The following is a 70561-nucleotide window of genomic DNA, read 5'->3' as shown; positions in this document are numbered from 1 at the left end:
CGCAGAGCATGTACTTATCTAACTAGTCAAATCTCATTTAATGTTGCCCACTCGAGTATTTTTCTTCCCTAGGCGCTTGCTTTCGATGAGGCATGGTCGTGGGGTGGCGTGATGTTGCAGTGACCTGTCTTGTAGCATTTAATGCCACTAGATGGTCTGACGGATGAGCGTGATAATGTTCAGAGATCGTACAGGGCGTGCAGGACGACCAAAGCGTGGTGGACATGTTTACCCGTCATCATGATGAGTTAGGAATAGATAGGCTTCGTTAGGTGTAGGTCTCTCACCTATTTTGGCATAGTCCGTTTGTATGAATATCTTTTCCTCTAGTATATAAAAGAGTGAAGACCTGGCTTGTACAGGAGGAGGACATTTATTAACATCTTCACCTCATTCATAAGATAATACACAAGATGTAGGGCTAGCTGGTGCGTAGTTTTTACGACCAACGACTGTGAGGTAGTGACGACGACAATGGAGAATTAGGTAACGGGCAGACTCGATCATATCAGGAGCCGAAGGGAACAAGAGGTAAATAAGTAATGACCTACAGGAAAAAATGATCCATAAGAGGTAACGAGTAATGTGTCGAGATTTTGAAACTCATGGAACACCAGACAATTTTCACACCCAAACCTATCTCACTAGCTTTCAAACCCGTGAGACACAGATCCAACCTACCCTAATGCCGTTCCTAGGTTTTTTTTTTTGGCTTCGAGCCCCTTCCAAAACAACTCGAGTTCTACCCAAATGCATGCCTTGCCGTACGCCTCCCTTCCTTTTCCGATCTCCCTCCTCCATCCTATTCATTCATCCCTCTTCCCGCCGCGCCTCGTTTTCGTTTCCCTCCACCGCTCCACCCGCCCGCCACCATATATTCATTCCCCTCCCTCCCCGCTCCCCAGTCCCCACCACCAAATCTGCGCTCAGTTCCAAATCTCCCTCCAACTCCTCGCCCCGCTCTCACTCCCGATCCGCCCGCCCGTCCATGGACCGCCCCCTCCGCTCCCCGGCGCGCCGCTCCGCCGCCCCGCGCGCCGAAGAGCGCCTGCGCAGCAGCCCGCACCGCTTCCTCCGCCCGGGCGCGCTCGCCCGGCTCCGCGACTCCAAGGTCCTCGCCCGCTCCCTCCGCTCCGCCGCCGCGTCGCGTATGCTCCCGCCGTCCTCCTCGCCTGCTCGGCCCCCGCCCCCCGCCTTCGTGGCCGGAGACGGTGGCAGCGGCGTGCCGTGCTTCCTTGGGGCGGCAAGGGGGATGCGGTACCCGCTCCGGAAGAAGCTGGCCGCGGCCAGGAGTGTGGTGTTCCTGCCGCCGCAGACGGACACCGCAGAGTTGTTCGTCGATTCGTTCGCGTCGGCGCCGTCGGACCTGGTCGCCGCGCACTGAGTCACTGACTAATTGCTCGGTGCTCGTCTGTTATTTAGGCTCTAGATATAATGTGCAGATGGATTCGGTCCCGTTTCTAGCTTTTGGAGATGTAATCTTATATTGTTGATGTCAGCGTAGAATTGTAGATCGTTGCATCTATGGTTTGCATGTTGAGTTCATTTTAGAATTGTAGATCGTTGCATCTATGGTTTGCATGTTGAGTTCATTTTTAGCCGTAATTCACAGGATTCGCGATCTCGCGTCATTAAGATCCAATGAAGACACTTTTAACAACAGACACTTTTATAAACAGGATCTGGTTAATGGCATTTCACTTAAAGAAGGCAGTGGGCAAGAAATCGGTAAGTTGTTACTCCATGGGGCTGTGTATGACATACCCATGAGTCTCCCAACGGGTGAAATCCTCACTCCCATCGAGTCGAGTGACAAAAATAGTACCTTTGTTGGCAAATCAATTGCCGATAGTAGTGAGACACAAGTAGGGAGTCTGTCAAGCATAAATCACTTATTAAGTAATTTTTATGCTAATTTTTAGATATTAATTAGGTGTTTACTGAAGAAAAAGATGATGTGATAAATAATTTAAAGATTAAAGATAAAGAGTTTGTTTTTTATGAAAGAAACTAACTCTATGAATAATTTTAAATGATCACCAGATAATAAATTATTTTAAAAGATTTTAAAAACTAGCAAGACATGAATCTCTTCTCCTAGACATCACATAATAAAAAAAACATTAGAAGTGGCCTTCCGTTAGAGTACTAGTTTTGCAATTTTCAATAAATATATAATATTTTATAATTTTCCATTAGATTAATATTATTTTAGAAAAACAACAGCCTAACGTCCTAGCCCAAAAACTTGAATGGCAGAAGACCCAACAAATAATAGAACTCTAGATCCTGTCCACCCCTCTCTTATCCCCTCGACACCAAGTTTTACAAAACCGTTTGGAGCACGAAATCGAAACCTGGCGGTAACCGAAAAATCACGGTTATCGTGATAACCGCTTGAAATTCGACGATAATTTGCTCAAAATTTACTCGATCAAATTTAAAATTCAGCGAGAATTCAGATTGAATCGACCGAACGGTAACCGCTCGTTTTGCACTTGTCGGTGAAACAGGAACCGGGGGTCCTCGAGTCCCGAGGCCAAAACAGCAGAGTGCCATGTGGCGCCCTCCCTCGGGGGTTATCTCCCCGAGGTCTGAGAAGACCAAGTTCCGGGAGAGGGTGCTCGCGGCCACGAATGGTGGTCCCCGAGTGCCCGGGTTCCCCGATGACCCGAGAGGATCAAGTGCCGGGAAGAGGGCGCTTGGGGCCATACACAGTGGCCCCCGAGCATCCAAGTTCTCTGATGATAAGAAAAGCCAAGTTCCGGGAGAGAGTGCCCGGGGCCGTGAACAGTGCCCCCCCGAGCACTCGGTTCCTTGAGTACCCGAGCAGCCAGTTCCGGGAGAGAGTGCTCGGGGCCGTGAACAGTGGCCCTCGAGCACTCGGTTCCCTGAGGATCCAAACAGTCAGTTCCGGAAGAGAGTGCTCGGGGCTATGAACAGTGGCCCCTGAGCACTCGGTTCCTTAAGGACCCGATTAGCCAGTTCCGGGAGAGAGTGTTCGGGGCCGTGAATAGTGGCCTCCGAGCACTCGGTTCCCCGAGGACCAAGAAAGGGCATATTCGGGAGGGAGTGCTCGGGGCTGTGAATAGCGGCCCCCGAGCACTCGGTTCCCCGAGGGCCTGAGAAGTCCTTCGCCGGTGGTCCCCACAGAGGCCCAGCGGTGAGGTGTCAACTGGTGAGAGGTCCGATGCTGCATTTAAGAGGACGCGTGACCTGTCACTTCCAACTGCTCCCCTCATGCTTGCTGTCAGTTCCTGTCACGGCCTGGCAGGGAGGCGTGGCGATATTTGATGCACGGGTCCCATCGCGCGTCATCCGGCGTGCCTCGGGATAACGTCGCAGAGCTCGAGGTGCCTCGCCTGCTGCCCTGCTGTGTCAGGCTTGCTCTGACTGGGCGGGGCACGCCGGGCTGCTCGGTGGCTGCCCGGTGGGCCCTCCATGCGGCGCCCGTTGAAAAGCGGCATGATGACGAGCAAGACTGGAAGGGGACGCATTTTCAACCCTCCCCGTCACCTCGCGCAGCAGCCCATGATGTTTGCTTTACATTTATGACGCCTTGGAACTAGTGCCATCCTTTCTGGGCATGTTACCACCCCGGCGAGTATATAAGCGGGGTGGGCTCCCCGGAGACAAGAGGGTCCAGACCGAGCTGAGGACAAGTCTCGAAGAACAAGAAGCACGAAGCTCTAGACTAGATAAATATTCTTGTAACCTATTAGATACTCAGAGAGACATTCTCAGAGTATTTATAACACACACACACACAGGAGTAGGGTGTTACGCTTAGTGTGGCCCGAACCTATCTAAAAATCCTCTGAGCATTTACTATTTCCTGCATCCGATCATTCCATTCCACCTGCATCCTATTTACTCCCATTTATTTCACCTACAAAGCGGATTCAGAATCATCCCCCTGGCCGAATCTCAAAAGGGGTCCCTCCAGATCCTAGCTTGAGGAGTTAACCCTTCGACAGCACTGGTTACCGAACGGTTTCGCCAATTTATCGAGCGCATTTTCTGTATTGTCGGTAACAGCTCGGTTTTGTCGGTAACCGTTCGGTTTTAGCGATTTATCGAGCGGTTTTCTCGAGTTCTAGTGATGTTCAATAAAAAAATCAAAAAAATAGCTCAACCTTGTAAAATCAATAACTAATTCATCTGAGCTTCAAATCAAGTGAAACAAATTTTGTTGGTTTCCTTGTAACATGATCTACATGATAAAAGTATTTATACTAATAAAAAAGTTGAATATTTTCTGTGAGAAAATGTATTTGCTAAACCAAATTAAATGCATAGTTTACTCTTTGCTAATCCATAAATCATGAAACCAATTTTGTTAGTCTTCTTACACTATCTTATGTCTTTTAAAAATACATGAACTTATGAAATAGTTATGGTAACATGCAGTATTGTATAAATATGTTGCAATTAGATTAATTCGTAACTAACCCATCACACCTCAAAAATTAGTGAAGCCATTTTTAATTTGGGTGTGACACTAGGAATACTTGGGAACTTGCACAAGAGGTGGGCGGGTGACAATTAAGTTCAAAAACCGTTCGATATTTACCAAAAACTATCAATTCGGTTCACACCAAATTTTGATCAGTTTTCAAATTTAAATTAAAAAATTAATAAAAATCACAAAAAATTCTAAATACTAGAGACAATTCTAAGACCTTTTTTGATTTTTTAAATAATGTACTTTGCATCATATTTTATGGAGAGAAAGTTTGAAAAAAAGAAAAAGTGTGCAACTCATTTAGTAGGGTTCGAGTTAAGGAAAATATTAACATGCAAATATATATTTTTGTGTGTAGGGTATACTTTAAGAGGATATATAAAATTAGTTTTACTTTATTTAGAGTTTTATTAATTTTTTAATGATTTTTACAAAGTTCACATGCATAAAGTGAACATGTTAAGAAACAACATTGTAATAACATTTTCATGTCTACCTTTATTTTTTTCCTATATAATATACGTACACTAATAATAGTGGTTTCACTAATTTTAGAGGTGTGATAGGTTAGTTATGAATTAATTTATTTACAACACATTTACACAATCCTACATATTACAGTAACTATTTAATGAGTTCATGTATTTTAAAAAGACATAGGATCATGTAACAAGACTAAAGAAATGGTTTCATAATTTTTGGATTAGCAAAGAATTAACTATGCATTTAACTATGTTTAGGAAATACTGTTTAGAAAATACATTTTCTCACAGAAAATGTTCAACTTTTTTATGACTATAAATACTTTTATCATGTATATCCTGTGACAAGGAAATAGATATTCTTTTTTCATTTGATTTAAAGCTTAGATGAATTAGTTATCAATTTTACAAGGTTGAGATATCTTTATGGTTTTTCTTGAACTTTACTGAAATTCGATAAAATTGAACAATTTTTGATGAAATTTGAGCGGTTTTCGACCACAAATGAAATGCGTAAAATGCGGTCGAATACCGATCAAATCGAGCGATTAATCGGTGAAATCGTCTGGATACTAGATGCCCAATTCGGTCGGTTTTTGCCATGGTCAAACTAATTTGACCAAGTGAATTTGACCGAATTTCGACCAAAATTTCCGAATATCGTGAATATCTGGAATTCGGTGATCTCCCCATTTCGGGATTCAAATGAATTTTGAACCTTGGTGACAATTGACAAAGTCCTAGCATGTACTAGACCTTTTGATATGTATTTGTGCCGTTGGTCAAAATCTGTGAAGGTCAAGCCTAACACTGGTACTGAGGTCACTATTGAAGATGTCTGAGGAATAGAAAAGAAGGAAGAAAAAAAGAGGAAGATCTTGAGAAGGCTGGAGTAAGGTACTTATTGCAACTTTCTTACATAAGAATGAAATCCTTTCTTGAGACCAATAGGCTTTCTTAATGACCCCGCACCACCTCCAATATCTACTGTATCAAGTTCCTCCCATGAGTCCTCTTCAAGACTCAAGAGTATTCAATTTGGGTTTCAAGAGATTCAAGCACCTTCGTGCAGTGAATTCACTTCTTGGACAGCCTCTGCAATCATGGGATTTAAGCTATTTTTCATATCACTGCTGATATAACATATAGATAAATCAAAATGCCGATATCTGACAATTTGAATTCTTAGAGAAGATTAACCTAGCACATGCAGGTTTTGTCGGACTTAAGTGAATTCAACTTCAACCCACGGTTCACAAATGCGACGGTAACCACCCAAAAATTGCGGTTACCGACCTTCTCGCTGCAGCTCGGTTTCAAAAGTCGAGCGGTTACCGAATTTGAATTCAAAAAATTCAAACCGATTTTTTTTAAAAATAAAAAAATCCAAAAAAAATCTGATAAAAAACTAGAGATAATTTCAAGAGTATCTGTGAAAACCAAACTTGAAACAAATATCGTTTGGACATCCAAATTGACGGGCAAACTTCGGATATATTTGTAATGGACTCGTTTGTGTTCTGGGCTGAATGAATAGTCGACTACAGCCCATTTGTAGCCCACGGCCAGTGGATAAGGTGGCGTCGGATTGGAGCTTGCTGGCAGCGCTACACTTTCCCCACCGCAACTCCAGCAGGTCCACGAGCGGCGCCGGCGACTTCCTGAGCTAATCCGCTGAAGTCCGGCGCAAATCCGGGAGTGATTCGTCGGTTATCGCCGTCTTCAGCTCGGTTACCGACCGCATTTCTTCGGTAACCGACCGGCGGCCCCAGCTCATCGGCAGACAACGGCGCATGCTCGGTAACCGTTTCTAGCTCCTCGGTAACCGCTGCAATTAGCTCAATTTTGTGATTTTAACGGTCGGTAATCGTTGTAACACGGTCGGTAGTGATAGATTTCGTGTTATTTCGACGATGCATTGCGTTATGAGTTCTGTTGTGAACTGTGTAATAGTTTTTTTTTTTTGTGTAAAATGCATTGTTCGGTGATGAGTTCAGTTGATTCGTTGAGTTATAGACCTTATTACATTGAATTGTCCGTGTACATGCGAATGATGGTAATATTTGTGCTAGATAATCGGCTATTTAGGTGTATATGGTGCTAATATTCGGTCAAATAAGTTTATTAGTTGGGTAAGCATTGATAATTTTTGTTCAATTGAGTTGAGTAACGATTTGAACACATGTGGGCATATGTATTAGTAGGCTAACCATCGAGATTTCTTCTTCCTACAGAGAAATTGCAAACTAATCGATGACAGATAAAGATGTGGTGTGGCAGCATGGGGACAATTTGGCCCCGGATTTTAGGTGTAATTATTGCAATAAGGAGAAGTGAGGCGGTGGTGCCACAAGGTTAAAAGAACATTTGGCAGGGCGCGGATCAAATGTTGTACACTCCTACCACTTTTCAGATGCTTGTGTTTCTAATGCTTTTAGTACTAATGTTTCGATCATCAACTTGCAGCGGCCGCTTTGAACCCCCGCACGCATTACGCGTATGGCACAGGTCCAACCTTGTTCGAAGATCTCCGTGAGGCATTTGAGAGGATGACTGATGTTACTACTGCCACGGAAGCACTTATTGAGGCTGAAACGTATCGGACAAAGTCTCTCTCATTCTCAGGTCCTCTAGCTGCACGGATGGCTTGTGACGGCAGAACTCATCCTAGTATGAAATTTTTTACATATCTATCTGATCCATCATTTTACCTACTTTTCTGAGCCTTATATCACTATACCTACTTGCAGCGCAATGGTGGTCTATGTTTAGTTTGTCTACACCAACACTATCAATGCTTGCTAGACGCCTAGTGTCACAGTGCGCATCATCTAGTGGGTGTGAGAGGAACTGGAGTACATTTGCTTTCATCCACACTAAAGTTCGCAACCGATTAAACTACAAGAAGCTCCATAAGTTGGTATATGTCAACTACAACCTGAGAATACAGAACAACTTGGATGCAGGTGTCAGGTCAATTGTTGATGATGATCCATTTCAACGGCTTATGGAGCTCACATTGAATGAGGATATCCGCTCCGGGACTAGATGGAGACCGAAAGATCAAATGCAGCCCCTGAGCTTGACGAGAAGGACACAGATAGCGACGTACCCCTGCCTACTCACCTGGTGACAGACATAGTGAACACACTTGACTTGCAACAATGGGCTGCTACAGTGGTTGGTGACACACACACGGGAAAGAGGAAGAAGCAAATGACGCATACAAAGAAGAGCAAGAGGACTAAGGGCAAGGTCAAAAGACAAGTGCAAAGCGATGAGAGCACAAATAGTGACCCAAAGAGCTCAACTTACCAAGAATTGAATGATAATAACTCAAAGACTGACAGCGGTGATGATGATGGTCAGAGTGGTGATGCTCATCCATGCCAATCATCTGTCGTTCCTCCTGTGCAATTCACTGATGAGAGTCAGTTTTCGCATGCCACACAAGATTAGAACCACGGTGCTCCATCCTCACCAAGGCATATAATACATGGTGGCCACGATGGACCACAAGATAGTGCGAGCTATTCCAGCAGCTATGGCATAGAGAGTAGTTCTGGATAGTATCCGTACCACTATCCTGTCCCCGATGCTCATTCAGAGCCTCTTATTCAGTGGGTCTATGAGTGGCAAGATCTTGAGTTTTATGCCACTTTGCAAGGACAATGGTCAACCACTTCTGCATGGACGGGACAAACATGGGCTGAGTTTAAGGCAGAGTTGCTATCGACACGATGGCTAATGCTAATGTCCACCGATGAGTACAATATGACTGAATGTAATCGACCCCCAAGCTGGTGGTTCTAAAGGTGATGCAAATTTACTTTCGAAGGTCATGACAATTCCATATATATTTATTAATTTCAGACGCTGCATATGTAATATACGCATATATTCGAAACAATCATTATATATTTGTGCTTGAATTGCTATTACTATTTGTTTGTTGCCTACGAAACTTCAAAAATATAGTAAAGGTCATGCCAAAATTTTATATGATATTAAAAAACATACCATGGTTCTATACTATATTTCCCCATGATTTAGTGGTCAATTTTTTGTTTATTATGATTTTTCAACTTAATTATTGATAATGCGTCCACACATCTCGGTAATCGCTAAAAATCGTTCGGTTATCGCATCAATTCGGTCGGTTTTCGATCTGTCGGTTACTGCCCAAACCGCTCGATTTATCAAGCAAACCGTTCGGTAACCGGTCCAAACCGACTGGTTACCGAGCGAGCAAAAACTCGATTTTTTCGCTAAAATTTAAATTTTGCCGAATAAATTTTCTCTGATTTTTTTTGAATTTTCTCGCGGTAACCGCGAGATTTCAGTTACCGCCGGAGCTCGGTAACCGAGCTCCGGTCGGTAACCTCAACCTTGCTTCAACCATGTTAACAGCAGGTACGGACAACACCAAGACAGTCATACTTGACTTATTCACAAAGAATGGGAGGCAAGATCATGAAAGCACAAATTGCAGGTAAAAGATGATACAGGTTTCCTCAACCAGAAGTACAATATGTCAATATCATTGTAGAGTGACCCTAAGTTTGTATATGTAATTTGTTGGAAGTCATTTCCACATCTCAGTATCTCCAAGGATGGACAGCGGCATACAATCTCGGAAACACCAACGGTAGTTATTTTTTTCACAGCGACTGCATGAGAAAAGGCCACGAATAAGAGTGATTCACAGTCAAAATGTTTGTTGAACTTCTACAAAGTAACAGCTAACATAACACTAAACCTTACCTAATATCAGCAGCCCGTAAATTACTACACGCATTTGCCAAACCAACATCAGTTACATCAGACCCAGATATATCTAGGATCTCCCAGGAGCTTTCAGCAAGAGAAGTCAAAACTTCATCATTCAGTAGCCTTCTTCTCCTTGCAATAGACAGAATAGCCAACTGTATCATACAATCAACTCAATTATCACTGTCCCATGCATAAGTACCAGTAGATATTACAGTGTAACGAAAGGAAAATGTCACCACATGAAGTAAATCAGCTTCAGCAAACCTTAAAAGTACATTGATTCATACCTTGAGATTGACTTTCTATTAGCACTGCTACAAGCAGGACATACAACTAAAGAGCCTTAGTACAGGTCAAACCAGCCTTATACATAACAATTTCTTCCTTAATGCTTACTTTATTCAAAATGACAATTCCTGTCTGAACTTTTGAAGGCCCGTTTGTAACGGGGGAGTTTTTCCTGATTCCCATGGGAGTTAAACTAGTTCCTGTGGAACTCCTGAGTTCAAAACAGGGCCTAGGTGTTTCTAAGGTCAATGTTCAGATGTGTGCCCTCTATTCTATGCTATCTACATAGCTAAGATTCAGCAAGCAAAGAAAGCAAAATGTAGATGCTCACTTCTCATTATAGCTTAATGCCCTCTATATTTGAAGCAAGTGTTACAAGTCATCTGGAAGAAAGACGGAGAGCATCCGGTATACTAATTAATCAGTATTTCAAACCATGAAGACATCAACTAGAAGTAACTGCAAAAAAGTTTTCTTGACAATCAGGTAATGCAGCGCAAATTATTTGGGCTACTATCATAAAGAATCAAAGAAAAGGTGAACCCTACTGTCAGTGAATCAGGAATCAGGGGTCCCCGAATCCCGAGGCCAGGTCAGCAATCCGCCACGTGGCACCCTCCCGAGGGGATCATCTCCGCGAGGTACAAAAAGACTAAGTCCCGAAAAGGGGTGCTCGGAGCCATGAACAGTAGTCCCTGAGTGCCCAAGTCCCCCGATGATCTGCGAAGATCAAGTGCCGGGAAGAGAGTGCTCGGGATCATGAACAGTGGCCCCCGAGCACCCGAGTACCCCGAGGACCCAAGGAAGGTAGTTCCGGGAGAGAGTGCTCGGGGCTGCGAACAGCGGCCCTCGAGCACTCGGTTACCCGAGGATCCGGACAGTCGATTCCGGGAGAGAGTGCTCGGGGCCGTGAACAGTGGCCCCCCGAGCACTCGGTTCCCCGAGGACCAAGAGAGGGCGTTTTCCGGGAGAGAGTGCTCGGGGATGTGAATAGTGACCCCCGAGCACTCGGTTCCCTGACGGCCCAATAAGTCATTCGTCGGTGGCGCCCACAAGGGTCCAACGGTGAGGTGTCAGCCTGTGAAAGGTCGATGCCGCATTTAAGAGGGCGCGTGGCCTGTCACTTTCAACTGCTCTTGCCACGCTCGGTGTCAGTCCCTACCACATCCTGGCAGAAGGGCGTGGAGACATTTAATGCACGGGTCCCATCCCGCGTCATCCGACGAGCCTCGGGATAGCATCGCAAGGCCCAAGGCGCCCCGCCTGCCACACTGCTGTATCAGACGAACAAGACCGGGCAGGCACGCCAGGCTGCTCTGTGGCTGCCCGGTGGACCCTCTCCACAGCGCCCGTTGCCAACGCCATCATGACGACCAAGACAGGGCGGGGGGGGGGGGGGGGCGTTTTCAACCCTCCGCCACTTCGCACAGCAGCCCATGATGACTACCTTTCCATTTATAGCGTCTTGGAACTCGTGTCCTCTCTTTCGGGGCACGCTACCGCCGGCGAGCATTTAAGAGAGCCGGTGAGCACGAACAAAGACAACTCTCAGACACACTCTCAGAGATTGAGGGACTCTGAACACAGACGCCAAGACTCGAAGAACCATCAGTACAAGCACAGAAGCTGAGACCACCGAAGAACAAGGAGCCCGAAGTTCTAGGATAGACAAATATTCTTGTAACCAGCAAACATCCCTGAGAAACATTCTCAGGGTATTTATAGCATCCACACAGGAGTAGGGTATTACGCTCAGTGCGGTCCGAATCTGTCTAAAAATCTCTCCAATGTATTTACTGCATTCTGCATTAGATCATTTCATCCCACCTGCCATCGCATTTACTTCTCCCGCAAACATATTCAGAATCATCCTCCGACCAAATCTCAAAAAAAGATCCCTCCGGATCCGGAGGATCCCTGCGACAGGAGTTCACCCTCTGACACCTACCTAACAATTCAAAACATTATAAGCACATTTTATTCTGGCAGCGAGGCAAGGATGCATCAATAGAAAACCAAACAAAAGCCAATGATGCATATTGATACCTTTATGTGGGGTGGAAAGAAGGCAGCAAGTTCAGAAATATCAGTGATGATATCTTCAAGATGCTGACCGAGGGTGCCAAGGCACAGACTCACCAATTTCCGAGGTTTAGCCTTCTTTGAGAGAGAATCTGAAGTAGTTGCAATTTGAAAGTTAATATTTGGATATCTTACTGCAAATATGCAACTACAAGGACGACTCTAGAAACTGATAAGAAGTAAGACTAAATTACTCCGATCTGCACAGCACTGGATAACGTATGTTCGTTAACATTCAATAGAAACTAACTGAGTTGTGTAATCTTCTTGGCAGTTGACCGAAACAAATATCCATTAAAAACTGGAAGTACATGCCATTTTGTGGAAGTTAAACTTAAGCATCTTTCCGAGATATTATTAATGGAATGATCAAAGTGAAGCAGAAAACCCCAATTCTACCAACTACAGCCCATCATACCCTCCACGTTTTATCATCTCAGAAGTTCGCAATTCTTTCTTGATTTCTTTTATTTTGCAGGAGATACTAGCTCACTAAATCGATCACCGGCAACTCTAAGCAGCCATAACCAACACACGGTCGGCCGACTACACTTCGATTTTTTATCAATCAATTAGCAGACACGAGTAGTTAGTCGCCCCGCATAAGAGACGCATTTGCTTGAACCAGTAACAAGAACCGGAAGCGCTTACAGGAGGAGGCCGCCGGTAGCAAACTCGCGGGCTTCCGGCACGGCGTGACGCGGACATCGCTCAGCGACCACCAATTTCCCCTTGTCCATCGAGTCCCGTGGGGCCAGATCGAGGGCGGGCGGCGGCAGCGGTACGGGACCACGGCAGCTTGGCGGGTGGGGTGGGGGCGTAGTAGGGAGGGGGGACTAGGGAGGTCGGCGAGGGGGTGGGTGGACGGCTGGTCGCGACGGAAGGTCGGGACTCGCGAGGGGGCTACGGGGGAAACGGAAACGGAGAGGCAGTGCACCGTCGGCCGCCGGAACGGGAAAGGTCGTCAATTTCCCTCCCGTTGCCTATTTTTTTATTTTACTTTTGCTAGGGCTCCTGTTCCCTAATTTTTCATGTGTAGAAAATTCGAGTTTTCGCCTACAAAATTTGAACTTTCAATTTCAAGTCTGAAACTCCAACTTTGAAATAAGAAAACTTTCAAGAAAATTTTTACTACTCCACTATTCATGATCTAGACACTATTAATTTTTTTGGTTACGGTGGAAGTTCAATTTCTCCGATACAAGCCAACACTGCCCCTGCTCTACAAACCCTATAGGCTATGATTTACTCGATGACCAAGCATTTTATATTGCTAGTGTGCATAAACTAAAGTCTTCATTGCAATTCTTATAATTTTTCGGAAAATACAATAACAAGGATTCTGACTGTGAAATTGATGAAAACCAATATCTAATCGGACTCCAACATGGATGACGTGGACGCAACTACGCACTCTGGCCACTTCCCAATTCTCATAATTTTATCGTGTAAGCTCGCAAATACACTACTACATCACCTAATGATTTTTCCAGAGACAACTGGATTACGGTGGGTAATATTTCTGATTCGAAGATTAGCTAATGATACTGGTGGTTACAGTAATAGAGCTCAAAATCAGGAGGCCAGGCCAAGAAAGGGTCCGGACGCTGACAGTGCCACGTCCCCAGCAAGCAGCAGGCAAAGGCAGTAGCCCCACCTGTCGGCGACCGGTCACTAACAACGCCCTGCCCTCCTCCTCCTCGCCCACCCCGGCGTGCGCGGAACGTACCCTCCGGCGCACCGCTGCTCCATCCATCGCACCCCAAATCCCACCACCCACCCCATTCCCACCGATCGAATCCCGAATAGGCGATTCCCGAGGTGGCGGCGATGAGCGTGGTGGGCTTCGACGTCGGCAACGACACCCTGGTGGCGGCGGCGGCGCGGCAGCGCGGCATCGACGTGCTCCTGAACGCCGAGTCCAAGCGCGAGTCCCCTGCCGCCGTCGCCTTTTCCCACAACGCGCGCCTCCTCGGCGTACACGCCGCGGGCGCCTCCTCCTCCCACGCCCCCTTCTCCAGCGTCAAGCGCCTCCTCCTCGGGGCCGGCCGCCCCAGCGCGCTCCTCCGTGACCTCCCGCGCCTCCCCTTCCCCGTCTCCACCGACGATGGCGCCGCGCTCGTCCACGCCGACCACATCGGCCGCCGCATCGCGCTCTCCCCCACCCACCTCCTCGCCATGCTGCTCGCGTACCTCAAGCAGCTCGCCGAGGCCGACCTCGACGCCCCCGTCGCTGACTGTGTGATCTCCGTCCCATGCTACTTCACGCAGGCGCAGCGCCGCGTCTACCTCGACGCCGCCGCCGTCGCGGGGCTCAGGCCGCTCCGCCTCATGCACGACCTCGCAGCCACCGCGCTCGGGTACGGCCTCTACCGCTCCGACCTCGGCGTTGCCGGGGGTCCCTCCTGCGTCGCGTTCGTGGATATCGGACACTGCGACACGCAGGTCGCGGTAGTCGCCTTCGACGCGTCGGAGATGAAGGTGCTGTCGCACGGGTTCGATGCGGACCTGGGGGGCAGGGACTTTGACGAGGTGCTGTACGAGCATTTCGCCGAGGAGTTCAGGGATAGATATAAGATCGATGTAAATGGGAATGTGAAGGCGAGCATGAGGTTGAGGGCAGCGTGCGAGAAGGCAAAGAAGGTTCTGAGTGCCAATGCGGAAGCTGTGGTCAACATCGAGTGCTTGATGGAGGAGAAGGATGTGAGGGGGGTGATCCGGAGGGAGGAATTTGAGAAGCTATGTGCTGGGTTGCTGGAGAGGGTTATTGAGCCATGCAAGAGGGCGGTAGCAGATTCAGGAATTGGATTGGAGAGGCTGCATTCTGTGGAACTTGTTGGGTCAGGTTCACGGGTACCCGCCATTGCCAGAGTGCTTGCGGGATTCTTCAGAAGGGAGCCTAGTCGCACACTCAATGCTAGTGAGTGTGTGGCTCGGGGGTGTGCACTGCAGTGCGCAATGCTTAGTCCTACATTCCGTGTTCGGGAATACGAGGTATGAGTGCTCTTTATCTTGTTGACTTCAACATGGAAGCTACGTGTGATATTTGAAGCATGCTGGACTGCTGTCTGTGTAGTGAGAATTGGCACATTTATTGTTTTTCAGGTGCAAGATGCAATTCCTGCTTCAATAGGATTTTACACGAATGAAGGCCCAGTCTCAACACTGTCAAGTGATGCGTTGTTTCGGAGAGGCCAGCCCTTTCCCAGTGTTAAGATCGTTACTCTGCATAAGAACAGCAGCTTTAATTTGGATGCGTGGTATGTGGATGAGAAAGAATTGCCTCCGGGTACCTCAGCAAAAATTGGTAGTTTTCAGGTATGCTATTAACTCCTTTGATTGATGTAGTCATTTGCTCTAGATTTCTGTTCTCTAGTTCAGCCAAGATCGATGTTGTTTTATGTCTGTGTAAACACTATACCCTCAACTCACAAGACATCAATGCTTCATTTCATCACCAATGTTTCAGTAGATTTTTTTTGTGGATGCCTCAATGGTTACCTCCTTTCATGTGATGTAAAAAAAACTTGGGCACTTGTGTTCAAGTTTTTCATATGTACTGCGGGCCTGTCATCTAATGAATATTATCGTATAGCATATAGGGACTCTGTTGAGGGCCTTATGGCCACTTAATACTGTTAGAGTATGGTAAGGATCTGGAAAGGTCCGACTTTATGGTAGGGTTAGATTAGAGTATCACGACTAACCGGGATTTGATAGGATTTGTTAGGATCATGATCCCATGTTTCTATCTTATCTCTAGGAGGCTTCTTGCCCTCCAAGTCTTGTAACTCTATATAATCCGTCCTCAAGCCACAAGCAATACATCGATCACATTAAGCCACATTCTCCCACTTTTAGTCTTTCAAGGTATCAATTTAGGTTTCAGTCCTAGCTCCAAAACCATCACTTTCGCAGCGCCGCCCCAGGGAGATCGATCTCCATGATCTCCAACAGGGGGTTACGCAACCCATAGCTAGGGTTTGCACCGCCGATCGTGTCGATTGGCCGTCCTAGAGTCTTTTACCAATCCGTTGATCGGGTTTGTCTCTCTTGCCGGTCATTGGCAATGTTCGCGTAGACGATCGTCTAGCGCATCTAGACGATGACTACTCGCTAGTTGAAGCCTCGGTGTCTAGTCTAGGGCCTAGACGCAACTAGCCAGTGAATCTAGACGGTGGTTGGACACGACTAGTTGGCTACGCGCGAGACTAGGTGGCTGTCTTGGCGATACAGAGTTTGGCGCCTGGCGGGTCCGCGCGGGAGGATTATTTTGGTCGCGCGTGGGACAAAATTTCGGCCACGAAACTATTCCCCTCACCGTACAAAATCTAAACCAATCCATCCATTCCCCATTCGTCTCTCGACTCTCCTCTCATCTGTGACAACGCCGCTGGTTGCAGCCCTTTGCGCCTGCGCCATCGCCATCGCCATAGCACGCGCCTGCGTCATCACCCGAGCCCGTGGCGTTGCTCGGGCTGTTGTTGTCGCCAGCACCGTCGCTCGCGCTCGTAGCCTTGTTTGAGTCGTCGCCCACGACCGTAGCCCGCTCCCGTGCCGTCGCCGATCGCCTGCGTCCGCGGCCTCATCCAAGCCGTCGCCCACGGCTGTGCCTGAGCTATCGCCTGTTGACGCGCCCACACCGTCGCTTGCGCCCGCACTGTTTTCTTCCCTCCGCTCCGCAAATCCCCCACCGTGGACAGGTACTAGCTTTAATCATCGGATATATGCTCTAGCTCTACTCCCCTCAAACGATGCACTTTGGCAGTCAACGCTGCGGCCACCACGGCTGGCTCAGGCACTGATCCATCACCCGCAGCCTAGGTGTCGTCTCCTTGTGCGTGCTGCTGGCTCAAGCTTTGATCCATCACCCGCAGCCTGTGCGTCGTCTCCTTGTGTGTGTGTGGTATGTGCTGTGCTATGCTTCTTCAGTGTTATGATGATTATTGATTGATGAACTAGAGGACAATGGATGATTGAAGTTGCATTTCTGTCTTTGGAAGGTATGCCTCAAATCTCACTTGAAAATATATTTGTTTGCATTTTTGCTGCTACAGTACAAACTCGTCTAGACCGTCCAGTCGCCGTCTAGACAGCCTAGTTGTTAGTCATGGGGTGACTGACTGTCTACGCCTATGGCCATCGCTAGACAGCCTACATCTACCATCTACATGAGCACCTCATTGATTTCTGCTCTAGTCACAACATCTGCATCGCATTGGTGCTCTCGTTACGACTGCAGGGGATATCACTTTGTCTTCCTCTCTAGTCTCACCGTCTGCGACACTCCCGCTGCGACTAGGATGTTAGAGTATGGTAAGGATTTGGAAAGATCCGGCTATTATGGTAGGGTTAGATTAGAGTATCACAACTAATAGGGATTTGATATGATTTGTTAGGATCACGATTCCATGTTTCCATCTTATCTCTAGGAGGCTTCTTGCCCTCCAAGTCTTATAACTCTATATAATTTGCCCTCGAGGCTCAAGCAATATATCGACCACATTAAGCCAAATTCCCCCACTTTTAGTCTTTCAAGTACTACTTGCGGTCAATGAATGAAACTTCTAGAATGATCAAATAATCTCGTGAACCACAATTTACGAATGCCTATGTTGGGTTGATATTCAATTCGTAGCATTTCTCATTCACAAATGCATGTCTTCAAGTTAGTGCTCCTGTTCCCTGTAAAACTAAAATGTGAGCGTTGGTCTTTTTGCAAAACAACAAGACAATTGGAACTGTAGGGTTTCTAAAATGTGTTGTTTGAAAAGGTAATCTTCCTGTTCTATTTTGTAAGAGTGAATGTGTATTAACAAAAAGGGAGTATTGTGATGTACTGACGTCTGACAACAAAGAAGTGTCACGACGTGTGGTTTGATGTGCCACAACTAATTGGATATTGTTTTTTAATTGAACTTAATGAACTCAAATATATGTGCTGTAATCAAATTTGTTTCTTTCTGCAAAACCTGGTACTACAGTTTTAGGCCATAACTTCCCATTGTTCTAGCTCCATATGATCGATTTCTTGATGTTTTCTTAAACTTCTTATCTTCTGAAGGTTAGTGCTAATCATGTATGTTACATGAACTGTGGCACACAATCCTCTTGTGATGAGTTCAATGATGCTGCACTTACTGTCTCACTGTTTGAACCACGATCAATAACTTAGGAGATTTTTTGTCCTTTGCATCGTCTCCTCGGATGCGACTCAAGGGCGACCCACTTGCTTCCCTAACTCCCTCCTCCACGGGCCTTGGCTCGGCTGCTACCGCCACCGTCGGTCGGAAACGTCTGTGGTGGCAGCGACGGCGGCGATGGTCGAGGGTGGCTCCAAGTGGTGGCCGTCTTGCTCTCCCCACCTCCTCCTCCCCCCTGTAGCCGTTGAGTGCTGGTGGATCCGCACTACTCCTCGCCAAATCTGCCTTTCTGAGTGGTGGATCTGGCTGGTGGAGGCTAGGTTCCGCTCAGATCCGTTGCCGGCACAGCCTTCTTCGCTAAGGTTGGGTCCTGCGACGACGGCCCTTGGTTGGCTTTATGTGGGCACTGATGGGGGGCTGTGGGCGGCTATGATGGCGCAGTCATGCGACGCTCCTTCGTGTGGTTGTGTTCGGCTTGTTTTGCCGGGCGCAAGCCGGAGGAGGTGCCATGGCTGCCGCATTGGATTTGGAGGGCATGGCCAAGGGGGCCTTCGTCGACGGCGGTTTTGAGCTCGCCGTCGAGCTCTGCACGCTGGCCTTCGACGCTGAGCCCGCTGCCGTCGTCCTCTACGCCGAGACCGGGCCTAGGCCTGCATCAACTCCTCTAGGTGTCTGTGGTGGCCCTTCTGTGCTTGCTGATCCGCCGCCATGTTGCCGGCCGTGTTGCTATTCCCAATGCCGTTCTCTTCAGTTGCGGTTTTTGGGGCGGAGGAGTCGCGGGCGAAAGTCTTACTTGGCTGCGTGCCGGAGCCGATGACGTTGGCGCCCTTGGGCGTCATCTCCTTCCTTAAGGCCTCATTGCGGCGACCCCTCCTCCCTTGTGGTGCATCCGGGTGAAAACCCTGACCAGTTCTTCGGTCGAGCGATGGCGGCGTCATCGTCGCCCCCTCCCTTAAGGTGTTGCCTCGAATGCCCATCGCACTCTTCGGTGTTTGTCTTTTTCCTTTGTAGGTTGGCCCCTGCGTCTTTCTCTCACAGCGATTCTTCATGCCTTTGTGGCACTTCTCGATAGCAGTTGGTTCCAATGTGCACTCATCCGAAGCGACGCGCTGCTGACTTGCGTGTCAGTGAGGTGCAGCGTGGGAGCTGGGCTCCGCCGACCGTGTGAGGGAGTAGAGAGGTGCGACGTGAGAGCAGGGCTCCGTCGACCGAGGTGGTGTTATGGCGGCGCGGGAGCAGGGCTCCGCCGGCCTAGTTGCGGCGGTGTGGGATCAGGGCTCCGCCGGTCGAGTTGTGTGAGCGTCGGTAGTTTGGTCGTTTAACGTGGGAGTTGAGTTAGGTTGGACTTACCTGCTGTCTGGTTGTACCTCTGGTGTGGGTGTCATTCTTCGAGGTCGTGTTGTCGTCTCGGGGTTTTTGCCGGTTCCTTTTAACCGTACAGTTGTGAGGTCTTCAGGCCTGGTTTCCCTTATAAACTGGGTTCTTTGCTATTTTGGCCTTTCTCCTATCTTAATGCAATGATACGGGGATCTCCCACATATTTGAGAAAAAAATTATCTATATCTCACTGTTTGAAGTATCTAACTTTTGATATGTTGCAATATTACTTATAATTCATTTAAGTATCCTTGTTGCAGATTGGCCCTTTCCAAGCACATACTGAAAATTCTAGAGTCAAAGTAAAATTTCGTTTAAATCTACATGGACTCATTTCAGTCGAATCAGCTGCTGTAAGTGTCAATTTTCATAGTCCTAGCCAGATACGTAACTTGCAGATGATATTTGCAATCTCTAACTTTTAAACTGCCTCAGTTGATCGATGATGATCAAAGGAATGCAAATTCCATTGACTCTATGGAGGTCGATTCCAGTGATGACACGGTAATGCATTATTTGATCACATACTGAGCATAGATTTGTGTGTGTTCCTCTAATTTACCACACTATTACTAGTCTCCTTGCTTGGGACAAAGGCTATGGCATTCTTGCAATCTTGCTTGCAATAAGCAACAAATGCGGTGTAGTAACTAGCAAGCATACAGCATTTTGCTTGCAATGTTTCCCTACTGGTTGGGCTTACTATGCTGTTTTAACTATTTAAGATGATAAATGTACAAGAACTTTATTAATTCTGCTGGTTGAAGAAGGTATCTTAGGAAGTTAGGATTACTTATATGTTGAGAAACTGAAATATGAAGAGTTCCTGCGACAAGGAATAAATGTTTTAAAACTTTAATGGGTCATGCTCAAATTACTCCCAGCAATCATGGCGCCTCAACTGTTATCATATGCAGGGTGACAAGTCAAGAAGTGAAAGGTCAATCCAACAGCAAGATTTGCCAATTGCTGAGTACATCTATGGTGCAATGAGCAAGCAGGAACTGCTGGAAGCTCATGAGCAAGAGCAGCAACTGGCCTATCAGGATAAACTTATGGAACGAACAAAAGACAGGAAGAATGCGTTAGAATCTTATGTGTATGACACCCGTAATAAGGTAGCAGTCTGATAATCTTTTTAACTATTTTTTTCCAATCCTAAATTTTTTTGGCTTCTAAAATGTTTTTTAGCTTTCGGAGAGGTATCGGAGCTTTGCTACAGATTCAGAAAGGGAAGAAATCTCAGTTAATCTACAACAGACTGAAGAATGGCTTTACGAAGAAGGTGATGATGAGACAGAAGCAGTTTACAGTAGTAAACTTGAGGAGATTAAAAAGGTAAAAGTGTTATATACTAACTACTTATTGACTATCAGAAATTAGTATACAAGAATGTGGAGAACAAAGAAAGTGGGAGATAAAATCAGATCTTCTTGTTGTCTTCTATCAGATGCATGCAAATCTATATATATAGCAATACAATATTTTTTTCAAGAATTGATGCTAAGAGAGTTATATCACTATTGCCATAGAGGTTAAAGATTTGATGGTATAAGGGTTATGGACATCCATATAAATGAAGATTTCATAACTCCCTCCTTAGATGTCCATTAATTGTGAATATGTATGTCTTGTTAAAAACCTTGTCAAGGAAAAACTCAGTGGAAAACAAAACCATAGGTAAGGAAAAAAGAGTACACACATATTCACTCCTCCTAATGGCAATATTACTTAATGTCTTTGAGTCTCTGTAGTCCAACACCATGAGTCAATTTCTTGAATATTAAAGTGGGGAGTGTCTTCGTGAATAAGTCTGCTAGATTCTCGCTTGAACGAATTTGTTGGACTATAATAATACCATCCTTTTGAAGATCATGGGTGAAGAAAAACTTTGGCGATATATGTTTCATTCTATCTCATTTGATATATCCATCTTGTAACTAAGTGATGCAAGTCATGTTGTCTTTGTGTATGACTGTAGGCGCTTCTTCTTCTGAAAGTAAATTGCATTCTTTGCGAATATGATGTGTCATATTCCTTAACCACACACATTCCCTGCTGGCTTCATGAATTTCCAAAATTTCTGCATGGTTAGATGAAGTTGCTGCTATAATTTGCTTCATTGAGTGTCATGAGATAGATGCACCACCACATATGAAAACATAACCAATTTGTGATCGACTATTGTGTGGATCAGATAGATACCCTGCATCTACAAAACCAACTAGTTCTTCCTTGCATATATTAGAAAAATATAAACTCATGTCCTTTGTACCTTGAAGATAACGAAGTATATGCTTCACACCATTCCAATGTCGTCGTGTAGGATAAGAGCTATATCTTGTAACAAATTAACAATAAATACAATATCAGGTCGTGTATGAGTAGAAAGATACACGAGTGCTTCTATGTCACTTAAGTATGGCACCTCAAGACCAAGAATTTCACTGTCACTTTCTGGTAGGCGAAAAGGATCTTTGGTTACATCAAGTGATCTGACAACCATTGGGGTATTTAAGGGATGTGCTTTATCTATGTAAAATTGTTTCAATATTTTGTCTGTATAAGTTGTTTGATGCAATAGAATTCTATTCTTGAGATGTTCAATTTGTAATTTAGTTCTTAGATCCTTCAGATCCTTCATTTCAAATTCCCTTTTCAAGCAATCCATTGCCACAGTGACTCCATGAGGAGTACCAATCAAATTTAGATCATCAACATAAATAGCTATTATCACAAATTCAGATCCGGATTTTTTTATAAATACACATGGACAAATAGAGCCGTTCTTGTACCCCTCTTTTGTCAAATATTCACTGAGACGATTATACCATATTCACCCAGATTGCTTTAATCTATATACGAACTTGTTCAATTTGATTGAATATTGTTCTCGAGAACTTGCTCCTGGTAGTTTAAACCCTTCAGTGAGTTTCATGTATGTCACTGTCAAGTGATCTATATAAGTATGTTGTAACAACATCCATTAGATGCAAGTCAAGATTCGCCTTTGTTGTTAGACTAATAAGATGTCTAAAAGTTGTTACATCCATCACAGGAGAGTATGTTTTTTTCATAATCCATACTAGGTTTTTGGGAGAATCCTTAGGCAACTAATCGTGTCTTATATCTTGTAATTTCTCCTTTCTTATTCTATTTTCGCACAAAGATCTATTTATAAGAAACATGTTTGACATTATAAGAAACATGTTTGACACCATTAGGTGTATGAGTTACAGGTCCAAAAACTTCTCTTTTTTGTGAGGGAATTCAATTCTGCTTGAATTGCGTTATTCCATTTTGGCCAAATCTTTTCTTTGTTTGCATTCCTCGACTGATCGAGGTTCTTGATCCTCATTTTCATCTATAATTTCTAGCACTAGGTTATATGCAAATGCATGATCAATGATGACTTCATCACGGTTCCAAATTTTTCCAAACATGACATAGTTTAATGAGATCTCATTTTCTGAAGAATCAGGTACATTTATTTCCTCTGCAGCATTACTATTTGCCATGTCTACTATCTCTTCAAGAGATTTTTCTTGAATTATTGTTATTTCCTCGACTTGGCCATCTTGATTCTTTGCTTCTTTTCTTTTTTGAGGATTTTTGTCTTTGGGACCCAATGGTCTACTGCGTTTTATAGTAGGTTTTGATTCATTAGTGGTGGACGGTTGTCCGTCTTGAACATTAGTTTTTTCAGGAGCGTTGGAATATGTGACTTTGTCACTCTTTTCAAGTCTGTGAAAGCGTATGGCAAATTATTCGCTAAACTGTGTAAATGAATTGTCCTTTGAACTTCTTGCTCACATTATTTTGTACTAGGATAAAAGTGAGATAGTGATAATTCATTTCAAACTATTTCTTTATTCAGCTGCTTGTTGTCTCTTCCTGTTGTTGGAAAATTTGATTCATTGAAATGACAATCAGCAAATCTTGCGGTAAATACATCTCCTATTGATGATTCAAGATACTTTATTATAAATGGGTACTCATATCCAACATATATCCTTAACCTTTTTTGTGGTCCTATCTTAGTGCATTTCGGTGAAGCAATTGGAACATATATCACACATCCAAAAGTTCTTAGATGGAAAATATCTGGCTCTTTGCCATAAACCAATTGTAATGGGGAGTAAGTATGATAACTTGTTGGTCTGATATGAATTAATGCTGCTACATGCAAAATAGCATGACCCCAAGCATGTGTTGGGGCCGTTTGATAAGTGATTCTGCAAGACTATTTTATGTATGAACATGTGCTACAGGATGTTCAACACTTGTTCCAATCGATATGTAGTAATCATCGAAATTTTTTGATGTAAATTCACCGGTATTATCCAATCATATAGCTTTGATAGGATTGTCTGGTAATTGTGCTCGTAGCTTGATTATTTGAGCCAACAACCACGCAAATACCAAGTTACGGGTTGATAACAAGGAGACAAGTGACCATCTAGTTGATGTATCAATTAAAACCATGAAGTATCTAAATTGTCCACTTGGTGACTGAATGAGCCACATATATCTCCTTGTATGCGCTTAGAAAAGTAATGGATTCATATCTAACTTTAGCCGGTGACGGACGTACAATCAGTTTTCCTTGAGACCATGCGATACATGAGAAGTCATTAGATTGAGGAATGCTCTGGTTCTTCAACATATGCTCACATGAATTATAAATAATTTTTTGCATCATTACTAATCTGGGATGGCCTAACTGGTTATGCCAAATAATAAAGTTATCATGGTTAGTGAATTTTTGTTCGATCACCATATATGATTCACTCTTATTGAGATTTGTGTAGTATAAACTAGAAGACAATGCTGATAATTTTTCAAACACATACTTCTCCTCCAATGACACCTTTGTAATGTTGAGGTACTCCAAATTATCCTCACGCATTGTTTTAACGTGATATCCATTGCCGGATGTCTTTAAAGCTCAACAAATTTCTTTGAGAGTTGGGGGAATATAGCGCTTCATGTATGTTTACCTTTGTCCCACAAGGTAATATAATTATGGAACTTTTAGAGCCCTGTTTCAATTTAGCACTTCCAGATATAGTATGAATGGTTCCATCTTGTGTCACAAGATAAGAAAAGTACACTTTAATATGGTATGTGTTGTTTTACAGTCTAAGACATATATCTTCTTCATATACAGGCTCTTGAGCCAACAACTTGTCCATTCACTTTAAAAGAAAATGTACTAATAAATACTAATATGTTTAAAATGAATTTATAAGTAGTGAAACAATATAGCCATGAATGCTAAATACAAATATAATAGAAATGATTCATTCGTAAATAAGGTGTAACATCCTTTATTCTTACTATTATTGCATCATATTTATTCATGCATGAAGAAAATAAGTAACAACTAGATGATATATTCTTGTGAAGAAATCAACAACATCTAAGTCAGTTGCATCATCGTAGCCGTGTTCTCCATAATCTATCACACCAATAATATCATCTTTGAAAATATTATTACCATTGCCGCTTGCAAAGTTTGTCTCTATCTTTTTCTTTTTCTTCTCAAGTGATTCTTGATATAGATTGACAAGATATTTTGGTGTACGACAGTTACGTGCCCAATGAGCTCTTTCTTCACAACGGTGGCATGCATTTTCAGTTATTGCACCTTTCTTTTTATCTCTCTTTTCTTGCCTTTTATGAGGATTGACTGGGTTCTTGAATTGAACACTATAATTTTCTTTACCACGGCCACACCCAAATCCATAACCATGGCCAAGTCTACGTCCGCGACCTCGTCCACGCCCTCTATTTTGATTATCATATCTAGTTGCATTTGCTTTTGGGAGTGGACTTGAACCACTTGGACGGGACTTGTAGTTTTTCATCAAAAACTCATTATTTTGTTCAGCCACTAGTAAACAAGAAATAAATTCATAATATTTCTTGAATACTTTCTCATGGTATTGTTGCTGAAGCAACATATTTGAAGCATGAAATGTAGATCATGTTTTCTCTGATATTTCCTCATCAGGAACTTTTTCTCCACATAATAACAATTGTGAAGTGATTCTAAACCTGACTGAATTGTATTCAGAAACACTTATAATCTTTCAACCTCAAGTGCAACCAATCATAACGAGCTTTGAGGAGAATTACTGTTTTCCGGTGATTGTACATTTCTGTTAATTTGTTCCAAAAAACAAGTGGATCTTTATCAGTAAGGTATTCAACTTTTAAACCTTCATGGAGGAGGCGGCGAATAAAGATCATAGCCTTAGCTTTGTCTTGATCAGATACTTTATTTTTTACTTTGATTGTTTCACCAAGCCCATTAGTATTCAAGTGAATTTCAGCATCTAGCACCCAAGGCAAGTTGTTTTTGCTACTAATATCCAAAGCCATGAAATCAAGTTTGGCAAGATTCGACATAACAAACTACAATATACCAATGCAAAGCATAAATATAAAACAAAGACAATATATAAATTAAATAGACAAGAAATAATATTTTACCATGGAAAATGATACGACGACCAACAAAATGTTCTTAAAGAAATGTAATTCATGGTAGCTTATAGAGTCAGTCGTGCTGATAACGTGTTATATACTAACTACTTATTGACTATCGAAAATTGGTACGTAAGAATGTAGAGAACAGAGAGAGTGGGAGATAAAATCATATATTCTTATTGTCTTTTATTAGATGCATGCAAACTTCTAGCAAACTCCTATATATATAGCCATACAAAATTGTTTCAAGAATTGATGCTAGGAGAGTTACATCACTAATGCCATGGAGGTTAAAGATTTGATGGTATAGGGGTTATGGACATCCACATAAATGAAGATTTCATAATAAAATGAAAAATCTTGTTGATTTTTCTGTCTGCATGCATTGCCCCTTGTTATATCTTTCTGAACATATGTTTGTAAATATACTTTCTTGTTCTTGCCCCTGTAGTATTTCATGGTTTTCGTACAGTCACTTCCTGTTTTAACATTCCACCCTCCAGTTATACAACTTCTTGCAGTCTGTGTTGTCCTGTGACCTGTCATGGTATACTCCATGCTATACATTTCTATAAGATGGTCTTATTTGCTTCCATCCATGACGACTGTCACTATTTCTTGTGCAAAGTATCTTGTTGCACCAAACTTGATTTGTAAATGTTGTATGCTTCTTTAATATTGCTGGTAAATTCTGGATAAGGAGAGGGCATATACTTGTGCTATTCTAACATTGAGTCCAGACTCCAGAGAAGGTGTAAACTGGACTCTCATCCTCCAAGTTTGCATGACAGAAGATTAGGTACATCCGTATATGGTTAAAACTAAAAGTGAGCAACCTTTGAATATTGGTATTTGAACTCGAGCGCTTTCAATTGTGAAAGAAAATTCTTTCGTAGTAGTCAGTGATAAAACATGTCCAGAACTCTAAAATAGCCACTCTATTCTGCACAAAATCCTGGTGGATCATCTGCTTCTGAGCTTTAATCAGCTTGTTTGTCTTGCACCTCTCTGTTGAACTTTTGTTTACTTCTATGTTTATATTTAAAGCTTGTAGATCCTATTGAAAATCGTTGTAAAGACGATGAAGTCAGAGCTCAAGCCATGAAGGAGCTTTTGAAGTGCATTGTTGATCACAGAATGGCTGCCGAGTCATTATCCACACCTGAACGAGATGCTGTAAGTTATTTAACCTTCAGTTTTTATTTAGTGTACCCCAGTTAACATAGCTACTATGTGTCACCTACTGTTCTATTAATAATTTCAGCTAAGTGATGACTTGTAGGATCACAGAGGACAATACCCTTTTGCATCAAAACCTTGTTCAGTATGGTGGATTTAGAGAGAAAATCATTCATGTTCCTCACAATATGTTAAATATAGCGGTTACGATTTGTGATTGCTGAATTACAAATCTGAGCCAAAATAGAAGATGTACGAAGCTTTTAAAATGCTCCTAGGTTACTCAAGAATATTCAAAGGGTTGATGCTTAACAATGATTCAGTTTAACTACTCTGTCTTCCATGTATACTACCATGATATTGTGCTGCGGCGCTAGCTTGTGTTTCTGATGATCGCTTGTCTGTCAGGTTGATAACGAGTGCATTAAAGCTGAGCAGTGGCTAAGGGAAGGGTCGCAACTTCAGGAGACCTTGCCCAATAATGTTGACCCTGTACTTTGGTCCCATGAAATCAAGAAAAAGGAAGAAGAGCTGGATATGTATTTGTTCTTTCCTCCCTGAATCACTTTTAAGCTGTTTGAGCTCTTTTGCAAATTTTTGTTATTTACATTCCAGATGATCTAAGTAGCTTTACGTGATTCCACTTGCAGGTTCTGTAGAAACATAGTAAGGCACAAGGGCTTTCCAGCTAGGACGGATGCTAGCAGGGCTTAAGATCACATGCCTACACCAGATAGAAATAGACATTCATGAGGTTTCTGCACTGTACGGCCGCGGTTCAGTCTTACATTTTGTAGCAATATACGAATGAATGAGTTTCTGCTAACACCGTCATACAATCGACCCCGCCATTAGGCGCCTTCATCTTGTTTCTCCTAGGTGCTGTTCTCACTGGAGAACCTACTAATCAAGATTGTTGATACTTGTGAATTCTTTTCCTGTAACCAGATCAAGGTTGTTGTCTGCTTCAGTTTGTCCCCAACGAACTAGAGAAATGGAAGAAATGGTTATACTCAAGAACAGCGAGTTTAGCTCGGCATATTTATTGTGTATGAAGTACACTGATCAGATTTCCTTCATTTGAATAGTCCATGGATGTTACTTTGCAATGTAGGTCACACAAGATATTCAGCTCCTTATGATGCCACGTAAAATTTCAAATTTCCAAATGTTCTAATGTTTATGCTTTTTGGTTTATTTGAACGGCTAAAGCCCAGATGGCACTTTGGGCTGCTTTGCTTCCTCCAGACTTGCTTGAGATGCCTGACTTTGGAGAGCACCTGCATCAGGAATTAGGAAGGCACAAATTTCTGCTAGCTAAGTTCCGAAAAGGATTTTGTACATCTGCCATGTTGCAGACAAAGAGAAACTAACCCAAGATCCAACAGTAGTTACCGCTGGGAGGAATTTTTTTATGGCATCAAGTTGGAAGTTTATAACAACACATCAAGTACCAGCAGAGACTAATTTATAACAATACACACTGGTGGCCTATCACAGCACATGGACGACACTCAGACTTTTTACTTAGATCACTTATTCTAGTAATTCACAAAACTATCTGTTTTATGCCCACATTTGTGCAAACATTACTATATCTTTCTAGCTGATTACCATTATATGCTTGTCATATTATTCGCTTACCTCTCCAGCAACTGCTAGTGCTGTTGAATCTTGTGCCAGTTGGGTGGTGAGCTACCCGTCCCAGGTTGGACTCCCTACTCGAATTTGTGTATAGAGAATAGTCGTATTCCTCTACACCAAATTTTTAGCAACTGCTAGTGTTCATGCACCTGAACTAAAGAGTTCTACGCAGCTAAACTAAACCAACTCCTAACCAAAAGACATCGTCTTCTTTAAGTTTTAGAAGAAGGGATCCCCTAGTACGTTCTGCGCAGAGATACTGAGGTACCCACTGTTTCACCAAAGTTGTAAGTTCATCGCCGCCCTAGTAGTTATTGAACTCCCGTTCGCAACATGTCACCCTCATTAATCTCTGGAAATCCGACCAAAGATCCAGCCAAGAAGGCAAGAACACATCATAAAAGGTACTGTAATTGGATCAGCAGGCATTTTATTTTGAAAACATGCATTGTTCCTGGTCTACCAGGCAGTCCAGCAAAGAGCTGCTATGTGCTATCCTTACCAGGACCAAATTCTTATTTTTCTTAACTACCTTTGAACCCACCCACCTAACATATTCTGCACAGTTTTAGGTGTGTCTCCAAGTCCAAATGCCCCTTGAATACCCCACAGAAATTTAGCTAAAGGGCAAGCAAAGAACGAATGAGTTACAGGCTCATTCCTTCGCCAGGAACAATAGCTTCATTTGAGTCGTCATGCTAGCCTGAAGCTCTCACCTTTGCTGGTACCTCCCACTCGCAGCGACGATGTGGCCAATGAGATCATGAAAGGCAGGAGGAATCTCTCCCAGCATCTCTTGTGAGTTGTGACTGCGGGATCCAGATGGGCTTACAACGAGGTGCCTAGCTAGAAAACACTGAGCATAGCTCGGGTGGTTTGGTGCGAGGTTGTTCCCCCTAAAAACTAGGTGCCTAGCTAGCATTTGCAGCGATAGAGAGGAGAAAGAGAAAAGAAGCGAGGTAAAATTTCTCTATAAATAATAGATATGGCAAGAAGTGGATGTGTAAAGGCTAAAGCATGAAGCGGTGGTTCGAACTTAAAACAATGAGAGTAAAGATTACCGGAGATGATAGCTGGAGGAACTTAAAGAGGTGCATATAAACTGTTGGGGCATAGAAATGTGTCCCAAACATAATACGGTGAGAGCTCCTTTCAACGAGTAGGCTCAAGCTTAGGGATGAACAGTGAGCCACGACGGAGAGAGCAAGAGAGAGCAGAGTTAGTGTAATAGGGAAAAATTGGAGTCCTCCTCTCTTGCCTCTTGAGAGCTTATTTTGTAGAGAGAAGAAGTAGTGGAAAATACCAGCATACCCCTAAAATATTATATTACAATCATGTGTATATGAGAGTATTTTTTGCCGTTCACTCCTTACATGTGGTGTGGTAACTGTGATACTATAATTGTCGTAGTAATGCTGTCATACGTCATCTAAATATCTTAGTGATGGGATGTTTCCCTAACAACACCCCCTAATATGCTAGTTCCAAGGTCTCAAGGAGCGAATGGATGTACAAAGAATTAGGTCCAACTCTTTTGGAGTCAAGCTATCCCAGATCGTTCCCTACCGTTGCAGCGAGGACATCTTTGACAGGGAGTGAAGGCTGCAAAGCTCACCGGGGTCCCATGATGAGGGTCTTGGAGGTGGCGCTCAAAGCCTGCGGATGCGGTGACGAGGTCCCGACCCCCTCAGCAGATAGCTGTGCCGATGCTCGACGAAGGCAGGGCCATTTAGAGCGCCGCGATGAGTGTCCGAGGCAAAGTCGATGGTGAGGTCAATGGAGGCAGTTAGTGACCTCCTTAGCGAAGGCCAGAGATGAGTCGATGGTGAGGGTGAGGGAAGCTGTTAGCGACCCCCTCAGCAGTAGACGCAACGAGGCTCAATGGAGGCACGACCATTCGAAGTCCCGCGGTAGAGGTCGGAGGTGAGTCGACGACAAGGGTGAGGGAGGCGTTTAGCGACCCCCTCAACAGTAGACGTGGTGAGGCTCGACGAAGGCACGACTGTCCGGAGCCCCATGGCAGTTGACGCGGTGAGGCTTGACGGAGGCACGGCCGTCTGGAGCCCCACGACAGAGGCTAGAGGTGGATTCGATGGCGAGGCTGAGGAACACAATTCATGACCCCCTCAGCAGTAGATGCGGTGAGGCTCAACAGAGGCACAACCGTCTAGAGCCCCACGGTGGAGGCCAGAGGAGGAGTCGACGACGAGGATGAGGGAGGCGATCCGTAACCCCCTAGACAGTTGGCCGCTGCGTTTCTCAATGAAGCTGGGGCTGTCTGGAGTGTCGTGCAAATGGCCAGAGGCGAAGTCAACGTCGATGCCGAGGGAGGCAGTTAGCGACCCTCTCAGTGGTAGACATAGCGAGTCTTGACGAAGGTAGGGCCATACAGAGCCCCACAATGAAGGTTAGAGGTGAAATCGACGATGATGCCGAGGGAGGCTGTCGGTGATATGGGAACCGGGGGTCCCTGAGTCCCAAGGCCAGGACAGCAGAGTGCCACGTGGCGCCTTCCCTTGGGTACTTTTCCTCGAGGTTCGAGAAGACCAAGTTCCGGGAGAGGGTGCTTAGGGCCATGAACAGTGGTCCCCGAGTACCCGAGTTCCCCGAGGACCCGAGAAGTACAAGTTCTGAAAGAGGGCGCTCGGGGCCATGAACAGTGGTCCCAGAGTACCCGAGTTCCCCGATGACCCGAGCAGGCACAGTTCCGGGAGAGGGCGCTCGAGGCCATGAACAGTGGTCCCCGAGTGCTCGAGTTCCCCGAGGACCAAGAAAAGGCATATCCGGGAGAGAGTGCTCGGGTCTATGAACAGTAGTCCTCGAGCACTCACAGTTCCCTGAGGACCAGAGAAGTCCTTCGCCGGTGGTCCCCATAAAGGCTCAGCGGTGAGGTGTCAATTGGTGAGAGGCCCAATACTGCATTTAAGAGGGAGCATGGTCTGTCACTTCCAACCACTCCCCCTACGTCTGTTGTCAGTCCCTGTCACTGCCTGGCAGGGAGGCGTAGGGACATTAATGCGGCGAGTCCCATCGCGCGTCATCCGGCGCGCCTTGGGATAACGTCGCAGGGCTCGAGGCATATCGCCTGCCGCTCTGCTGTGTCAGGCTCGCTCTGACCGGGTAGGCACGCGGGGTTGCTCGTTGGCTGCCCGGTGGGCCCTCCCCGCAACACCCACTGAAAAGCGGGATGATGACGACAGGACCGGACGGGTGCGCGTTTTCAACCCCCCGTAACATCAAATTGCAGCCCATGATGGTTGCTTTCCATTTATGGTGCCTTGAAACTCGCGCCATCCTTTCTGGGCACGCTAACCGCCCCGGTGGGGTATAAAAGGGGGCGGGCTCCCCAGAGAAAGGGGATCGAGCTGGCTGCAGATCAAGTTCTTAGAGAAGACAACGGCTTCTTCAAGACCGAAACATGCTGACGAAGAATAAGAAGCACGAAGCTCTAGACTTAGACAAAAATCCTTATAACATAAGAGATCCTCAGAGAGGCATTTTCAGAGCATTTATAGCATACACACAGGAGTAGGGTATTATGCTCCGTGCAGCCCGAACCTGTCTAAAATCCCCAGAGCATTTATTTCCTCTAGCATCCGATCATTCATCCCACCTGCATCTCATTTACTCTCATTTATTTTATGTACGAGGTAGATTCAGAATCATCCCCCTGGCCGAATCTCAAAGGGGGTCCCTCCGGATCCCCGCTTGTAGAGTTCATCCTCCGACAGCTGGCGCGCCAGGTAGGGGGTTGCATCCCTGAATCCGCTTTGTTTTCTACAGAAAATATGGCAGGAGGACATTGTCTCCAACGCACCGGTTCTAACTCCAGCGAAGAAGTGGAGCCCATCGCTCAGGAGGCCCCAGTTTCCGCTGCTCCTCAGCAGCAGCAGCGGTTCGCCTGTACGGCGCTCCCCTCCCATGGGGACAACGGCGCTGGGCCCAGCAGGGTCGCCGCCGTTGTCACAGGCGGGCCGCCTAACCCTCAGCAAGCGGCAGACACTCCTACCGCGAGATCTACGTCCGGACAGCGCCGGGCACCATTACAGCGCAGGCTCGCCTTCGGTGACGCCAGCCCTGGGAGTGCGTTGCTTGCGGTGCAAGAACTCCTCAGGCACCCGCCTATCCAGGCAGCGGGGGAGACCTCAGAAGGCCGTTGGTTGCAGGAGGTGGCCGCCCTGGTGGGCGCAGCTCACCGGCAGGTGCTGGCCGAAAGCTCCCATACCACCTCCCGCCGCAATGCAACCAAGGCCGATCCATCCTCAGGTGGCGGCAGAACCGGCTGGGGGGCCTCCAGGCGGAGTGCCACCCCCTGGCCACAACCGGAGCTCTGGACCTCCGCTTACACCTAAATGAGCAGAGGGCCGTCGAAGATGCGCGTGTCACCCTCGAGCGCCATCGGGAGTCCCGGCACGAGGCCGAGGCAGAAGACCAGTCTTCTTCTATACTGCACAGGCTGTCGTGCATTCACCAACGAGCTCTGTCGGGTCAACTGGCCCACGAAGTTCAGGCCAGAACTATCGAAGAAGTACGACGGGTCCATCGATCCTGTCGAGTTCCTCTAGATCTACACCACCGCCGTCCAAGCGGCGGGCGGCAGTGAAAAGGTTATGGCCAATTACTTCCATGTAGCCTTGAGGGGCTCTGCCCGCTCCTGGCTTATGAACTTACCCCCAGGATCCATCGGCTCCTGGGATGATCTCTGCCACCAGTTCGTAGCCAATTTCTAGGGCACCTTCATGCGCCCCGGCTTGGAGTGCGACCTCCATGCCGTGAAGCAGCAAGAGGGGAGACGCTGAGGCGCTTCATACAGCGCTTCAGCCAGGTCCGCAACACCATCCCGCGGATAACCCCCAATGCCATTATCGTCACATTCCGGTAGGGCGTCCGCACACCACTTGGATTTTTGAGAGAAATAACCCTTTTAGTACAATCAATAAGAGCACTATGTCTGGTTAGTCAATTCATTCCTAAGATGACATCAACTCTTCTAGTGTAAAGCATGATCAAGTTCACAAAGAATGAAACTCCTTCAAAGAGGATATTGGCCATATGAATGACTTGATTGGCTCATAGCTTCGCACTCAGTGCATCAATATGAAAGGAAGAAGGTAGGGTCTCGATGACCATATGGTGACACATGATGTAACCCTCTTTAATGAAAGAATGTGAAAATTCACGAGTAGCGTACCGACGAGCATACTGTCATCATCTTGTGCTTCTTCAAAGGTGATGTGGTTCACTCAGCCACACTTGGGAACTTGCGTAGCCTTGGAGGCTTGATGAGGGGGTTGCACAGGTAGTGGCAGTCATGGAGCAATCATCATAACTCCTAGCTTTGGGAAACGGCAATCCCGCGCAAAGTGTCTGAAGCTTGGGCATTCGGGGCCACTAGTCACACTCCCTTGGGATCTTACAGGTCTTCGAGTTTGTCCTTGCCACGAGGGGTATGGACGTCGCACCACCTACATCGGTTGTGGAGCAACCGAAGTTGAAACATGAGGTGGAGGAGGATTATTCTTCGTATGCGGACGTTGAGAGTTCCCGCCCACAGAAGGTAATGGAACCCTCTTGCACTTCTTCTCCTCCTGGTAGATCTTCATCTTATGTTCAACTGTGAAGGAGGTGCTCACCAACTTGTTGAAGTCGTCAAACTCGTGAGCTAATAGATGGTCTTGAATCTTGGAGGAGAGACCGTCCATAAAGCAATCTTGCTTCTTCGTGTCGATATTGATCTCTTCCGGCGCATATTAGGCCAAATGGTTGAATACTTGCACGTACTCCATGACAGATTTGCCTCTCTGCTTGAGATCCAGGAATTCCCACTTCATGATATTCATCACACCCTTGGGGATGTGGTAGTCGCAGAAAGCTTCGCGGAACTCTACCCAAGATACGTGATGGTCTGCAATGTGTGTGGTAAGATAGTTGATCCACCATGTGCAACAGTACCCTAAAGCTGATGGGTAGTAAATAGAGCCCGCTTGTGGTCCTCGCATATGAGAAGTGCGAGCTTCTGCTCAATGGTACAAAGCCAGTTATCTGTGTTGAGGGGATCCTCAGCACGCATGAAGGTAGGCGGTTGAGTTCGAAGGAAGTCCAAAAATTCATTGTGAAATCCGGCTCCACCTCCTCCTTGAGGGGCTGTATTGCGCACAAGAGCTTCAAAAAGAGCAGTTTGAGCCTGACGATTTAGCTCAATTAGCATCAACATATCCGTCATGGTTGGCAGTGTTGAATTGTTCCCATGGGAACCCTCAGGAAGATCATTCCCGAAATTGTTGTGGGCCATCATCCTGTTAGTGATGACAAGGATGAAAGAAAGGCAAATGATCAAACTCTAACTTAGCGGAAATGACATTAGTCGGACCAGGCAAGTGATGCACCCTAAGGCATCTTATGATAGGGAAGGATGCATATTCAAACGTATGGTGCAATGTGGGTATGCACATAGCCTAGCTCATTGCTCTCAATGCGTTCTGCACAAGTGTCAGCAGTCAAATCGTGGATATGGCGGTCAGACCGTAGGCACCGGCAGTTAGACCACTGCCATAGTGGTTAGACCGCTGGAAGGTCTAGCGCCAGGCAATAGCCTTTCCACCAGATTCCACACACAACAGAACTTTTTAAACATGAAAAATGACTCGATCCTACAATCACAATCGTCATCTCGAAAAGTATAGATAATTTAATCGTCCAAAAGTTCACGACAAAGAAGCCACGCTCTATTACATTTATTGAATATGTTGAAGTATAAAAAGTGTTTAAGCCAACGGTAAGAACGATCGGTGTTTAATCGATGCATGCAGTCTATGGCATTCTAGCACCGTCCATAGCTCATCTCATACTCACAACTCATACTTCTAATATCATTTTCATTGTGAAACAATAGTTAAGCCCTATAGCTCACGAACAATGGTCGAACCACCGCTCAACTTCTATCGATAACCTATGCATTTCTAAGAATCTCGGATAATAGGTTAGACAACAATATTGTTATACCCAGGTGATAAGGATAGGGATCATTAATGGTTCAAGGTAGGAATAATGCATCAACATGAGTTCTACCCACAATTACTGATATTGACTCGCTAACATGCACAACGTACCTAAAGCGGTAATTTATCAAATTAGACACCACACGATCCAAAGTATAAGGTGGAATATGCTTAGATGCTTGTCTTGTTTCTCTGGCGCTTCGCTCACGTACAAATCCAATTCTATGTCGGCCTCGACCACTTGAACCGTCGACACGTTACTCTCTAAACAATTCAAGAATGCATTAAATAACAAACGAACTGCGGAATGTATGCTTATGATACATGATTGTGAACGACATGAAAGGTGCCATGTTTCGGAAGCATTTGCAAAAGAACGCTAATTGATTGGGTAAGAGAAGGTTTGAACCTCGTATAAGACAAATTAAAGTTGCAGGGTACTAAGTAGCTGGTGGTCAGACCGTGGGGGTCGGACAGAGAAGAAAATGGTATTGAGTAGGTCTAGCAGCCAGATTGGCCCTAGTGACGGTTTAACTCCTGACTATGGAGTTTGACTGAAGGTTTGATCGGCCAAGTCACAACTTGTGGTTAGATCGGTCTTAGCGGTGTTCAAACCACTGGCCTAGCCGACATCATCTCGGCGAGGTCACGGTGAAGGCTCTAACGATGCCTTCGACCATGAATGGTATCAAAACACTCCACAAGATTAGAGAAGTATTCTTGGGTGATATGGGTAACATGCATGGGGCCAAACTCGAGGAACCTGTGGATGAAGTCCATGGCTAGGGTTAAGCTCAGGTTTAAATGAAATGGGGACCGGTTAGAGCTCGAGAATGACAGAAAAAAGGTAGGGGAAGTCTCACCTGGACATGGGGGAGCTTCCTATTAGTTTAGTCAACTCCAGGGAAGCTTCGATTCGTAGATCAGACTCCGGAGTGGTTATTGGCCTCGAGGTGTCAGAACTCACGTGGAAGCATCTCCAACGAAGAAGGCGATGGGAAGGAGCTCAGGGAAGCCTTCGGGGAGCTCGGGGAAATCTTCTCTGTCGATCTCCGGCCATCGAGGTGATTATCTCCCTCTCTTTCATGGTTTGGGTGAAGGGGAGTGAGTGAGGAGTGAAATGAGCGAGAGAGATGAGTGAGCATCAGTCGGTGGCTTTAAATGATGCTCTAAGTTTTGACGGTCAGATCACGGAATGTATCTTTTCTGTGTTTCTTTCTTTCTTTTTCTTCTCCTTCTCAAATGATTTTTAGGTCTTTCTAACTACCTATAAACCATTTTCATAAATATAAATATACATATATACTGAAAACACGCATTGACTAATAACATATCATTTTTTAATGGATTTGACCCTTAAATTAAAATCAACCACATAAAATATGATATCATGATGATTATGCATGCTCAAAGGCTATATTAGGATTTTGGGGTTTGACACCAGATTCGTCACTGATGAGTTCATATTAGTGACACGTTCGAAGTGACGAGTATTTTACAGGTCATTATTAAGAGTTATTACTCGTCACTGATAACCTTTTCTGAAGCAGTGCGTACATATACACATCCACGTATTTTAGAGATGGCCTTCACACGAGGACACAAAAATACACGCACTCTAACTAGGCCTTGTACACGTACTTGCATGGCCCATACACAAAGATGCTTTGCCTTCTTGGTTCTTGAATCACATAAGTATACATATAAAATACTAGTGAATATGCACGATGGATATGAACAAAATACCATCAAATATACGTGTCGTTTTGGCCATCGTGTTCTTTGCCGATCCATTACCCAAAGTTATACGAGAAATATTGGCAGCCTCATGTACAGTGTGTTCATGCCGTCCTGCTTGTTTGAACCGTTACAAAATCTCGTCATACAATAACGGCCATTTTTTGAGTTGTAAACTGTAAATAGACGTCTTGCTGGTTAAGAAGGAGCTTCAGCACTTCATTTTTGAATAATTGAGCATTTGATTTTTTTCTCTCTTAGTTTAGTGGTTGCATATTTGAGAATGTGAGAGCATCTAATAAATTGCTTTATAACGTTTGAGTTTTGTGACACTAGTGCTCCTTTAAGCAAGAGCTGTCAACTTGTTAATCTTGGAGGTTGCTACCTCCTAGGACTAGGAGACTTGGAGGTGGATGGTTGCACATAGTAAAGCCCTTCAAAGAAGTTTGTGAAGGAGTTTTGGTGGTGATTGTGAGATGTTTTAAGCATGCCTAACCAGAGCAGATATAAGCTTTAACTCACCTCAATATGAATCAGGAGTGATCGGAAAATCACTGACACCACAAAATAAAATTTGTGTGTCATCTCTTGTACTATTTACATTCATGCAACTTACCTTATGTAATTTATCTTCTTAGAATATAAATTGTTACATGTCACTAGAATTGCAAATCTTGACATAGTTCTAATTCCTTTTATATTGCTCTAGTGATCTCTAAGTTTAATTTTCGAAAGTTTTATTTGATCGCTTAGCAATTAATTTTGAAACTGCCTATTCAACCCCCCTCTAGTCAGTATCCTAGATCCTACATCAGCGTCTGGATGAAGAAAGGCGGCACAAGGCTTGAAGCGAACTCCTCTTCCACCTCAGCTGCACACGGGAAGAGGAATGGCGTCGGCATTGCAGTGGTTTGCTAAGGTGGGAACGCTTCGCGTGGATTGAGAATCCTAGTGAGGAGGAAAGGGGAAAACCGAGCTCGGAGGCTCCTTTTTATAGGCGTTGTGGCTACGGGGGTGCGACCTTATCATCACGATGAGCAGGACTGCGGCCTGGGGTTGGAGTGCAACGCCGCCTGAGATTCTTGCGGGGCATGGCAGCACAACCGCTGACTATCCGCGTACGGTGGCCAAACAAGTTGCAGTATTTGGTATATCCCTCTGTTTGCGCACACCCTAGCGGTGAGAGGGAGAGAGAGCCCGTGAGAGGGGGTTGAAGGTCGTCGCACTTTGATGGTTAAGAGAAGGCGCCACGACTAGCAACAGAGCAAGGAGGGGTTGGAGGTGGGAGGAGAGTGGGACAGTGCTGGGCTAGCTTGCTCGGTTGGGCTCGGGTGAGCATGTCACGTCCTACGATGTAGATGGAAAAAATCAGTTGGCTGGCCTAGGTGAGCTGGGTTTGAATGAGGGAGAAAGAGGTCGGCCCAGGAGGAGATATGAGCGAGTTGGGTCAAAAGGAAGGGAAGTTCGGCCCCGAGGAAGGAAGATGAAGTTGGGAAAATCATTTGATTTAGGATTAATTCATATATGATTATTTGAATTTAAATTTGGATTTAGATTTGAGAATATATGGATCAGGGCAATTATAAGCTGCTAGAATTCCGATTTGATTTTAACTAAAGCTGAATTTGAAATTAAAGATTAGATTTGAATTTGAGAGACATTCAAATTCAAACCTCCACTCAAAAAGCCATCAAAACCATTAAACCAAGGATGAAATGAGCGTCTTAATGCAAACTTTAAATTTATGAGCTAACTCGATGCACTTTGGAATACTTAGCCAAAATAATAATATATTTGTATATTCATATAAGCAAATGTACAAGTATTCAAATATACACTTCCTTAATTTTAAGTTGGTTTAATTAATTAGAATTTTTTTAAAAATGAGTGAATTTTTACCATATTTTAAATACTAAAACTCAGAATGTTACACATAGCACCTCTCTTGCAATTTTGTCATAGCTTCGTGTATAAGGGTTAACCCGAATATACTATATTTGAAGCGCGAAGGTATATAAATTGATCCTAACATATCTAAACTATCAAGATAGAACTAAATCCATAATATCAAAACACATGGATCATACGGACCGAAACCAGAAACACTAATAGGCTAAGGTATTACAATAATAATTGAGATTAAACATAAAAGATAGATAATTATATATTTCTCAAAAGTTTTTCATAGTGTTATACTATATTTAACAAATACATTATAACAAGTTAGATCTACACAAAAGCTACACCTAAACTATGTTACTACCTTATGAAACGTAAATTTTGAGAGGTCTACAATCTAATTTTAAAGCAGATGGAAAATTTGTCCGAGAACCTGACTGTTGTGCAATTATATCCAGAACCTAGCTTAACTGCTTAAGTGGTTTTCTCTGTCTTGCATGGCGCCTAGTCAGCATTCGGCATGAATGACTTGGCGCCTAGTCAGCATATGGCTACTTGAAGGAAGGAGGGAGTGCTATGTTACCGAAAAATTATTTTTTTTAATACTGGTGCTCTGTCATTCTGTGCCACTCTATAGTACTTCCTCTGTTTCAAAATACAGAGTATATTTGGATTAAAAAAATCAAACTTTATAATTTTGATCAATAATTAGTTAAATTATACACATATTTAGTGTACAAAATATGTATCAATATATCTGTATTTCACATAATTCATCATTTTGATAAGATGTTGTTTTTGTAGCAATTGATAATGTATTATAAGAAAATTTAATAGTCAAAATATACTTTACTTTGAAAAAATTTCTCGAATCTCAATACGTCTTGTAAAAAGAAATAGAGAGAGTAGTAGATCAAAAGTCCACAATCATGTTCTCCCGTTTGTAATGGGGGCATGTTTGGACACAAAGTTTGTTGAACAGTGCCGATATGGAATAAAGGGCAATTTTGTGCACGTGACACCGCCCTGCTGCCTTCGCATAATCGAAGGGATGCATCACTGCATTTCTCCTTTTCTTGTCATGTACTGCTATCGATTCGTCCATCCATGGCTGCAAATTGCGCACGAAACGGAAATATCTTTCTCGCCTTCCTCAGAGGCAGGGAGCGTGTGACTGTAATTACGAATGCCACGCGAATTCTCCATTCGCTCCCGTCCCCATCGGCCATCGCCTCTCCGGCTGCGCCGCTCGCTCGCTGTCTGTGCGGCTGTGCCTTCGTGTCATTGCGTGGTACACACATGCACATGAGTATTGGCCTAGTTATCAATTCTGAATCCTGATACAGTCGTCAAGCTTTCTTCCTGGGAGGAGGGAGAGAGCTCGGCACCTCATCCCGTTGTCCTCTTCCCTTCCTGCCCACGGCCCACCTCAAAAACAGAATCTTACTTTGCGTTGCGATGATATTATAGCTCCATACAGAGGTCCATCTCATCCTTGCAGCACACAAGAACCAGTTCCGAGAAGCCTCTCTGCGGCCACTGCCTCCCAATTCCTCCCCCGATTCCGCCGCCCATTGCGTCAAGAACCGATGCAATTCGCCCCAAGATTCCGGCTTCCGACGGCGCCGGTGCTCTAGCGCCGCCTCCGGGAGAGGTGGAGGCCTGAAGGTGGTGGCTTGAGAGCGAATGGGCGCGGCTCAGTTGACGATTCTGTTCGTGGTGCTTGCCGCCGCGGCGGCGAGGGCGGCGGGGGCGGGGGCTCGGCCGAGCGAGGTGGCCGTGGGTGCGCTCTTCACCTACGACTCCACCATTGGCCGCGCAGCGCGGCTGGCCATCGAGCTCGCCGTCGACGACGTCAACGCCGACCGCACGGTGCTCGCGGGCACCAAGCTGAACTTGATCACCCAGGACACCAACTGCAGCGGCTTTCTTGGAACCATCGATGGTTGGTCCTTTGCTTCCTCTCTCCTCATTTCTTCAGTCTCAAGAACTTAGAATAGCGATTTTTTTTTTCAAAAGCAATGATTTTGATTGGAGCTCAGCTCGCGGACTAAATCTTTGCTAATCTGAGTAATCAGTGACTGTTCCAGTAGCTTTAATTGCTATTCTATAATTGGATTGATCTAAGCGTTTTTTTCCCGACTAGTTACAAAAGTGAGGTGGCGATGAAGAAGAAAATTTCTGGCTTAGCACTTGCAATGAGAAAAAGGAGAGCAAATGAGGAAACATCCCACAATTTCTGGCATGTTTGTTTCAGCTTCGGATTGTGGCTTTCAGTTTTTACAATCCAAAGCTGAAACAAACAAATAGCTTTTGGATATAGTTTTTTAAAATCTATTGGCTGAATTGTGGGAATCTGAAAAGCTGATTTTTCTCAGCTTTTGATAGATTGTGAAAATCTATTTTACTAAGCTGTCTATCAAAGTTTTTTAGAATCTACAGTCTAAAAGCTTTTCACAATCCAGCTTTTTACAATCCAGCTTTTCACAATCCAGCTTCTATAAACTGCTTTTCAGAATCTTCAGCTGAAACAAACAGGCCCTAACGCGTCCGGTGGTCATTATCTCATTTCTTGAAAAAAAAAAGATGTTTAGGACCTTTACCCTCCGACAACTTCAGCATAAGCATCACTGATAGTGGCGCAGAGGCCAGCACAATCTGACTTGTACATCTGTTCCTGGCGTGGTGGGCCTTGTAAACTATTGCATAAGTACAATCTGCAAGCCCTTAAAAAGGCCAAAGCGGTTGCCACTACTTCTACAGAATGTGAGAAATTACACGTTATAGTAAGTAATTAGTGCTAGTAGTTAGTAGCCTTGCTTAGTTGCTTTGGGATCCTCTTTTTTTTTTGTGCAGTGCCCTGCCTTTTGGCACATGTAGGAAGAAACATGTCAGCTTCATCCTTTTTTATTCCTAATGATTCATTTACTAGTTTCTGGTATAGTTTTGTAGTTTATTATTGTTGCCTTTCTATTTGAGATTCCCCTCTTGGCTTAACCCAAGTGAAGGAGCTGAATGTTGACTACCACGGAATATTCAGGTCAAGTTTTGTTTTTGACGAAAGGAAACAGTGCCCTTACATGTTCACTAGGCAAATTGGCGCGCCTACGTCGCGCCTGTTTTTTGTTGCACAAAGCATGACAAAAAGAGACTAAAAAATTAGGTTCACCAATTTTAGGCATCTCAATATTTATTTATGAATTTATCAATATTTAACAGATTCATTTAATTATAGGAAAAACAGTGGTACTTTCATGTATGCACATAATTTTAACATATAGACGACAGTAATACGAACCTAACTAAATTTGTTTCATATTTTTTTGAGTGTTAGATATTTTCCTATGCATTTTAGATTATTTCAGCCGATTTATCGATATAACTATTATTACTTTCGCTAATTTTCTGGAATTTTGCAAAAAAACATTATGGGTACATACACATATGTATACATGCACATATATGCATGTGCATACATATCCGTATATATGTACGTACACATGTGTGGGACCCACATGAATACTATCTACAGTACCTTATCCCCCTAGAATTGCTCCGAATCTTGGTCCTTTAATATATGTAATAGATTAGAAAAGAATATACAATTCAAGTGTATTATTGGTTTAGTGTCTTAGTCCGAGCTTAGGTCAAGGTGCCCCTCTTGGCCCATTTTATATCCTTCACTTTTAGTTTAGTGCAATAATTGCTTGGCTCGTATCTAATGAGATGAGTTGTTTAAATTGGAAATGGAGAGAACAACTGTTTTGTTAAGCTTATGATGACATGGCCCTTTCTTAAAGATTCTGCAAACCTGATTGTCCTGGCAATAGAAGAGAAACAGACAAAAAGCATACTGGTACTGTGGTACACCACAAATGGCATAACTTATGAATTTGAGTTTGACGGTAGCTGCTGGTATTACGTATGTTGCAAGAAACATATGTGTCAACTGTTAGGGAGCATCCAGTTTTCACTTTCTTCTCATGCAAGATTCCCTTTTCTTTTTGTGCCATGTTTGAGCACCAGGATAAAGTCTATAAACAGGTTTATTTGAGACTTCTCAGCTTTGTTTGAAGCACAACTAGTTTTCCTGTTTTTGTCAGACAATAAAGTTTGCTTAAAGTGCATCAGGTTTTGGGAAAAAATTGGTAGGATCTCATAGCCGTGAGCAGAAAATCTGTTACCTGTTATCTTTCCTTGGCTTGTGAGACGTCAAAATTAGGTTCAATTCGTCAACTGTCACTGCTACTCACTTTGATGGTGCGTGAACTGATTCATAGAAGCCTTACTTGGTTGCAGCATTGCAGCTAATGGAGAAAAATGTAGTTGCTGTTATTGGCCCACAATCCTCTGGGATAGGCCATGTCATCTCCCATGTTGTTAATGAGCTACATGTTCCTCTTCTATCATTTGCGGCCACGGACCCAACTCTTTTTGCATCCGAGTATCCTTACTTCTTAAGGACAACAATAAGTGACTACTTCCAAATGAATGCTGTTGCTAGCATTGTTGATTACTATCAATGGAAAGAGGTGACTGCTATATTCGTTGATGATGATTATGGGCGAGGTGGTGTGTCGGCCCTCGGAGATGCACTTGCAGCAAAGAGGGCAAGGATTTCATATAAAGCAGCTCTTCCTCCGAATTCAAATACAGACGTGATCACTGATGTACTGTTTACAGCAAACATGATGGAATCAAGGGTCATGGTTGTGCATGTCAATCCTGACACAGGGATGAGTATATTTTCTGTGGCTAACAAGCTCCAGATGATGGCCAGTGGCTATGTCTGGATAGTAACTGATTGGCTAGCTGCTGTCCTGGATTCCTTAGGTCCCAGAGATATTAATGTTATGAATCATATACAAGGACTAATTGTTCTTCGGCAGCACACTCCTGAATCTGATACTAAGAATAAGTTCATATCTAAATGGAATAACGTGGCTCGTAACAGAAGTATTACTTCTGGCTTGAACTCATATGGTTTTTATGCTTATGATTCAGTTTGGGCTGTTGCTCGTGCTATCGATCAATTTCTCAATAGTGGACAACAGATCAACTTCTCTGCAGATCCAAGGTTGCAAGATTCAAATGGCAGCACTTTGCATCTATCAACTCTCAAGATATTTGATGGTGGTGAGCAGATGCTACAGCAACTTCTGCTCACAAACTTTACAGGCCTAACAGGCCCAGTTCAGTTTGACTCAGACCGCAATTTGGTACGCCCAGCGTATGATATCCTTAATGTTGGTGGCTCTGGCTCCCGCTTGATTGGATATTGGTCTAATTACTCAGGCCTTTCTGTTGCTGCTCCTGAAATTTTGTATCAGAAGCAATCAGATACATCTACAAGTGCCCAGCGGCTGTACAATGTGGTATGGCCAGGTGACTCCACAACTACGCCTAGGGGTTGGGTTTTCCCAAACAATGGCCAGCCTCTGAGAGTTGGTGTTCCAATCAAAGCAAGCTTTAAGGAATTAGTGTCAGGTAGCAGAGGCTCTGATAATGTGACCGGTTATTGCATTGATATATTCAACGCAGCGATTAAACTGCTTCCTTACCCAGTTCCTTGTCAATTCATACCGATTGGGGATGGTAGAAAGAACCCTAAGTATGGTGATATTGTTAATATGGTTGCTGCCAATGTATGCCCTCATTCTTTTTTCCAGTTTATTTAACCATTTTGTTGTTAGTCATCTGATTGGTTTCATTTCATTTAGTCCCTTGATGCAGCTGTAGGCGACTTTGCTATAGTGAGAAATAAGACAAAGATCGTAGGATTCACACAGCCTTATACCGAGTCAGGGCTTGTGATAGTGGCGCCGGTGAAACAAGCAACTTCAAGTGCATGGGCTTTCCTTAAACCTTTCACATTGCAGATGTGGTGTGTAACAGGTGCTCTTTTTATTTTTGTGGGGATAGTTGTTTGGATTCTTGAACATCGGATTAATGAAGAATTTCGAGGTTCTCCACGACGCCAAGTCATAACAATATTTTGGTACGTTTCTGTTGCTACTTTAAGGGTGTGTTTTATCCAGGTTACCATATTTGGCTTGAGTTAAAGTTCAGACTGGCAATACGATAATGAGCCAAAATGTTTTTAGCTTTGTTTAATTCATGCTCGCATAATTTACTACTATTTTATAGGTGTTTTTCTAAATGGTACCTGTAAATTGACAGATATTTCGTGCTTCTTTTTCAGGTTCAGCTTCTCGACAATGTTCTTTTCACACAGTAAGTCCACTAGATGCATCACATGATATTATGTTTAACTCTTCCATGATGCTTTCCCTGTCTGGATGGAAACATCTTAACGAGAAACTCACTTTAGGACAAAACACTGTAAGCGCACTTGGGCGGTTCGTGTTGATCATATGGTTGTTCGTTGTGCTGATCATCAATTCAAGTTATACTGCTAGCTTGACATCAATCCTCACAGTCCAACAGCTCGCAACAGGAATAACAGGACTCGACAATTTGATTTCTAGTGCTTTACCTATTGGATACCAGGCTGGAAAATTTACCAGAAGTTACCTGATTGAAGAACTCAATATTCCTGACTCTCGATTGGTACCACTAAATACGATCCAGGAATATGCTGATGCCCTTAACCGTGGACCAAAAGGCGGCGGTGTTGCTGCAATTGTTGATGAGATGCCATATGTTGAGATCTTTCTGACATATTACTGCAATTTCAGAATAGTGGGACAGGAGTTCACAAAGGAGGGATGGGGCTTTGTACGTTTGCTATCAACCTCAGGGATTCTTCCCATTCCACTTCATTTTGTGTCTTCATCACCATATTTTTGGCATTCTTCCCATTCCACCTCAGGGAAGCATAAACCCATGTCTCTATCTGCAATGGAAATAATTTATTCTGCTCCACTGTTTTTCTCTACAGGCATTCCAGAGAGACTCCCCTCTTGCTGCAGACTTATCTACGGCAATCCTTCAACTTTCAGAGAGTGGACAACTTCAGAGGATCCATGACGAGTGGTTCTCACGGCCTAGTTGCGCCTCTGATGATAGTGAAGTGGGAGGAACCAGGCTTGGCCTCGGAAGCTTTTGGGGCCTTTTTCTCGTGTGTGCTCTGATATGTGTCTTTGCTCTCGTGGTGTTCTTTATAAGAGTCTGCTGGCAGTACAGCCAATACTCCAGTTCTGAAGCTGCTGGTGAGCCCAGTGCAGCCGATGCTGATGCTGCTGCTGCTGCCGCTGTCGCTGCTGCTGTAAAAAGACAGCGGAGGCCAACATGCCTTGGCAGCTTCAAAGAGCTGATACAGTTTGTTGACAAGAAGGAGAAAGAAGTTAGGCGAACAATGAAACGAAGATCAAGCGAGAAAGATAACCAAGCTGCAGGATCCTCAGATGCTCAGTCGGTGGCTTCAGCGGAGAACATTCGTCCAGACTTCAGTCCTTGCGATGGCAAAGCAGGGAAGTACATTATCAAGATAACACATTGAATCAGGTTCTCTACGGAAAGAAACAAAATTGCTGTAGATAGTGTTGATATACTTTTAGTTGGATGATCTAAGAATCCGTATTTTTCATCAGGATCATTAGAATTCTCTTTTGTCTCGCATATACACGGTTTGTATTCAACAATGTTTTTCGGCAATCAACAATATTTCAAGCTGTGCAAAGTGATTTTTTTTATTGCTTTTCTAACATGCATCTCTTACTTCCTTTTTTTGCCTGGACTCTGATCTATGATGCTATATATGGCTTAAGTTAGAGGACTTTTACGGTGCATTATACTACTATTGGAAGGATGCTAGTATTAGACATTCAACGGTATAAGTAGTATTTAGGATAGTATGACTTAGTATGAGGGTAATATTAGAAAGAAAAGAAATGGCAGGCTAGTAATTTGCTATATTGAGCAGCTCAAAGATTTAATTGTTGATATCTGGCAGTACACGTATTGGAGTTGGTCTCGTATTCTCCTTTTGGTTTGCCCTCCACCGTCCCTGCACCTTCCGCTGAAGAACACGTTTCCCGGTCGGGTGTACTATGGACAAAAAACTGTATCTGCATTTTTGCAGGACTGGCAAGGGACCCACATTTAAATGTTCCAAAAATTTATTGGGCAGTACCAAGAATGGAACCAGCGACCTTCTATTCACACGAGAAGAAAACAACCAACCGGGATAATTTTTCTGTTACAAAGTAATTGACTGCGACTTAAAATTTTGCAATGTTGTTTGGGATTCGATAGCTTGATGAAAATTCTTGCATGGTTGTAGAGGGGGACCTGTATATATAGCCCATGTTTAACAGATTCAGTTTTGTTGTATTGTTGGGATTCAACAGATTCGGTTTTGGTGTGCCTAAATGCTTCATGTATAGACAGATACATGCAACATATTAGAAATTGCTGCAACCAGGTCTTTACTGGCATTGAAACCAAACCTCAAACTACAAGAGACCAGCCGCAACTCCAAACTTACTCCTTCCAGGAATCCCAATATGAGAAACTAGAATATACCGGCCACAATTCCATTTAAATTTACAGCATTCATGAATCCTATCACACAAACTAGAACACATATCAGTTCTTAGCTACATCAAAATATAAGATCGCAAGCATTGTCCTTCCTCCTTCGTTACTTCTTTGATATTGTAGATGAGAAAGGTTGAAGCTTCTGCCTTGACCCTATCCGCACCACACAGTGAGATGGCATGGCCGACTGCATAGAAATGGCAGACTGAACCCGCTAATGGACCAATTTATCATGGGCTTGAGCAGCACTTTTGATACAATTGTCAGCTTGAGCTGCTCCAGGTCCATTAGCATTTCGAGTAACCAAGGAGTGTTGTGCAGGTAGCTTTCAGTTGAGCTTCAGAAACAGGACAATGACATATGAACAGATGTGGTACTGGTGAAAATGATGTATCAAATTTCAGTATATATAGAAAACTATAGCAGCTATCGGATCACAAAGCAGAGAAGACGATGGTAAGATTTATTTAAAACAAAGAGAATTCCTAGATTTGCAACTCAACACTTCCCAAGTGAAGGTGAAAATATGTTCATAAAACTACTTAAATGCAAGGAGGCATGCCATTTCCGGGGGAAAAAAGGATCAAACACCAGCCGTATATAGAACACAAGTCAGTTAACTTGCATAAAGATGGAAGAAAACAGTGCATACTGCATAAGTACTAAGAAGTCCACCTACAGCTACTCGTAACTGAAGTTTACCTCGAGATGGAACCACAAGTTTGAAAGTCAATCCCTCCTCAAGGATTCGTTGAATCACCTCAATCTTCTGTTTGTTGGAGGAGCACCTTTCGAAATAATCTTCTTTGGATTGAGGACTCTGCTTGTAGAGGGGCGGTTCGCACCTGAAAACTGTGCTGGCAAAGGCCCAAAGGACGTCCCCTCTGTGCTCTGGTTCTCTACGTCATCATCCAGAATAGCATCAAAGAATTGCATCATCTGCTCTGTATCCTCCGCGGACCTTGAAGCTTCGAACAAAGCACGATTACCCTTGTTGCGGATTCAGACCACACGTGCGTATTGGTAACTCTCTCTGTTGGGAATGCACTCTTTGCTTGCATCATCCACCTAACCATAACGCAACAAGCAGGAATGGTGTCTAGATGGAGAGACCTTGTAACAGTAAAAATGTGTGCGCATGGAATGGCTTCGCACTCCAGCATTCGGCAACGGTAGCTAGCATTTACCATCGAAGAGCCATGATAAGTACATGTCACATGGAAAAAGCGTGCAACATTGGTGCCTGGCTTCTTTCTCACATTGTCCTTTATGACACTGAAGCCTTTGGAGCACATATGAGTCGTAGAATGCATAAAAATCCTTGTCCCACCTAAAAGTCTGATATACCATTCTGTAATATTCCTCGATTTCCTCCAGGCTAACGTACTCTTCGCCGTTCATGATGCTCAGCTTCAATTGAAAAATAAAACATCACAGCCTATTTAATTATTAAAATAAATGACTCCAAACAACATGATTCGAACATAGTACATGGACAGCCTAAAAAGGTCATGAAATGGCATTGACAACAGAAACCTACGCAAGACAATTGTTGTACAACTACATGCTTATAGTATGGATAAAATAAACTATTGCCAAATCAAGGAAAATCATGTTAATCAAGTTCATGTCAATTGCTAATACTTATTCTTGACGACTCATTCGCTTTGCTGCAGCAGTACATGGATTCAGAAGCCATGGGGATCATGTGGCAGTACATGCCTCTAGAAAGGGCAGCAGAACGTGAATAATTCACTTCATGCAGTAGACCGAGCAATCAAGTTCAAGAGAGGGCAGCTGCCTTGTGGCACCGGCGCGACCTAGGCATGATAAAATACTAGACAATTCTTGCCCAACCAAGGAAGAAATTGGGACACCAAAATGCTACAACTCAAATTATGATCGCCACCATGACCATTGTAGCAGTAGGGTAAGTTTGTCTGGTTTTATTAGGACTGTAGGATTAACTGCTTCAGGATCTTTTTTTTTTTTGGTCACAAGGACGTATTGCATTGCACGCTCTTGACCAAGGAGCAACTAAACTAGCAGTTTGCATTGCTCCTACAATTGTATTCTACGGCTGTAAAGAATTATCACAAGACCAATTTGCTAAACGGAAGAATAATAGTTTTCTAATCAAACTAACCAAGTTCTGGACTAGCTGTACATGCTACTATACATGACTGACAAATTTGGACTGAAAACACCAGTGGCGGATTCAGAAAAATTGAGAAGGGTGTGCTTATTCTAGCACTATATCACAAATCCAATAAAATTAAGGTTCGAATTAAGCTAAATGCAATACAAATTGTGACAACACCAAAAGTGGCTCACACTCAAAGTATGGTAATATATTACCAAAATCAATACAACCAAACTACAAACCCAGGCTAACCCCTAAATGGTAAATTCCATATTCCACAGCTCGGGAGACACATGAAGGAGAACCAACCCAACCTATTGATGCCAAACCCCGAATAATGCAATAGTACATAAGTGCCAATTCGATAATTGAGCAAATAGAGAGCCTGTCAACCTGAACTCACGCAACCCAGCAGAGAGATTTGAATCCACAATCTAATTGAAACAGCACACGCGCCATATATAGCAACATTATCAAAGCCAAAACTACAATCCAGAACTATGCCCCAGCACATATAGCGTATTTCCTAGCAGATATGACCAGTAGGGCTCTCAGCAAAATATGGATGCCACATTTCCGTCATTCTGACAAGCTGTAATGTGAAATCCACGAGAAGCAACGCATCCATCACGCGCATCGGAAGTTCGGAACCGAAACTTAGCAAGCAATTGTTGAATTTGCCTATTTGAGCTGATGTATCGATGAGGCCATACATACCCAGACACGGGGGCAGGGCGTCTGGCGTCTTCGGCTGTGCGCCTGGGCGGCAGCCGGCTGTGCGAAGGCGCGGAGCAGGCGAGTAGCCGAGCAGGAGCACGGGTCACGGCGTCACGCGGTCGGCACTCACGCGGAGAGCCGGCGGCCCGGTGCCCGGCGCCCTGCGGAGGCGCGGAGCAGCCGAGAAGGAGCACGGGTCGGTCACGCACTCGGCACTCACACGGCGAGCTGGCGCCCGGCGACACAGCCTCTCGGAGTCACGGGAGGAGCCGAGGAGGCGAGGAGCAGAATGCGCTGGATAGGCGCCGCGGCGGCTGGGGCCTAGGCGACGGAGTCGGGCAGTCGGGCGTCGGGAGCTAGGGGCTTGGAGTTGGGCCCAAACTCAATACGTGCTTGAACGGAAAGGACCAAACTACCCCGGTAGACTACATAAAACTACCACCTAATTGTCGATTTACAATAATACTCTAAGTAATGCTTAGTGTCCTTCTTCTGGTAGTATAATGCACTGTAAAAATCTTGTTAAGTTAACCAATACAAAATGGTAATGGCTGGATTGCTCAAGTGATATAAGCTATTTGTGCTTAAAAGTGTGGTTTCCTCTACAATATACGGCTGAAGCAAGTATTTTTAACATTGGCAACGAGTACTATTCAGGTAACTCAAGCTCCTAATAGTATCCTCACAGGATGACTACTCTACATGCCCCGTTAAAACAGTTTTCAGGGTATGTTTGTTTTTTATTATGATTCCAAGATTTTGAAACAACAAACGGGTCGATTCTACAATCCAGATTCCACAATCCAAAGGTAGATTATGCCATAATTCATCATCTAGAGAAAGAATGCTTCTGGATTGTGGCATATATTTACTCACCATTGCCATTACAAATATAGCGTTTCGATTTTTTCTCTCCCTTCGCTCTCTCCGTGATCTCTCCCTCTTGATGCCGATCCAAGCTCTTGCCAGGCCAAGCTCCCACCGACCCAAATTGCAGTTGAGCTCACCAAGGTGGGGAGGTGGTGGATCCGGCTAAAGTTGGAGGAGTGTCGGTGACGGGGTGCCGAATTTTGGGGTGGTACTGGTGGGGAGCAGAGGCGAGCGGCGACATGCTCGGTGGCGGTGGAATTGTGTGTGATTGGTGTATCTGAGGTAGCAATGCTGCCCAAGGACGACGGTGGGGTCACGGCATTGCGACGGCACGTAGTGAAGAGCCTCTCGGCGATACGGTCGCCTCCAGATTCGTTGTCCACCAATATCAAGGATTCTACAATCATCAAGGATTCCATGGTATATAAGATGAATTGATATTCAATGAAGTTACATCTCTGAAGATATGTATTCAATCCTAAGCATACTAGATAGCAAGGTGTTGTCCGACGTTAATATAGATAACGACAGATAATCCTAGACATAGATTCAAGATAATGACATTTAAGGCATGTTAATTGTTTGATAGGATTTAACTACTGCAAGTAGTTGAAATAGCACAAGTATATTCAGCACATGCGATAATTAGTTAAGTTTTAAGTTGATTATTTAGATTATTGAAACTTGGGTTCAAAATGATCAAGGAGATAGGACTTTTCTTCTCTGAACTCTTGCTCTAGTCCTTGGTCGAAGTCGGGATCCTCCAGGCCCTCCGCGAAGTTCTCCGGTTTTGCAAAGCACAATTTACAATTAACAACGGCCTATGCTATTGAAGACTCAAATAACACCAAATAGAAAACCAAATGAGTCCTAGTAGATATTACACTACAATATAAAGATAGATCTCGAATTTAGATGAATTTAGTCGAAAGAAACATCGGTATCGAAGTTAAAACGGAGAAGTTATGACTCCCGAAAGATTAATCTAAAATTAATTCAAGAAATTCTAAAATAATATTATTCATGGGTGGATCCCACTGAACAGTACATGGTGGGTTTCATTGAACAATACGCCATGGGGTCCTACTAAACAGTATGCCGTGGGTCGCACTGAATAGTGTATGGCTAGGGTTGGATTGGGTCGGGCTCTATCTTGGGCCTTGCTCTGGATTCAGATTTGGGTTGATAAATGGGCTGCTATGTAATGGCTCACGACTGTTTTTGTGACTGGGACAAAGAAGGAAAAATAGGTTGGCCCATCAACAGCTCGGCCTGGCTTGGCCGACGTGGCTAGGAGGCCTGCGTGGCACACACGTGTGCTTATCGGATGGAGCAAAGCAGAGAAGAAGGCCAGTGGTGAGGATCCACGATGGCTCCTTATCGGAGACCTCGCAGGAACAAGGCTCGAGTACATGGATCGAGGAAAGATCTAGGCGTCGAGCTTCTACATGAGATGGGGAACCCGTTTGACCAATCTCCACCACTGGGCAATGGCCAGAGCGCACCCAAAGGGCAGCCGGACACATCAAGACTGTCGTGCGAATTTTTGGCATGGTCACCCCACTCTTTTCGATATGCTTCTTCCCTACAAGGAGACCTAAGCTAGCTCACAGCCCGTCGCGCAACAACATGGCGTGAAGGCTAGCCTAATAAAGGAGAAGTGCATGCCGGTGGCGAGAAGCTCACAGCCACTGGCCTAGGGCAGTCGCTCGAAGGTGGGTTCCATCACCCCTAGTACACTACAAAGAAGGGGAAAGAGAGGGATGGGGAAGCTCACTAGTGTCTGCGTGGCAAGGAAAGATGGCTGGCAACGAGGAGTTTCATGCGGTGACGACAACGGCTCGACTTCGCATCCTTGGTGCTCCCTCTCGGCTGAAGCATTTAAGCCCCTAATTTGTATTTTGGTAATTAATGACAATATACAATTGTAGACTAACAAGTTTAATTGAGTTATGAAAATGTTAGTCGCAAGAATGTTGAGGACTTAGAAGAAGCATGTGTGGAAGATATGTAAATGTCTAGCTCAAGACAAATGTATAAAATATAAGGTATTTTCTTTTATCGATCAATGGTGATTAGGGAAAAGAAATGACCGGATTGATAAGGTAAGTGTCGAGGGTTGATGTGCGTTTACTTGAGTTATCAAAAGTGTTATTGTTGCTCAAACTTGCATTTCACCTAAAATGAGGGATTTAATTTGAGAAAAAAAATTGGAAAAGCTATCTTTGAGGGTGTTTTGAGTAGCTAGCGGTTTGACCGCCAGATATGGTCGGTCTGACTATTGTATAAGTAAGGTAGAATTTTCCAAGTTCCTAAGTCACGGTCTGACCGAGGGGTGTCCCCAGTTGAACCGCCAAGGGAGCAGAGAGTTTTGAACTCTCTACTCCGGTTGGCGGTTTGACTGCTGAGCTTGCCGGTCTGACCGCTAGGGAACAGAGAGTTTTGGGTCTCTATTTTAGGCTTATGGTCTGACTATCAGGTCATTTATTCTTCAGTGTTAGAGTCATCATTACACTTTTCTAGCTGTTGGATTAGTGACGGTCTGACCACCAGTTGTACTGCAGTCTGACTGTCGGATGCGTAGAGAAGTTAGCTTTTGGGTAACGGACACTTTTCGAGTTATGAGCTATAAATAGACCCCTTGTTGGTTCAAGGGAGAGCTCTAGCACTTTATTTCCGAATACTTGAGCCCTTGACTTCTTTCTCTCCCTCTATTAGCTTAGTGGTTGCATATTTGAGAGTGTGAGAGTATCTAGTGCATTGCTTTGTAGCATTTGAGCTTTGTGACACTAGTGATCCTTCAAGCAAACATTGTCGACTTATTACTCTTGGAGGTTTCCGCCTCCTAACGGCTTGGAGGTGGTTGCACCATAGAGCCCTTCAAAGAAGTCTGTGAAGGAGTTGCGGTGATGATTGTGAGAGGTTTTGAACACGCCTCACCGAAACGGTTAATGTGCTACTCTAGTAGAATCGAGGTATTAAGTAGTTTATTGTTCTATTCCGGCTCAAGATAAAGTTGATCAGTGTGAGCCTCTTCTCATAGTGAGAATTGCATACTTGATAGAGAAGTGATTAAAAACTAGAACTCACCTCAATATAGATTAGGGGTGATAAAAAATCACTGATATCACGGGATAAAATTCGTGTGTCATATCTTGTGCTATTTACATTCATGCAATTTATCTTTTTTCTAGAATATAAATTGTTGCATATCACCCTAGAATTGCAAACCTTGATATAATTCTAGTTGCTTTATATTGCTTTAGTGGTCTCTAGTTTAATTTCCGCAAGTTTTATTTAATCACTAAGCAGTTAGTTTTGAAATCGTCTATTCACCCTCCCTCTAGTCAGTACCTAGATCCTACACCGGCGTCTGGGTGGCACAAGGCTTGAGGTGAACTCCTCTTCCTCCTCGGCTGCGCACGGGAAGAGGAATGATGTCAGTGTTGCAGTGATTTGCAAAGGTGGGGAAACTTTGTGTGGATCTGAGAATCCATATGAGGAATAAAGGGGAAAACCAAGCTTGGAGCCTCCCTTTTATAGGCGTCACGGCTACAGAAGGTGCGACCTCATCCTCACGATGAGCAAGATGGCGCCCCATGGTTGGAGTGCAGCATCACTCGGGATTCGCGCGGGATGTGGCAGCACGACCACTGACCATCTGCATATGACAGCCAAACAAGTCGTGGTGTTAGGCTATCCCTTAGTTTGGGCACACTCTAGTGGTGAGAAGGAGAGAGAGCATGTGAGAGGGGATCGAAGGTTATTGCGCTTTGATGGTGAGGAGAAGGCGACACGACTAGCAACAAAGCAAGGAGGAGCTGGAGGTGGGAGAAGGCTTCGGTACATGGGACCCGCACATCGGTCGGAGGTGCGAGGATAGAGGGGCGGTGCTGGGCTAGCTTGCTCGGTTGGGCTTGGTTGAGCGTGTCACGGCCCATGGCGTAGAGGAAAAAATAGGCTGGCTAGATTGGGTGAGCTGGGTTTGAGTGAGGGAGAAAGGGGCCGGTCTAGGAGGAGATTTGAGCGAGTTGGGTCAAAAGGAAGGGAAGTTCGGTCCAGAGGAAGTAAGATGAAGTTGGGAAAATATTTTGATTTAGGATTAATTCAAATAGGATTATTTGAATTTGGATTTAGATTTGAGAATATATGGATCAGGGCTATTGTAAGCTGCTAGAAATACTATTTGATTTGAACTCAAGCTGAATTTGAAACTAAAGATTAGATTTGAATTTGAGAGACATTTAAATTCAAACCTCCGCTCAAAAAGCCATGAAAACCATTAAATCGGGGATGAACTGATTATCTTAATCCAGAGTTTAAATTTATAAGCTAACTCGGTGTACTTTGTAATACTTAGCCAAAATAATAATATATTTGAATATTCATATAGGCACATTACAAATATTCAAATATACACTTCCTCAATTTTAAGTTGATTTAATTAATTAGATTTTAAAAAAATGAGTGAATTTTACCATATTCTAAATACTAAAACTTAGGATGTTACATATAGCACCTCTCTTGCAATTTCATGTAAAATAATTAACCCGGATGTACTATATTTGAAGCGCGAAGGCTTATAAGCCGGTCCCAACCTATCTAAACTATCAAAATATTACTAACCCATCACACTGAAACATTTGGGTCACATAGGCCGAAACTAGAAACAGTATTGGGCCAGGGTATTACGATAATTATTGAGATTGAACAAAAAATAGATACTTATATATTTCTTGAAAGTTTTCATAGTGTTATACTATATTTAACAAACACATTGTAACAAGTTAGATTTGCAGAAAAGTTACACCTAAACTATGTTACTACCTTATAAAAAGTAAATTTTGAGAGGTCTACAATCTAATTTTAAGGCAGATGGAAATTTTTTTCCAAGAACTTGATTGTTGTGCAATTATTTCCAGAACCTAGCTTAAGTGGTTTTCTCTGTCTTGCATGGCGCCTAGTCAGCATACAACATGAACAACGTGGCGCCTAGTCAGCATATGGCTGCTTGAGTGAAGGAGGGAGTGCTATGTTACCGGAAATTTGTTCTTGCTCTGTCGTTATGTGCCACTCGGTAGCAGGGTTTACGTTACCGACCGGAGCTCGGTAACCGAAAATGCGCGATAACCGCGGTTACCGGTCAAAAATTCAAAAAAAATCGGAGAAAATTCATTTGGCAAAATTTGAATTTTGGAAAAAAAAAATCACGATTTTAGCTGTTCAGTAACCGCTCGGTTTTGGTCGGTTATCGAGCGGTTTGGATCGGTTACCGAGCGATTTTCTCGCATTTTTGAATTGGTCGGTTACCGAGCGGTTTGGGTCGGTAACCGCTCGGTTTTCTCGATTTATCGAGCGGTTTTATCGACTTTCAGCGCAGTTCAACAAAAAAACCCAAAAAAGAGCTCAACCTTGTAAAATCAATAACTAATTCATCTGGGCTTCAAATCAAGTGAAACAAATTTTGTTGGCTTCCTTGTAACATGATCTACATGATAAAAGTATTTATACTCATAAAAAAGTTCAAAATTTTCTGTGAGAAATTGTATTTTTTAAACCAAGTTAAATGCATAGTTTACTCTTTGCTAATACAAAAATCATGAAACTAATTTTGTTAGTCTTCTTACATGATCCTATGCCTTTTAAAAATATATGAACTCATGAATTAGTTATCGTAACATGCATGATTGTGTAAATGTATTGCGACTAGATTAATTCATAACTGACCCATCACACCTCAAAAATTAGTGAAACCACTTTTATTAGCTTATTTATACTATGATTTAAATAGAAAAAATAATAGTAGACATGAAAATCTTAATTACAGTGCTGTTTCTTAACATATTCACTTTATGCTTGTGAACTTTGTAAAAATCATAGAGAATTTAATAAAACTCTAAATAAAGTGAAATCAATTTTAAAGATTCTCTTAAAATACGTTTTATACAAAAAAAAATATGTGTTTGTATGTTACACTTTTCCTTAACGTGAGTTAATAACTGAGCCGCACGCTTCAATTTTTTTCAAACTTTCTCCCTATAGAATATGATGCAAAGGACATTATTTTTGAATTTTTTTTCACAGAAGGTCTTAGAATCGTGTCTAGTTTTTTTAAGATTTTTTTTTGAATTTTTTTTCGAATTTTTTGAATTCAAATTTCGGTTACCGTTCGGTTTCTGAAACCGGACCAGACCGAGAAGGTCGGTAACTGCGATTTTTGGGCGGTTACCGACGGTTTTTTAACCCTGCTTGGTAGTACTTCCTTCGTTTCAAAATACATAGCGCATTGGGTAAAAGGGAGTGAGTAAGGAATGAAATGAGTCAGAGAGATGAGTGAGCGTCAGTCCGTGATTTTAAATGATGCTCTGAGTTCTAGCGGTTAAACCGTGGGATGTATCTTTTTCATGTTTTTTTTTCTTTTTTTCTCTTTTCAAATGACTTTTGGATCTTTCTAATTATCTCTAAATCATTTCTACTCATAAATATAAATATACATATATAGTGAACACGCACATTGACTGATAACATATCATTTTTGAAATGGTTTAACCCTTGAATTGAAATCAACCATATAAAATATGATATCATGATGATTATGCATGCTTTTTTTTTAAATGGGCATGCGAACGGGCATGGTGCCCGGTGGTAAGACACTAGGGAGGTGCCGAACTGGCGAGGGCTCGAGGCCCCTGCCTCGTACACCTCCAAATTGGCCTCTAAAGTAGCCTCCGGTTAGGGATCCGACGTTAAAAAAAATTAAAAATGATTATGCATACTCAAAGACTATATTAGGATTTTGGGTGTGACACCAAATTTGTTACCGATGAGTTAACATTAATAATACGTTCGAAATGACGAGTGTTTTATCAGTCACTAATGAGTGTTAAAAATGATTATGCATGCTCAAAGACTATATTAGGATTTTGGAGTGTGACACCAAATTTGTTACCCATGAGTTAACATTAATAATACGTTTGAAATGACGAGTGTTTTATCAGTCACTAATAAGTGTTATTGTCCATCACTAATGATCTTTTCTAAAGTAATGTATACATATACACATCCACGGCATGTATTTTGGAGATGGCATTCACGCGAGGACACAAACATGCACACACTCTAACTTGCCCTTGTACACGTACTTGCATGGCGTATGCACAAAGATGCTTTGCCTTCTTAGTTCTTGAATAGCGCTTAAGTATACATATAAAATACTAGTGAATATGCACGATGGACGTGAACAAAATACCGTCAAATATACGTGTCGTTTTGGCCATCGTGTTGTTTGCCGATCCATTACCCAAAGTTATATGAGAAATATTGGCAGCCTCATGTAGAGTGTATTCATGTCTTCCTGCTTGTTTGAACCGTTAGTCCAGTAACAGCCATTTTCCGAGCTGTGGACTGTAAGTAGACGTCCTGCTGGTTTACGTAGGAGCTCTAGCACTTTATTTTTTAATACTTTAGCATATGAATTTTTTTTCTCTTTTAGCTTAGTGGTTATAGATTTGAGAGTGTAAGAGCTTTTAGTGTATTGTTGTGTAACGTTTGAGCTTTATTACACTAGTGATCTTTCAAGTAAATATCGTCAACTTGTTATTTTTGGAGGTTGTTGCCTCCTAGGCAGTTTGGAGGTGGTTGCACACCGTAGAGCTCTTCAAAGAAGTTTGTGAATGAACTGTGGTGGTGATTATGAGATATTTTGAGCATGCCTCACCGGAGCGGTAAGAAATTTGAACTCATCTCAACGTAAATTAGAAGTGATCGAAAAATAACCGACACCACAGAATAAAACTCGTGTGTCATCTTTTGTGCTATCTACATTCATACAAATTACCTCATGTAATTATCTTCTTAAAATATAAATTATTGCATGCCATCTTAGAATCTCAAACCTTGACATAGTTCTAATTCCTTTGAAAAAATTAGATGATACCATCACAAAAGTACCCATATTGAAAAATACCATCGACTGGATGACATATGAGCCAGACCCCACATGTCATCCTTACACCGATGTTATATTCCAACTTTTATGATTTTTGTGATGATACCTAACAAATTGCCCCAATTCCTTTATATTGCTCTAGTGATCTCTAGTTTAATTTTTGCAAATTTTATTTGATCGCTTAGCAAATAGTTTTGAAATTACCTATTCACCCTCCCTCTAGTCGGTATCCTATATCCTACATCGGCGTCTGGACGAAGAAGGGCGGCACAAGGCTTGAAGCGAACTCCTCTTCCTCCTCAGCTACGCATGGGAAGAGGAATGACATCGGCATTGCAATGGTTTGCTAAGGTGGGGAAGCTTCATGTGGATCTAAGAATCCGAATAAGGAAGAAAGGGGAAAACCGAGCTCGGAAGCTCCCTTTTATAGGCGTCGTGGCTAGGGGGGGTGCGACCTTATCCTCGCTATGAGTAGGACGGCGGCTCGAGGTTGGAGTGCAACACCGCTCGGGATTCTTGTGGGGCATGGCAGTGTGGCCGTCGACCATCTCCTTACGGCGGCCAAACAAGTTGCGGTGTCAGGCTATCCCTCGGTTTGCGCACGCCCTAGTGGTGAGAGGGAGAGAGAGCTCGTGAGAGGGGATCGAAGGTCATCACGCTTTGATGGCGAAGAGAAGGCAGCATGACTAGCAACAAAGCAAGGAGGGGCTGCAGGTGGGAGAAGGCTCCGGTATGTGGGGCCCGTACATCGGTTGGTGGTGGGAGAAGAGTGGGGCGGTGCTGGGCTAGCTTGCTCGGTTTGGCTAGGGTGAGCGTGTCGTGGCCCACGACACAGATGGAAAAAATAAGCTAGCTGGCTTGGGTGAGCTGGGTTTGAGTGAGGGAGAAAGGGGTTGACCCAGGAGGAGATATGAGCGAGCGGGTCAAAAGTAATGGAAGTTCGGCCATAGGAAGGAAGATGAAGTTGGGAAAATAATTTGATTTCGGATCAATTCAAATAGGTTTGTTTGAATTTGAATTTGAATTTATATTTGAGAATATATGGATCAGGGCAATTGTAAGCTGCTGGAATTCCGATTTGATTTTAACTCAAGCTAATTTAAAACTAAAGATTAGATTTGAATTGGAGAGACATTTAAATTCAAACCTCCACTCAAAAAGCCATGGAAACCATTAAACCAAGGATGAAATTATCGTCTTAATGCAAAGTTTAAATTTATAAGCTAACTCGATGCACTTTAAAATACTTAGCCAAAATAATAATATATTTGAATATTCATAGCACATATACAAATATTCAAATATACACTTCCTCGATTTTAATTTGGTTTAATTAATTAGATTTTTTTAAAAGAGTGAATTTTTACCATATTTTAAATACTAAAACTCAGGATGTTACACATAGCACCTCTCTTACAATTTCGTCCTCGCTTCGTGTAAAAGAATTAACCCAGATGTGTTATGGTTGGAGCGTGGAGACTTATAAGCTGGTTCCAACATATCTAAACTATCAAGGTAGAATTAAACCCACAACACCGGAACACTTAAGCACACTGGCCGAAACCAGAAACATTAATGGACCAAAATATTACGGCAATTATTGAGATTGAACATAAAAGATAGATAATTGTATATTTTTCGAAAGGTTTTCATAGTGTTATACTATATTTAACAAATACATTATAACAAGTCAGATCTGCACAAAAGTCACACCTAAACTATGTTACTACCTTATGAAAAGTAAATTTTGAGAGGTCTATAATCTAATTTTTAAAGCAGATGGAAAATTTGTCCAAGAACTTGACTGTGGTGCAATTATTCCAGAACCTAGTTTAACTGCTTAAGTGGTTTTCTCTGTCTTGTATGGCGCCTAGTCAGCATTCGACATGAACAACGTTGCGCCTAGTCAGCATATGGCTGCTTGAGTGAAGGAGGGAGTGCTATGTTACCGAAAATTTATTCTTTTGTAATACTGGTGTTCTGTCATTCTGTGCCACTCAGTAGTACTTCCTCTGTTTTAAAATACAGAGCATATCTAGATTAAAAAAAAAATCAAATTTTATAAATTTTGATCAATAATTAGTTAAATTATACACATATTTAGTGTATAAAAGATGTATCAATATATCCATATTTCACATAATCCATCCCTTTGATAAGATGTTGGTTTCATAGCAATTGATAATGCATTATAAGAAAATATACTTTTACTTTACTTTGATTTTTTTTTCTCAAATCTCAATACGCCTTGTAAAATGAAATTGAGAGAGTAGTAGATCAAAAGTCGACAATCATGTTCTCCTTTATGTAAGGGGACATGATGCAATTTGTTGAACAGTGCCGAAATGGGATAAAGAGCAATTGGGCACGTGACACCGCCATGCTCCCTCCCCATAATCAAAAGGATGCATCACTGCATTTTTTTTTACAGAGAACTTGTTCCGTCTCTATTGAAAGCAAATAATAGCTTTACAGATACTACGTTAACATCATCACCACAAATACTAGAAAATATTTAAAAAAACACATCGGGTAAACTGGATATTGTACCAACACAAAAAACACCATACCATTATAAATTCAATAGGAAACAAGTGACTAGAATACTACAACTAGAACCTGATACATACAACCGATATATCAATAGAGAGCAAATAATAGTAGCTACAGCTCGACCACATCATAATAGATAGAAGCATTTGGCTGAAAATCGATGCACCACTTCGTGAGATGATCAAGGGCCGGGTTAAGCATCCCTTGTCGTCTTTATTGAGCAAAATTTTTCAGCTCTATAAATAAGAAAGATCTTTAATAAAAATATTAATGGGCTTGTTAAGAAAGGTCTTTCGATCGCCACCCTACTGCAAACCCACCACACCGCCCAACAGAGACCTGCAAAGAAGAAGAGCCACAATCTTTCGGGTATATTTGCATTTCTCCTTTTCTTTCATGTACTGCTATCGATTCGTCGATCCATGGCTGCAAATTGCGCACGAAACGGAAATATCTTTCTCGCCTTCCTCAGAGGCAGAGGCAGGGAGCGTGTGATTGTGATTACGAATGCCACGCGAATTCTCCATTCGCTCCCGTCCCCATCGGCCATCGCCTCTCCGGCTGCGCCGCTCTCTCGCTGTCTGTGCGTCTGTGCCTTTGTGTCATTGCGTGATACACACATGCACATGAGTATTGGCCTAGTTGTCAATTCTGAATCCTGATACAGTCGTCAAGCTTTCTTCGTGGGAGTCATCCCGTCGTCCTCTTCTTTCCCATTCCCGCCCACCTCAAAACCAGAATCTTACTTTGCGTTGCGATGATATTATAGCTCCATAGAGAGGTCCATCTGATCCTTGCAACACACAAGAACAAGCTCCGAGAAGCCTCCCTGCCGCCACTGCCTCCCAATTCCTCCCCCGATTCCGCCGCCCATTGCGTCAAGAACCGATGCAATTCGCCCCCAAGATTCCGGCTTCCGACGGCGCCGGTGCTCTAGCGCCGCCTCCGGGAGAGGTGGAGGCCTGAAGGTGGTGGCTTGAGAGCGAATGGGCGCGGCTCAGTTGACGATTCTGTTCGTGGTGCTTGCCGCCGCGGCGGCGAGGGCGGCGGGGGCGGGGGCTCGGCCGAGCGAGGTGGCCGTGGGCGCGCTCTTCACCTATGACTCCACCATTGGCCGCGCGGCGCGGTTGGCCATCGAGCTCGCCGTCGACGACGTCAACGCCGACCTCACGGTGCTCGCGGGCACCAAGCTGAACTTGATCACCCAGGACACCAACTGCAGCAGCTTTCTTGGAACCATCGAAGGTTGGTCGTTTGCTTCCTCTCTCTCCTCATTTCCTCAGTCTCAAGAACTGGAATTACAGTAGTAGTCGCTAGTGTAAAGACTGAACTTAGAATGGCGATTTTTTTGCAAAAGCAATGATTTTTATTGGAGCTCAGCTCGCGGACTAAATCTTTGCTAATCTGAGTGATCAGTGACTGTTCCAGTATCTTTAATTGCTATTCTATAATTGGATTGATCTACCTTTTTTTTCCAACTAGTTACAAAAGTGAGGTGGCGATTAAGGAAGAAAATTCCCCGCTTAGCACTTGCAATGAGAAAAAGGAGAGCAAGTGAGGAAAGAGAGTAACGTGTCAAGCGGTCGTTATCTCATTTCTGAAAAAAATATGTTTAGGACCTTTACCCTCCGACAACTTCAGCATAAGCATCACTGACAGTGGTGAAGAGGCCTACACAATCTGATTTGTACACCTGTTCCTTGCGTGCTGGGCCTTGTAAATTATTGCATATGCAATCTGCAAACCCTAAAGGACTTGTACAAAAAGATTTCAAGGTGCTTAGACAAGAGTGCTTAACGAAAGAGAATATTGCCACATCATTAAGCACCTGTGGAAAAATCCTTCTCTCCAATGCAAATTGGTGCTTAAAAAGGTTCAGCTACCTTGTTAGCACACTTTAAGCACCTGAAGCAAACTTAAGCGCCTTTTCCTCCCTATAAGCACCCACCCCATTCGATGTGGCACAAATAAACCGGTTTTTTATATAAGCTTGAGAACTTACACGTTATAGTTAGTAATTAGTGCTGGCAGTTAGTAGCCTTGCTTAGTTGCTTTGTGATACTTTTTTTGTGCAGTGCCCAGCCTTTTGGCACATGTAGGAAGAAAACGTGTCAACTTCATCCTTTTTTATTCCTGGTAATTCATTTACTAGTTACTGGTATAGTTTGTAGTTTATTATTGTTGCCTTTCTATTTGAGATTCCCCTCTTGGCTTAGCCCAAGTGGAGGAGCTGATTGTTGACTACCACGGAATATTCAGGTCAAGTTTTTTTTTTTTGGACGGAAGGCAACAGTGTTCCCTTACATGTTAAGTATAAAAGAATATACAGTTCAAGTGTATTATTGCTTGGGACAAAGGCGGCTGCTGCTGCTGCTGCTGTCTTGGTCTGAGCTTAGGTCAAGGTGCCCCTCTTGGCCCATTTATATCCTTCACTTTTAGTTTAGTGCAATAATTTCTTGGCTCATGTCTCATGAGATGAGTTGTTTAAATTGTAAATGGAGAGAACAATTGTTTTGTTAAGTTTATGATGACATTGCCCTTTCTTAAAGATTCTGCTAACCTGATTGTCCTGGCAATAGAAGAGAAACAAACAAAAAGCATACTGGTACAGTGGTACACCACAAAATGGCATAACTTATGAATTTGCTTATGGTATTACGTAGGTTGCAAGAAACTTGTGTCAACTGTTAGGGAGCATCCAATTCTTCACTTTCATCTCATGCAAGATTCCCTTTTCTTTTTGTGCCATGTTTGAGCACCAGAATAAAGTCAATAAACAGGTTTATTAGAGACTTCTCAGCTTTGTTTGAAGCACAACTAGTTTTCCTATTTTTGTCAGACAATAAAGTTTGCTTAAAGTGCACCAAGTTTTGGGACAAAATTGGTAGGATCTCATAGCCGTGAGCAGAAAATCTGTTATCTTTCCTTGGCTTGTGAGATGTCAAAATTAGGTTCAATTCGTCAACTGTCACTGCTACTCACTTTGATGGTGCGTGAACTGATTCATAGAAGCCTTACTTGGTTGCAGCATTGCAGCTAATGGAGAAAAATGTAGTTGCTGTTATTGGCCCACAATCCTCTGGGATAGGCCATGTCATCTCCCATGTTGTTAATGAGCTACATGTTCCTCTTCTATCATTTGCGGTCACAGACCCAACTCTTTCTGCATCAGAGTATCCTTACTTCTTAAGGACAACGATAAGTGACTACTTCCAAATGAATGCCGTTGCTAGTATTGTTGATTACTATCAATGGAAAGATGTGACTGCTATATTCGTTGATGATGATTATGGGCGAGGTGGTGTGTCAGCCCTTGGTGATGCACTTGCAGTAAAGAGGGCAAGGATTTCATATAAAGCAGCTCTTCCTCCGAATTCAAATACAGACGTGATCACTGATGTACTGTCTACAGCGAACATGATGGAATCAAGGGTCATGGTTGTGCATGTCAATCCTGACACAGGGATGAGTATATTTTCTGTGGCTAACAAGCTCCAGATGATGGCCAGTGGCTATGTCTGGATAGTAACTGATTGGCTAGCTGCTGTCCTGGATTCCTTAGGTCCCAGAGATATTAATGTTATGAATCATATACAAGGACTAATTGTTCTTCGGCAGCACACTCCTGAATCTGATACTAAGAATAAGTTCATATCTAAATGGAATAACGTGGCTCGTAACAGAAGTATTACTTCTGGCTTGAACTCATATGGTTTTTATGCTTATGATTCAGTTTGGGCTGTTGCTCGTGCTATCGATCAATTTCTCAATAGTGGACAACAGATCAACTTCTCTGCAGATCCAAGGTTGCAAGATTCAAATGGCAGCACTTTGCATCTATCAACTCTCAAGATATTTGATGGTGGTGAGCAGATGCTACAGCAACTTCTGCTCACAAACTTTACAGGCCTAACAGGCCCAGTTCAGTTTGACTCAGACCGCAATTTGGTACGCCCAGCGTATGATATCCTTAATGTTGGTGGCTCTGGCTCCCGCTTGATTGGATATTGGTCTAATTACTCAGGCCTTTCTGTTGCTGCTCCTGAAATTTTGTATCAGAAGCAACCAAATACATCTACAAGTGCCCAGCGGCTGTACAATGTGGTATGGCCAGGTGACTCCACAACTACGCCTAGGGGTTGGGTTTTCCCAAACAATGGCCAGCCTCTGAGAGTTGGTGTTCCAATCAAAGCAAGCTTTAAGGAATTAGTGTCAGGTAGCAGAGGCTCTGATAATGTGACCGGTTATTGCATTGATATATTCAACGCAGCGATTAAACTTCTTCCTTACCCAGTTCCTTGTCAATTCATACCGATTGGGGATGGTAGAAAGAACCCTAAGTATGGCGATATTGTTAATATGGTTGCTGCCAATGTATGCCCTCATTCTTTTTTCCAGTTTATTTAACCATTTTGTTGTTAGTCATCTGATTGGTTTCATTTCATTTAGTCCCTTGATGCAGCTGTAGGCGACTTTGCTATAGTGAGAAATAAGACAAAGATCGTAGGATTCACACAGCCTTATATCGAGTCAGGGCTTGTGATAGTGGCGCCGGTGAAACAAGCAACTTCAAGTGCATGGGCTTTCCTTAAACCTTTCACATTGCAGATGTGGTGTGTAACAGGTGCTCTTTTTATTTTTGTGGGGATAGTTGTTTGGATTCTTGAACATCGGATTAATGAAGAATTTCGAGGTTCTCCACGACACCAAGTCATAACAATATTTTGGTACGTTTCTGTTGCTACTTTAAGGGTGTGTTTTATCCAGGTTACCATATTTGACTTGAGTTAAAGTTCAGACTGGCAATACGATAATGAGCCAAAATGTTTTTAGCTTTGTTTAATTCATGCTCGCATAATTTACTACTATTTTATTGGTGTTTTTCTAAATGGTACCTGTAAATTGACAGATATTTCGTGATTCTTTTTCAGGTTCAGCTTCTCGACAATGTTCTTTTCACACAGTAAGTCCACTAGATGCATCACATGATATTATGTTTAACTCTTCCATGATGCTTTCCCTGTCTGGATGGAAACATCTTAACGAGAAACTCACTTTAGGACAAAACACTGTAAGCGCACTTGGGCGGTTCGTGTTGATCATATGGTTGTTCGTTGTGCTGATCATCAATTCAAGTTATACTGCTAGCTTGACGTCAATCCTCACAGTCCAACAGCTCGCAACAGGAATAACAGGACTCGACAATTTGATTTCTAGTGCTTTACCTATTGGATACCAGGCTGGAAAATTTACCAGAAGTTACCTGATTGAAGAACTCAATATTCCTGACTCTCGATTGGTACCACTAAATACGATCCAGGAATATGCTGATGCCCTTAACCGCGGACCAAAAAGCGGCGGTGTTGCTGCAATTGTTGATGAGATGCCATATGTTGAGATCTTTCTGACATATTACTGCAATTTCAGAATAGTGGGACAGGAGTTCACAAAGGAGGGATGGGGCTTTGTACGTTTGTTGTCCTAAATCTCATTTTGTGTCTTCATCGCCTTATTTTTGGCATTCTTCCCATTCCACCTCAGGGAAGCATAAACTCATGTCTCTATCTGTAATGGAAATAATTTATTCCGCTTCACTGTTTTTCTCTACAGGCATTCCAGAGAGACTCCCCCCTTGCTGCAGACTTGTCTACGGCAATCCTTCAACTTTCAGAGAGTGGACAACTTCAGAGAATCCATGACGAGTGGTTCTCAAGGCCTAGTTGCGCCTCTGATGATAGTGAAGTGGGAGCAACCAGGCTTGGCCTCGGAAGCTTTTGGTGCCTTTTTCTCGTGTGTGCTCTGATATGTGTCTTTGCTCTCGTGGTGTTCTTTATAAGAGTCTGCTGGCAGTTCAGGCAGTACTCCAATTCTGAAGCTGCTGGTGAGCCCAGTGCAACCGATGCTGCTGCCGCTGTCGCTGCTGCTGTAGAAAGACAGCGGAGGCCAACACACCTTGGCAGCTTCAAAGAGCTGATACATTTTGTTGACAAGAAGGAGGAAGAAGTTAGGCGAACAATGAAACGAAGATCAAGCGAGAAAGATAACCAAGCTGCAGGATCCTCAGATGCTCAGTTGGTGGCTTCATCGTAGAACATTCTTCCAGACTTCAGTCCTTCAGATGGCAAAGCAGGGAACTTCATTATCAAGATAACACATTGAATCAGGTTCTCTACAGAAAGAAAACAAATTGAAGTAGATAGTGTTGGTATACTTTTAGTAGGATGATGTAAGAATCCATATTTTTTCTCAGGATCATTAGAATTCTCTTTTGTCTCGCATATACACGGTTTGTATTCAACAATGTTTTTCGGCAAATCAACAATATTGCAAGCTGTGCAAAGTGATATGTTTTTTATTGCTTTTCTAACATGCATCTCTTGACAAGATCCAATTCTTGCCATGATCTCCACTCACCGTTTGTTTAGGTTGCTTAGTTTGTTTTCAGTTCGGTAGTCAGTTTTTCCTCTGAATTTCTGGTACCAGTATGCACGATGTGGTCAGATCGTGGGATGGCGCGATCGTGGTGATTATGTCGTACATATCGGCCACCTCTACTACTACTTTGTATTTCTATTTATTCACAAGATCAATCAAAAAAGGTTGCACTGAGTGCAGCACCAAAACGCTCTCAGAGTTCTTGTCTGCCAAAGTTGTTTGCCATTGTCGACAACGCTCTCATGTTTGTCAGTTTAGCAATTCCGGCTGACAGTAATCACTGAGCGAATCTCCGGTGAGCTTCTGAGCGAACCAAATCGATCCATTTTCCCAAAATCTCCGACTTCCTTTTTTTTGCCTGAACTCTGATCTATGATGCTATATGTGGCTTAAGTTAACCAGTACAAAAATGGTAATGCTATATATGGCTTAAAAGTGCGGTTTCCCCTGCAATGCACAACTTCATAGTCAGTATTATCACGCACACACTTTTGTATTTCTCTGAACATCACCAGGCAAAGCTGAATGTTGTCTGTGCTGTACATTAGCACTCTGAACTCTGAAGCTATGAACTGAGCTTTCGAGGGGGAGCAAATCAGCCGTTGGGCTATTACCCAGATCTGGTCAGCCTTGCTTTCGTGGGCACAAGAAACCATAATGATCCAGTCGCCTCGCTGGTCCTGCGCATCGAGTCGAAACACGGCGCTGGTTAACACTTAACAGGCACTCCCACTCCCAAAAATCGCTTAACGAGACCGGTTTCGAAGAGGAAACGGCACTGCAGTTGTTCAACTCGACTATTCGAGACACGCTGGTCCATGGACGACAGGCAAGTTATGCCGGTTCCCTTGCACTCACCTGCCAGCAGCCAGACACTTATACCGGTACGTACTCACCATGTCTACCACTCTGTGTTACTAGAGTGTTTTCGTGGCCTATTCGGGTATCACCAACCTACTCGTATTCATGCTCGTGTTACACCCTTCGTTCTGTTTTATGTGAATGGATCCAAAGGTAAGCCCCCATCCTATTCGAAGCCAGGTGTAAGAATGTGAAATTTTCATAGTCCCTTAGCGCCCACATAGTTTATTAGGACTATTTATTTACATTGAGATTTGTACTGAAAAGTTAGATGAAAAAAACCATATGATATATGAAGAAAATTAACGGATGAATGAGGATATATATACAGCTAAGATAAGATATACATCCATAGATCCCTATGAACTTGCATTTCCCTAGATGTAGGTTGTGGCCCTTTGCTCTTTCTTAAGGGTCTTCGACAATGTTTGCTTGGTTCTCTTGCTTGATGGAATAGGGCGATGCTCAAGGTCCAGCCTTGCTTGTTTTTTTTTCAAGGGCAATTAGTTCCTGTAATTTATTAAAGAAGAATGGAGTTGACTCAATTTATGAGAAAAATCGGGTTGAAAACCTTACAACCGTACGATTTATTAGAAGAAAAAGTCGGCAAAAATCTTAACAATGACAGAAAAATATCAGAACGACCACCTATGGTGACTCGCCACCATACTCCTACAACCTACAAATGACGGAGTCCAACACGAGTCATCGTTGCTAGACTTTGTCGCAATAGCGACAAAACATCTCTGACTTCCCACAGCATACCTCAGCATCTATCTCCTCATCGTCACACCTAGACACATAGCTACCACCAAGACGCTCACGAGAAAAAGACTGCCGCATGCCATTATTGCCAAGCTTTGTTGCACCCCACGACGTAGCAGCTTCGACTTCACTCAGCATACTCCTCTCACCTATGCCAGTCGTCCACTAAGAAGCATGAGGCAATTTCGAGGGGGTAAAGGCCTCG

General features: G+C 43.5%; 4 protein-coding genes, 1 long non-coding RNA gene and 1 pseudogene across 11 annotated transcripts; 4 read left to right on the top strand and 2 right to left on the bottom strand.

The window, feature by feature from the left end:
• Nucleotides 1–906: 906 nt before the first annotated feature.
• LOC133883552 (uncharacterized) lies at nt 907–1580 on the top strand. The gene has a single exon (XM_062322904.1). The coding sequence runs from the start codon at nt 989–991 to the stop codon at nt 1382–1384; it is 396 nt and encodes a 131-aa protein (XP_062178888.1). The 5' UTR covers nt 907–988; the 3' UTR covers nt 1385–1580.
• A 4096-nt stretch (nt 1581–5676) lies between these two features.
• Nucleotides 5677–13101, bottom strand: LOC133883746 (uncharacterized; annotated as a pseudogene).
• Nucleotides 13102–13730: 629 nt separating this feature from the next.
• On the top strand, nt 13731–28419 carry LOC133883164 (heat shock 70 kDa protein 16-like). 3 transcript variants are annotated; one of them, XM_062322390.1, is made up of 9 exons: nt 13738–15084; nt 15196–15408; nt 19871–19963; nt 20046–20114; nt 20528–20728; nt 20802–20948; nt 27153–27281; nt 27693–27823; nt 27935–28419. In XM_062322390.1, exons 1-9 carry the CDS (start codon nt 13921–13923, stop codon nt 27996–27998), a joined length of 2211 nt encoding a protein of 736 aa, XP_062178374.1. In that variant the 5' UTR covers nt 13738–13920; the 3' UTR covers nt 27999–28419. The 3 variants fall into 3 exon arrangements, 2 of the variants coding, with proteins under 2 accessions (XP_062178375.1, XP_062178374.1); XR_009902825.1 differs by lacking the exon at nt 27935–28419 and having other exon boundaries at nt 13731–15084; nt 27160–27281; XM_062322391.1 differs by lacking the exons at nt 19871–19963; nt 20046–20114 and having other exon boundaries at nt 13736–15084.
• A 12322-nt stretch (nt 28420–40741) lies between these two features.
• LOC133883163 (glutamate receptor 3.5-like) lies at nt 40742–47196 on the top strand. Of its 3 annotated transcripts, none has more exons than XM_062322387.1 (6): nt 40750–41507; nt 43862–45207; nt 45283–45560; nt 45765–45796; nt 45894–46300; nt 46464–47196. In XM_062322387.1, exons 1-6 carry the CDS (start codon nt 41249–41251, stop codon nt 47022–47024), a joined length of 2883 nt encoding a protein of 960 aa, XP_062178371.1. In that variant the 5' UTR covers nt 40750–41248; the 3' UTR covers nt 47025–47196. The 3 variants fall into 3 exon arrangements, with proteins under 3 accessions (XP_062178373.1, XP_062178371.1, XP_062178372.1); XM_062322388.1 differs by having other exon boundaries at nt 41402–41507; nt 42079–45207; XM_062322389.1 differs by lacking the exon at nt 46464–47196 and having other exon boundaries at nt 40742–41507; nt 45765–45800; nt 45894–45981.
• An 802-nt stretch (nt 47197–47998) lies between these two features.
• Nucleotides 47999–51265, bottom strand: LOC133930337 (uncharacterized). Of its 2 annotated transcripts, XR_009911741.1 has the most exons (3): nt 50925–51265; nt 48767–49474; nt 47999–48401 (listed from the first exon to the last, which is right to left on the bottom strand). It is a non-coding gene; the product is annotated as an uncharacterized LOC133930337 (long non-coding RNA). The 2 variants fall into 2 exon arrangements; XR_009911740.1 differs by having other exon boundaries at nt 48767–51265.
• An 11726-nt stretch (nt 51266–62991) lies between these two features.
• Nucleotides 62992–68681, top strand: LOC133883162 (glutamate receptor 3.5-like). 2 transcript variants are annotated; one of them, XM_062322385.1, is made up of 6 exons: nt 62992–63540; nt 65324–66669; nt 66745–67022; nt 67227–67258; nt 67356–67762; nt 67906–68681. In XM_062322385.1, exons 1-6 carry the CDS (start codon nt 63282–63284, stop codon nt 68383–68385), a joined length of 2802 nt encoding a protein of 933 aa, XP_062178369.1. In that variant the 5' UTR covers nt 62992–63281; the 3' UTR covers nt 68386–68681. The 2 variants fall into 2 exon arrangements, with proteins under 2 accessions (XP_062178369.1, XP_062178370.1); XM_062322386.1 differs by lacking the exon at nt 67906–68681 and having other exon boundaries at nt 67227–67262; nt 67356–67443.
• The last annotated feature ends 1880 nt before the right edge of the window (nt 68682–70561 follow it).

The sequence above is a fragment of the Phragmites australis genome, chromosome 10 (assembly GCF_958298935.1).
Source record: "Phragmites australis chromosome 10, lpPhrAust1.1, whole genome shotgun sequence".
Classification (NCBI taxonomy): domain Eukaryota; kingdom Viridiplantae; phylum Streptophyta; class Magnoliopsida; order Poales; family Poaceae; genus Phragmites; species Phragmites australis.
The sequence above is the reverse complement of the archived record's forward strand: the minus strand, read 5'-3'. Positions and strand labels throughout refer to the sequence as shown.

Bases quoted from the DNA above. Each gene is read 5' to 3' on its own strand.
- LOC133883552 (XM_062322904.1), top strand. From the start codon at position 989: ATGGACCGCCCCCTCCGCTCCCCGGCGCGCCGCTCCGCCGCCCCGCGC.
- LOC133883164 (XM_062322390.1), top strand. From the start codon at position 13,921: ATGAGCGTGGTGGGCTTCGACGTCGGCAACGACACCCTGGTGGCGGCG. The intron at 20,949-27,152 runs GTAAAAGTGTTA...TTATATTTAAAG, and splicing joins AACTTGAGGAGATTAAAAAG to CTTGTAGATCCTATTGAAAA. The intron at 27,824-27,934 runs GTATTTGTTCTT...TTCCACTTGCAG, and splicing joins AAGGAAGAAGAGCTGGATAT to GTTCTGTAGAAACATAGTAA.
- LOC133883163 (XM_062322387.1), top strand. From the start codon at position 41,249: ATGGGCGCGGCTCAGTTGACGATTCTGTTCGTGGTGCTTGCCGCCGCG. The intron at 41,508-43,861 runs GTTGGTCCTTTG...ACTTGGTTGCAG, and splicing joins CTTTCTTGGAACCATCGATG to CATTGCAGCTAATGGAGAAA. The intron at 45,208-45,282 runs GTATGCCCTCAT...CATTTCATTTAG, and splicing joins TTAATATGGTTGCTGCCAAT to TCCCTTGATGCAGCTGTAGG.
- LOC133883162 (XM_062322385.1), top strand. From the start codon at position 63,282: ATGGGCGCGGCTCAGTTGACGATTCTGTTCGTGGTGCTTGCCGCCGCG. The intron at 66,670-66,744 runs GTATGCCCTCAT...CATTTCATTTAG, and splicing joins TTAATATGGTTGCTGCCAAT to TCCCTTGATGCAGCTGTAGG. The intron at 67,259-67,355 runs GTAAGTCCACTA...AACTCACTTTAG, and splicing joins GACAATGTTCTTTTCACACA to GACAAAACACTGTAAGCGCA.